Genomic DNA, 72,089 nt, shown 5'->3' with positions numbered 1-72,089 from the left:
CACTATCATGGGAACAATTATTTCCTGTTGTGTCTCTCTCAGATTTGTAAACTTCACTGCATTGGAGTGAAGTGACATCTACTGGCAAGAAATAAGAACTGCCGTGATGAGATCAGCCATGATTGTATTGAATGGCAGAGCAGGCTCGAGTGGCTGACTTGCCGACTCCGGCTCCTCGTTCTTATGTTCATCGAATCATACAGCACAGGAGGCCATTCGGCCCCATTGTGCCTCTGCTGACTCTCTAACAAAAAGATGCAATTAGTCCAACCCCCTGCCTATTTCCCCATAATCCTGGAGAATTTCGCTTTGAAATATTTGTCCAATTCCTTTATGAAAGTTATAATTGAATCTGTTTCCACCACCCTGTCAGACAATTCGTTCCAAATCTGAATCAGTTACTGGGTAAAAAGATCTCTCCTCACCTCCCCTTGACATTTTTGGCCGATTATTTTAAATCTGTGTCCTCTGGTTACTGACCCCCAGGACAGTGGAAACAGTTTCTCCCTCTCGACCCTATGAAAATCCTTCATGATTCTGAACACCTCGATTAAATCTTCCCTGAACCTTCTCTACTCTGAGGAGAACAATCCCAGCTTCACCAGCCTGTCCAGAGAACTGAAACCCCGCATCTCTGGGATCATTCTTGTAAATCTCCTCTGAACTGTCTCAGAAGCTTTGATCTCCTTTCTAAAGCCTGGTGCCCAGAACTGGACACATTACTCGAGCTGATATCGATCCAGCGACACCCACATCCCACGAACGAATAATAAAACACTCCCGAACCAGTCCCCAATTCTTAAGCATTTATCGACGCTCCCTGCCCAGTCCCCAAATCCTATTCATTGAGAAACGCTCCCTGCCCAGTCTCCAACTCGTATTCAATTATAGACACTCCCTGCCCAGTCCGCAGTTCTTATCCATTTACAGACGCTTCCTGACCAGTACCCAAATCTTATTCATTTAGAGACGCTCCCTGCCCAGTCCCCAATTCTTATCCATTTACAGACGCTCCTCTGACTAGTACCCAAATTTTATTCATTTAGAGACACTCCCTGCCCAGTCCCTAATTCTTACCCATCTACAGACGCTCCCTGACCAGTACCCAAATCTTATTCATTTAGAGACACTCCCTGACTAGTACCCAAATTTTATTCATTTAGAGACGCTCCCTGCCCAGTCCCCAATTCTTATCCATTTACAGACGCTCCCTGACCAGTACCCAAATTTTATTCATTTAGAGACGCTCCCTGCCCAGTCTCCAATTCTTCTCCCTCTCCAGACGCTGTCTGCCCAGTCCCCAATTCTTATCCATTTATAGACACCGGGAAAAGCTTCACCACCGCCATCCGCAGGGATACAGATGGGATTGTTCCATGTTATTGTGGCCCTGAGGCCCTGCTCCAGCTGTGTGAGCCAACAAAGTCTTCTCGCACTTTGTGAATATCCCGCTCCAACTCCGAACCCGCAGCTCCAGCTGCTGACAGAGCTGTCTCTACTGCGCTTGCGCGCCCCGCTCCTGTCACAGATAGGGCGGATTCCAGGCCGCTGAGCATTCTGGGTACCACACCTGTCATTAATGCTATTATTTCAGCTGAAAGGTTTTATTACGTACATTTCATGACCTGGAATCGTCGTGAGTGTTTTCTTTTGCACCTGTCAATGCCTGGGAGGATAGAGTCAGCGTCACTTTGTAGCCATGAGTTTCTGGTGTGAGAAAGTGGTGTTTAACTCAGTATATTTCAGTTTTTGGTCTGTGACTGTGGGTATTATTCAGTACCTGTTTGTTTCTGCTATTGCTCTGTGAGTTTCACCACATATCTTTCAACAACTTGTATGTGAGCATCAGCTTTTGTCGAGATCTATCAGTTTCTGAGAACTGAGAAAGGGTTTGATTCTATCCCTATCAGTTTCTGTTACATGCATGTGTCTTTAATCTGCACCTCATCTGAGTGTGTCTTCTTCTCTGTACTTGTAGGTGAGTATGTGCTTTGCTTTGTATCTCTCAGTCTTTGAAGTGTGAGCCTGGGTTTGTACCTAATTTCCTTTGTACCTTGCAGTTGGGATATGAAAGAAAGATTTTTACACGTTACCTGCCAACTGCTGCGACGTGACTGTGGGTTTCACACTGTATCTGTCAATTTCTTGTCTGGTAATGCGAAGTTTACAGTGTACCTGTCAGTTTCTAGTCCAGGACTGATTGGTTTTACTCTGTCCCTAGCATTCGCTGGCATGTTAGTGTGGGGTTTACATTGTACCTGTCAGTTTCTTGTATGTGATTGTTGATTTCACTCTGAAAAGAATCATGGATCATAGAATAGTTACAGAACAAAAGGAAGCCATTCAGCTCATTGTGCTTGTGCTGCTTCTCTGCACGAGCAACTCAGCTCATGCCACAGACTCATGTATTCCATGAAAACATGCAATTTTCTTCACTTCAGATAATTATTTTATACCATTTTGAAAACCATGGTTGAATCAGCCTCCATCACACTCTCAAACAGTGCATATCAGATCTTAACCACTCGCTGTGCAAAATAAGTTTTTCCTCATGTTGCCTTTGGTTCTTTTGCCATTCACCTTAATTTGGTGTCCTCTGGTTACAGAGCCGTGAATAATATTCCCCATTGCTTTCTCAGCACTGATGGATTGTGAAGCGGGAGACAGCCAGAAGTCCCACTGAGCCGCACTGACCCCGAGCTGGGAATGAAATGAGATGAAGTTCAATCTTTCACAGCGAGATGCTGCAGAGAGATAAGAGTCCCGAATCAAAGTGAGACTTTCTCATACTTTTGCTGAATTTCATTTCAAACACTCCTTGTACTCTCTGCTAATGAAGCCTTAAAAAAGGGAAAAAACAAAATGGCACTCAAACTCACCACCCTGAAATTAAAAGTTTAATGTTTGACTGACTGAACTGTCACTTCTACTCGGTCTCTTATTGGATGGATGCAACTGTATTCTTCAACGCAGGGGTGGCATTCAAATCCTCCCATGGGTCCACATGTCAGACTGAGTTCCATGTTGTAGACTCAAGCAATGGAAATCTGTTCAGTTCCAAAACTATCAGCGAATTGAAGCTCATTACAATCATCATCATCAGAGGTCAGAACTACCTGGTGAAAGAAGACACTCTGAAGAAGGATCCACAATTATTCAAAGGCATCGACAAAGTGAAAAACAAGAAAATCGATGAGTCAACGCAAGCCAAACAACAGAAACACTGAAGAATTCCATTCCATTCCAGTCCAGAACCCAGTCCTGTTGTTTTTGGAGTCAGGTCACAATTACTGCAACAACTTTATATTCCCACTTGGCTATCTGTACATTTAGTTAATCAAGCTCTTTGAATCCAGCTCTCTGGTCCTCAAGCAGGCTCCATATGGAAATCAATTCCGCCTTCTGCAAGGCTGAAACCAATCAATGACCTTAAACTAAAAATGCTAAAGAAGAAGGGCTTGTCGAGGATTTGAACCCAGGATCTCTCACACATTAATTAATTACTCACCCTAAGCAAGAATCATACCCCAAGATCAACATGCCACTGATATCAGAACTTCCTTTTAGCTCCTGTGGAATTTCACTGGCAGTCAAAGCCGATCATCCATTTTTTTTTCAGAGCAAAGCAACATCCTGCAAATTCTGAAATAAAAACAGAAAGTGTTGGAAATGTTCAGAAACTCTGGCAGCATCTGTGGAGAGCGAAACAGAGTTAACCTTTCAGGGCGTTTACCTTTTGTTTGAGCCATCCTTTCACACTGCTTCTGTCCACCCAATCTCACTTTCTATTCTGTCTAGATTCCACCCACTCACTACCTAAATACATTTATCATGAATTCCTCATATCTTTTAATAATGACAATTTTATATTTCTGGCCTTTGCTTTGGACTCCACCACAAGTGGAATCATGTCTCCATCAACCCAATCAAACCCATTCACTATTTCCTCACATTGCAATGTTTCTTTCACCCTGACAGACGATGGAATTTCTGCTGCTTGATTGCAGTTCTTGCTTCCTGCCAGTAGATGTCACCTCACTCCAGTACAGTGAAGGTTACAAATCTGAGAGCACACAAGAAGTAATTGTTCACGTGACAGTGAACAGGTCCCTCTATTCCTGCACACTCTTTAGAACTGTGCCATTAAGTATATATTGCCTCTCCCTATTCCTTCTGCTAAAATGCATCACCTCACACTAGTCACTATTAAAATCCATCTGCACCTGTCTGCCCATTCTGCTAGCCTATCACTGTCTTGTTGCAGGTGGTTCATTTCATCCTCACTGTTTGCCACTTCTCCAAGTTTGGTGTTATCGGCATATTTTGAGATTCTACTCTATATTCCAAGATCCAAGTCATTTATCTGTAGCAAATAAAAAGCAGTGGTTCCAGCAGTGACCCTTGGGGAACAGCACTGTCGATAACCTTCCAGTCTGAAAATGAACCATTTATTACGACTTGCTGTTTTCTGTCCTGAAGCCAATTTTCTATCCAATTGGACACTGACCCTCCTATTCCATGAACCTCAATGTTGTTAATCACCCTTTTATGTGTCGCTTCTTAAAATCCACATAAACAACATCCACTGCATGCCCTTCATAAACCTTCTCTGTTAGTTCATCAAAACATGCAGTTAGATTAGTCAAGCATGAACTCCCATGTATATATCCATGCTCACTCTCCTTAATTAACTCAAACCTCTCCAAGTGACTGTTGATTTTTTCCCTGATTGTTCTTTCTAAAACCTTACCCACCACTGCTGTTAATCTAACTGGCCTGTAGTTAGCCGGACTGTCCTTCCACCCTTTCTTGAATAAGGGTGTCACATTTGCCACTGTTTAATCCTCTGACACCTCCCCTGTATCCAGGGAAGATTGGAAGATTATAGCAAGCCCTTCTGTTATCTGCATCCACATTTCCTTTCACAATCTGGGATGAAAGCCATCCGAACCAGGTAATTTATCTTCCTGAAGCATAACCAGCCTTTTCAGTACCTCCCTCTCTCAATTTGTACCCTCTCCATTGCCTCTACACTCTCCACTTCTACTGATATTTTGTCAAATTCCACTTCCTTAGTGATCATTGATACAAGGTACTCATTAACTAGATTAACATTGCCCTGCAGCTCTAAGTACATATTACCCTCTTGGTCCCTAATGCAGCCCACTCCACCGCTTACTACCTGCTTATTATTTAAAGACTGCTCAAAGATTTTTGGGTTCCCTTTCATGTTGACTGCCATTCTATTCTCGTAGAGATAGAGAATAAGCTAAATATAGAAGATATAAATATTTCCCATCCTTGGGTGAGGTGGAATTTTTTTATGCTGTGAGTGGTAATGTCCTGACCCACGAGTGTGGTGTAAGTAGAGATAATCAATGATTTGAAAAGGAAATTGGATGGATACTTGAAGCAAAGGAACTTGCAGGAGGAAAGGGATCGAGCAGGTGAGTGGAACTGAGTAGCTGGCTCCGATAATTGCTGCAGTCACTTCGATCCCCCTTAATTTTGTACAAGGTGACAATGTTTGCATCACGCATGTTTTGAGCCCTTGTTGAGCTGGACTATGGTGGGCTCACTGTCCAGTTCCTCCATGACAGGGAAGTCTGGAATGGCACTGAGAGCTACTTCAATGACAATGTTCTCCGTTATGTAGAGTTCAAGGTAATGCTCCACTCACCTTTCCATCTGCTTGTTAGGTTCAGTGATGATCACCCCTGTCTTTGTCTTCAAAAGGTGCTGATTTAGTTACTACTGGGCCCATTGCTTTCTTAATTCCTTCATACATCCCTCTAGCATCCCCGGATTCAGCAGCAGAGTTTTAACCAGTATTGATTGGTGCAGTGCTGAGCAGTCTGCAGAGACTTGTTTCTGGCAGCTCTGAGAGCATCTAGATGTTGTTTGCTGGGGACTTGTTTGTAGTTCATGTGGGCTCTCCTCTTAGTTACAGTAACTGACTCCATTTCAGTCCAATAAGCCTCAAACCAGTCAGCATTCCTCCCATCTCTTTTCCTATACACAGTGAGTGCAGAGTTATAGATGGTGGTGTGCAGATGATTCCACTTTGACACTGCACTGAGGCCTTGAGCATTGTTGTCTGAAAGAGCCTGATCGAGGATGTTGAGGAACTCCTGGGTCAGTGGTTCGGCAAGTGTTGATCAGAGGACGACCTTTCTTCATGGATGGATGAAGCTTCCTTGGCTGAAGCCTGACCTTGTTACACACCAGGGAGTGGTCAGTGTCACAGTCAGCGCTGTGATAGCTGTGAGTGATGAGGACACTGCTGAGGGTGGTGTGTCTGGTGATGATAAGGTCTGGCTGGTGCCAGTGGCGTGATCTCGGATGTCTCCAGGACACCTTGTGGCACAGCTTGACCTGGAAGTAGCTGTTCATCACACAGAATCCATGGTGACAGCATCGCTCCAGCAACCTCTGTACATTTTCGTTCATCTTGCAAATCCCCTGGTGCTCTATGCACATTGGCAAAGCTGTGTAGTCAGTATCCAAGCGTGTGTTGAAGTCTCCTAGAAGGTACAGTCCCTCAGTGCTGGGAATTCTACTGATAGCAGTGTCAAGTGTCACATAGAATTGATCCTTGACATCTGGGGTGGAGGTGAGTGTCGGGACATAGATGCACATGAGATTAACTGGGCCCACGCTTGTTGACAAGTGAAGAGTAAGAAGTCTCTCTGAGCCTACTGTGGGTGGTTCACTCATCTCAAGTAGCGTGTTTTTTACTGTGAAACCCACTCCATGCTCACGACTTGCCTCTTGGGCTTTCCCCTGCCAGAAGAAGGTGTAGTGTTTCTTTTTGAGGGATCCACTTTGAACGAGTTTAGTTTCTTGCAGCTCAGCAATGTCCACATTGAGCCTTGTGAGTTCCTTGTCGATCACAGCTGTCTTGTGTGTGTCATCAACCTGCAGAAGGTTGTCGGTAAGGCCAGGTCCTTACATTCCAGCTTGTGATGCGAAGGACTGGTGTCTTCTTTGTTGAGTTTGTTTTTCTTGGTGCATAGATAATCAATGCGCCTGTTGAGAGATGACTCTCTAAACTCCAAGCACCCATTGAAGCAAGCAGGGCATGCCTTCACAGCACCTAACTGACTGGGGGCTGCCCAGCTTGGAGTGAATGGTAGCTATCCAATGAGACACTAAGAGCTCTCCCACTGTCCGAAGTAACCCCTGGTGCTCATACTCTCCACCAATTCAATGAGAGCTTATAATCAGTAACTGTTTATTCCCGGGTTGTGCTAATGTTTAACCAAGAAGCTGGAGTGTCCTATCCAGGGCACAGGCCTGGGCAAATAGCTTGGAGACCCTGAGCATCAGGACCCCCTCTCAGCATTGCTAGTATTGTCCAAAGGAAATGAAAAAAAAAGTACTGTTTGTGACCAGCTCTGCTGTTGGAGTTGCTGGAAAACTGCCTGATAAGTAACAGGTAACTGCCTCCAGGACTCCACTCCGGATTTACTCTCCAGGTTTACTCCCTCAGCCTTCTTATTCATTTATTTTGAGATACAGTACTGAAACAGGCCCTTCCAGCCCACCGAGTCTGTGCCGTCCATCAACCACCCATTTATACTAATCCTACATTAATCCCATATTCCTACCACATCCCCTCAATTCCCCTCCCACCTACCTACACTAGGGGCAATTTATAATGGCCAATTTACCTATCAACCTGCAAGTCTTTGGCTGTGGGAGGAAACCGGAGCACCCAGCAGAAACCCACGTGGTCACAGGGAGAACTTGTAAACTCTGCACCGGCAGTACCCAGAATCGAACGCGGGTCACTGGATGTGTGAGGCTGCGGTGCTAACCACTGCGCCACTGTGTCTTCTCGAGACACCCATCGAGAAGTGAGACTTTTTGCCCAGAGATGGGGCTCTGTTTCTTGGCATCAGGATGGAACCACACACCAGTGGGCCTGTATGACATGCACAAGGATATCACACACTGCCCCATCCCTGGTACAGATCAGAGTCAGACACTGAACAGATTGCAACCCACAAGGACATCACAACCTTCCCGCTCTCTGGGACAGGTCAGTGTGACACACCAAACAAACAGCACCCCACAGGGACCTCATAAATGCCACTTCCCTGTGACAGATCAAGGTCAGACACTGCAAATATTGCAACCACAGGAACATCACAAATTGCCCCATCCCTCGGACAGCTCGGGGTCTGACATTGAACATATTGCAACAACAAGGACATTACTGTATAACTCCCTCCATTCTGAAAAACAAGCATTCACCCTACTTTTTATCCTGCAGTCAATTTTGGATCCACACTGCCACTGCCCCTTTAATCCCTTCTGCTTGAATTTTGTTAACAAGTCATAGAGAGATGCAAAACTGAAACAGGCCATCCGGCCCACTGAGTCTGTGCTGACCAACCACCACCCATTTATAGTAATCCTACACCAATCCCATATTCCCTACCACATCCCCACCATTCTCTTACCTACACTAGGGGCAATTTGCAACAGCCAATTTACCTATTAACCTGCAGTCTTTGCTTGTGGGAGGAAACCGGAGCACCCAGCAGTAACACACACAGTCACAGGGAGAACTTGTAAACTCTGCACAGGCAGTACCCAGAACTGAACCTGGGTTGCGAGAGCTGTGAGGTTGCAGTGCCAACCACTGTGCCATTGTGCTGCCCCAAGTCTAGTTTATTGTACCTTTTCAAACACAATTTTGATGTCCAGACACGTACCATTAACCTCACCACCCTCGTCAACTCTCTCTGAAACTTCATCAAAGAAATTAATTCATTAATTATTTCAGACACAATCTTCTGTTAACCAATCTGTACTGGCTGTCATTTATTAGCCCATGTTCTACCAAGTGACAGTTAATTTTCTCCTGGATAATTGTCTCTAAAAGTTTCCCCACCACCGACATTAGACTAATTGGTCTGTAGTTCCTGGGTTTATCTCTCTTTTTAAACAGGGCTGTAATATTCACAACCCTTGCAGACTTATCTTTTAATTCTGGAAAGTCTATTGCAGACAATCACTTTGGGCATGACTTTAACCAATTAAAGCAACAGGATACTTGATTAATAAGTCCAGAACTTTTATTGAGAGTAAAATAATACTTAATAATTGAAAGTAAAATTATACTTAACAAACTTGGGGAATATAACTTTACAGCTCTGGGGACTGGTCGAGCTTGGTCTCAGAGTGTCACGGTCCTCTTTGTCCAGTCTAGATCCCTCATCAGGTGGAGAACTTGGTCGATGATCTGAGCCTTTACCCCTGAGGCCTTCTAGTGTTCCTGCACACTGAAACCTTACAAGCTCCCTACTTTTAACCCCTGGATGGCCATCACACCACCATGTAAAATAATAATTGGTCCTAGCTGTTGCTAGGTACATTTAATTTGTTCTTAATAATGTCTTCCACTAACAGTCACCTGTCCTCAGAATCTCAGACATGAGTACAATGGAGTGGTTTCACACTGTCTCCCAATCTGATCTGAAACAAGTTTCCTGTTCATTAAATCTAGACTCTTGAAGGTCACGATGTAGCATACCATGGGTTTTATCAGGGGTCCGAGAAAGGTCCATTGTTTGAATACATTTAGCTGAAACTGTCCTTTCCCACACAAACACAGAAACTCACAGTAATTAGATTGAACTACCTTGAAATGAAAACCCATTCTCTCTAAAATGTTTATTGATTCATTAATTATAACTCAATCAAGGTTCATTACTTTTACAATCATCTGTTTCAGGATGGGTAGCTACTCATTAATTAGACAGGATATAAACGTTAGTACTGAACACAAAATGGTTCCTTTGGTCATGTGTTCATTATAAAATGGCTTTCTTAACGTTGTTAGTTCTGACAATGGATACATGATAAAAATGGTCAAGTTAAACTGAGATCGAACTACCCAAGCTTCCCTCCATCCTCCAGTCCTCTGGCATCATTCCCATATTCAAGGAGGATTGAAAGATTGTGGTTCGAGTCTCCGCTATTTCCACCTTGACTTCCCTCAGCAACCCAGGATGCAGCCCATGCAGACCGGGTGACCTTTCTACTGTGAGCTTGTAATTGTCTCCTCTTTATCTATTTTCATCCCCTCCAAATTCTCCACTTCCTCCTCCTTTACTGTGACATTTGCAGCACCCGTTTGTTTTGTGATGACAGATGAAATGTACTTAATTAGTACCTCAGCCACACCCTCTGCCTCCACAGGATCTCCGAATTGACCCACCCTTTCATTGACTGTCCATATGTTGGTAAAAGACTTCAGTGTTCCCAGTTATGTGACCTGCTAATCTTTTCTGATACATTCTCTTGCTGATCTCATTTCCTTTTTCAGCTCTCCTCTGTACTTTCTGTATTCTGCTTGTTTCTCTACTGCATATGAATCCTCACATGATTTTTCAGTGAATGGTTTTTGAACTATTTTGTAAAAGGATTTAGTTTTGTAAATTTCTCCCTAGCTCCCCTCATGGTCAGGCAGAAAGTTTAACTGCTGTGTTTTCAAACAGCAACAGCTTTATTTGAAAAGCCATTGGGACAGGATTCCGGGTTTTAATCCAGTCACAAATCTGGTTCTGATGTCTTGTGGCTCCAGCTGTCACATGACCTGTCAGAGGATGACCTCATAATTGACCCAGTCATGGAGCTGTGGGTTGATGTTCAAATTGATTCAAAATAATTTTCCAGAAGGACAATCAAAATGAATCGATATATAAAAGGTAGATTTTGTGAATTTGTGCTCCCAGTGGAAATTCCTGCAGAGTCTGCTGGTTTTCATGTCCCCAATTCCCCACAGGAAGCTCTGTGCTCGGAGTCTGTATTCATTACATCAACATTATACAGAATCATTTCATGGGAGACCCCAGTGTGAATTGTAGACAGGTGGGTCAGTTTTAACTTTCAAAGTAACACAGAAGCAAAATACTGCTGATACTGGAAATCTGAAATAAAAACAGAAAATGCTGGAAATACTCAGCAGGTCTGGCAGCATCTGTGGAGAGAGAAACAAAGTTAACGTTTCAGATCTGTGACCTTTCATCAGAACTGAGCTGAAATTGTCTGAGGGACTGAGATTGTGGAATCAATTTCAGGGTCAAAGACATTGTACTTGGTAAGGATAGGAAGATGGAGATTATTAAGTACAGTGCAAAAATATAGATACTTTTACATTATTTTAATCAAAATTGATTTAAACTTTGTGCTCATGAATCCTATCTTTTGATCACAATGACACTGATAACAATGGAAAAAGCAAGACTTGCATTTCACGACCACAGGACATTGCAAAGCCTTTTACAGCCAATGAAGGAAGGACTTTTCAAGTGTAGTCACTCAACAGTACAATAGAGTACCCTACAATAAAGATGTGTAAGATTCTCACCACACAACTGCCAGACAATGACCATCCCAAACAAGAGAGAATCTAACCATCTCCCTTTGACATTCAATGGCATTACCATCGCTGAATCCCCCACTCTCAACAACCTGGGGGTTACCATTGAGCAGAAACTGAACTGCAGTCGCCATATAAATATTCTGGCTACAAGAGCAGGTCAGAGACTAGGAATCCTGCGGCAAGTAACTCACCTCCTGACTCCCCAAAGCCTGTACACTAGTCAGGGGTATGATGGAATACTATCCACTTGTCTGGCTGGGTGCAGCTCCAACAATACTCAAGAAACTCAACAGGACAAAGCAGCCCGCTTGATTGGCACCCCATTTACAACATTCATGCCCTCCATCACTGGCACACAGTGGCAGCAGTGTGTACCATCCACAAGATGCACTGCAGCAATGTGCCAAGGCTCCTGAGACAGCACCTTCCAAACCCGCGACCTTTATCACCTAGAAGGACAAGGGCAGCAGATGCATGGGAACACCACAACCTGCAAGTTCCCCTCCAAGCCACACACCATCCTGAATTGTAACTGTATCACCGTTCCTTCACTGCTGCTGGGTCAAAATCCTGGAACTCTCTTCATAACAGCAGCACATGGACTGCAGTGGTTCAAGAAGGCAGCTCAGCACCACCTTCTCAAGGCAATTAGGGATGGATAATAAATGCTGGCCGAGCCAGCGACACCCACCTCCCATGAATGAATAAAAAAAATGATAATATCCTGTAATCCTCCAAAGTAGAAAATACAGATGGAAATGAAAAATAATAAAACACAGTCAGCATGGATTTCACAAAGAAAGACTTGATTAACCTTATCTTTGAAAAATCAACAGCAAGAGTAATATAGCAGATGTAGAAGAGTTTAAGTTAAAAAAGCCTCATCTATTTATGTGCTTGAACCATCAAATTGTGGGTTAACAAACAAACACACTAACTGACAGAGCTGAATGTTGTGCTTTCTAAATTACCCTAAAGTAGGGTGTTAATGAGTTAAATCTTCAGGTTGCTGCAACCAGAATAGCCATTGTCCACTATCAGTTTTACTGTAATAAATAAAGGGTGGAACATTCATTGTGAATCGATATAAACAGTCTGGTCCTGCACACTGCAGACACATCCACGTCATCACCAACCAGCTCTCCTATAATTGGTGCAGTTATTTGACTTTGCCCCATTCGCTCCATGGAATTACTTTTAAAAGATTTTAAATTACAAGCAGTTTTGTTAATGTTCAGCCTTTGAGAAGAAATCATTCCCTGGCCACAGTGGAGAGAGCATTGAATATAAAACAGTAGACTGCCAGGTAACACAGTGAAAGCTCATCAGCTAATCTATAATTACTTACTTTTCTTATTTTTGCTCTTGCTATTCGGTTTTTCATCATTTTCAGCATCTGACTGTGGATATTATTGTCATTAAATGTGAAAAGATGCACTGTGTCTCAGCCCCAGTATATTGACTCTTTCTCTGTGCAGTGCTGCATACACTCAGATACTGACACTGTCTCTCCCTCCCTCAACTTTCCAGCCCTGACATTGCAGAAAGCGCCGCTCAAAGTTACACATTCTGACTGTTTGCAGTTGATTAGTGAGAGATTATTAACGTATCCTCCTGCAGCACTGCCTCGGTTAATAACAGCAGATCTAAGTCACATTTCAGATACAGAAACAGACGCATCAATTATTCACTCTTTCCCAGAGTGAGTGAGGCCCGGACAAGCAGCAACATTCCGGCCCCACACTCTGCAATTACCCAGCACCAGCGGAAAGCAGTGAAAACAGATTCAATCAGTGGGTGAATGTCCATTACAGGGATGCAAGATTCCACAGCCCAGGATAAACATCCCCATACACCGAGAACAAGCTCAGGAAAACCCGGGGGAGTTAATATCCCAATCACTGAGCATTCCAGTAACATTGAACAAGTTCCTGAACTGAGTGAACCTTTCAAAGTACAGAAGTGATGACGAGGTCAAAAAGGTCTGAACAGTTGAGGTGACTGAGCGGTTTCAGCTTCTCTGTTCAGGTTGCAGCTTTCACTGGAGGCATGTGTTTAAATTCCACTTCTGACAACTTGATTTTCAGTTACTTTGCTGAGCTTCCTTGAAGGTTTGAGGTAGAGTAAATACTGAGGAACTGTTTCTAACTGCTGAAAGGTCAATAACCGAAGGTTATAGATTTAAGGTGACTCACAAAACCAGAAGGAACTTGAGGAAAAATTCCTTTCTGCAATATGTGGTTAGGATTTCAGTTATGTGGATAGATTGGAGAAGCTGGGGTTGTTCTCCTTGGAGAGGAGATTTGATAGAGGTGTTCACAATCATGAGGGGTCGTGACAGACCCGATAGAAACTGTTGGTGGAAGGATTGAGACTCAGGTAAAAGCTGTGGCTCAGTTGGTCACACTCACCTCGAAATCACAAGCTTCTGGGTTCAGATTTCACAGCTGACACTCCAGTACAGCACTGAGGGTGTTGAAGGTGCTGCCTTTCAGGTGTGATGTTAAACCAAGACCTGGTCTGCATGTTTGGGTGAATGTAAAAGATTCCATGCTGCAATTTCAAACAAGTGAGGAGCAATTCTCCCTGGTGTTGTGATCAATATTTGTCCCTCAATCAGATCAGTTGGTCACTATCACATTGCTGTTTGTGGGTATCAGCTGCTGCATTTCTGACATTACAACAGTGATTACAGTTCAAAAGTATTTCATTGTCTACAAAGTGCTTTGATATGTCCAGTGGTCTTGAAAGGTGCTATATAAATGCAAGTCTTTTCTTTCTTTATCACAACACATTACTGTGTAAAAATGGTTCCTCATGTCATCTCTGGTGCTTCTGCCAATCACCTGATATCTGTGTCCTCTGCTTACTGACCCTTTTACCACTGGAAACAGTTTCTCCTTATTTAAACTATTGAAAACCTCCATGATTTTGAACAAATGTGTCAAATCTCTTCTGAATTTTCTCTGCTGCAAGGAGAACAACCCCAGCTTCTCCAATCTCTCCACATAACTGAAATCCCTCACCCTGCTACCATTGTGGTAAATCTCTTTTTTATTCTTTCCTGGGATGTGGGCACTGCTGACACAATGTGATTCCTTTCAACGGAGCGGCCCGCTGACATCATCGGACTGTGCCAAGCTGTGCATAGGCACAGCTACATCTTGCCAGGATTAAGTGGCACATGCGTAGGATGATGTCATTGCACAGCGCCAACATCATCGCATATCCGCGCCTGGTCCATCTTCGCACATGTGCGCGAAAGCATCATCAGGTATCCAGCCCCACACTCAGCTGGAGGAAGCGGCTGAATAGGAGACTTTGAGGCTGGAGCTCTCCCCCCTCGGCAACTCGCTCCAGGCCTCGACGCTTCCTCCCCTCAGCCGCTCGCTCCACACCTCGATGCTCCCCTGGACAATTGTTCCCCACTCGCGTCATCCAGCTCTATGGCCGCTTGCTCTCTGCCCCCCAACCCCCGCTCCAGCCGCTAGCTCTAGGCCGTGCTACTTCCCTCCTCTAGGCCACTCACTACTCACTCCTACGTCACACTTTGCAGCCCACCTTGCTTCTTCGGGTGGCACGTGGAGACTGGACAAACGTGGGAGCAGGTGGCCGAGAGAAGGGAAGCAGCGCAGCCTAGAGCTAGCGGCTGGAGGGGAGGGGGTGGGGAGTGAGCGAACGACTGGAGAATGGGGTGACATGATCGGGAGACAATCGGCCAGGGAAGTAGGTGGGGGGGAGCAGCGAGGTCTGGAGCGAGCGACTGTGGAGGGTGGAAGCGGCCGGTGCAAAGCAGGGGGAGAAAGCGAGTTGTGCCACCTAGTGGTTGCATTCTCAGCAACCGCAGCCTTTATTGTCCATCCTTAATTGCCCTTGAGAAGGTGGTGGTGAGCTGCCTTTTTGGAGCTGCTGCAGTCCATGCGTTGTACGTAAACCTACAGTGCTGTTAGGAAGGGAGTTCCAAGATTTTGATCCAGTGACAGTGAAGGAATGGTGAAATAGTTCCCAGTCAGGACAGTGTGTAACTTGGAGGGGAGCTTGCAGATGGTGGTGTTCCCATTCATCCAATATCCTTCTAGGTGGTCGAGGTTGGGGGTTTGGATGGTGCTGTCGAAGGAGGCTTGGTGAGTTGCTGCAGTGCATCTTGTAGATGGTGCACACTGCTGCCACTGTTCACTGGTGGTGCAGGAAGTGAATATTTAAAGTAGTGGATGGAGTGCTGATCAAGTGATCTGCTTTGTCCTGGATGGTGTTGAGTTTCTTTGGTGTTGTTGGAGCTCCACTCATCCAGTCAAGTGGGGAGTATTACATCACACTCCTGACTTGTGCCTTGTAGATGGTGGACAGGAGGTGAGTTACTTGCAGCAGAATTCCCAGCCTCTGACCTGCTCTTGTAGCTACGGTATTTATATGACTGATCGAATTCAGTTTCTGCTCATTGGTAACCCCCCGGATGTTGATTGTGAAGGATTCAGCAATGGTAATATCATTGACTGTCAAGGGGAGATGGTTAGATTCACTCTTGTTGGAAATTGTCATTGCCTGGCATTTTTGTGGCGTGCATGTTACTTGCCACTTATCAGTCCAAGCCCAATCTTGCCCAGGTCTCTCTACATGTGGACACGGACTGCTTCAGTATCTGAGGAGTTACTAATGCAACTGAACATTTTGCAATTATCAGTGAACATTTCCACTTCTGACCTTATGATGGAAGGAAGTTTATTGATGAAGCAACTGAAGACGGTTGGGGCCGAGGACACTACCCTGAGGAACTCCTGAGCGATGTCTGGTACTGAGATGATTGGCCACCAACAACCAGCACCATATTCCTTTGCGCAAGGTATGACTCCAACCAGTGGAGATTTTTCTCCTTGATTGCCATTGACTTCAATTCTGCAAGGGCTCCTTGATGTCCTTGGCAAGAGCAGTCACTGTCACCTCACCTCACCTCCTGAATTCAGCTCTTCTGTCCATATTTGAACCAAGGCCATAATGAGGTCAGGAACCGAGTGGCCTTGGCGGAAACCAAAATGAGCATCGGTGAGCAGGTTATTGCTGTGTAAGTGCTGCTTGATAGCACTGTCAACGACACCTTCCATCACTTTACTGATGATCAAGAGGAGGCTGACGGGGCAGTAATTGACCGGGTTGGATTTGTCCTGCTTTTTGTGGACAGGACATACCTGGGCAATTTTCCACATTGCCGCGTAGATGCCAGTGGTGTAGCTTGGCAGGCGGCGTGGCTAGTTCTGGAGCACAAGTCTTCAGCACTGCAGCCAGGATATTTTCAGTATCCAGAGCCTTCAGCCATTTCTTGATATCATGTGGAGTGAAGTGGATTTAGCTGAAGATTGGCACCTGTGATGCTGGGGACCTCAGGAGGAGGCCGAGATGGATCATCTACTTGGCACTTCTGGCTGAAGATGGTTGCAAATGATTCAACCTTGTATTTTGCACTGATATACTGGTCTCCCCTATCATTAAGGATGGGGATATTTGTGGAGCCTCGTCCTCCTGTTCATTGTTTAATTACCCACCACCATTCAGGACTGGATGTGGCAGGACTGCAGAGCTTTGATCTGATCTGTTGGTTGTGAGATCACTCAGCTCTGTCTATTGCATGCTGCTTCCGCTATATGACATGCAAGTAATCCTGTGTTGTAGCTTCACTCATTTTTAGGTCTGCTTGGTGCTGCTCCTGACATGCCCTCCTGCACACTTCATTTAAGCACTATTGCTCCCTTGGCTTGATGGTAATGGCAGAGTCAGGGATATATCAGGCCATGAGGTAACATATTGTGTTTAAGTACAATTCTGCTGCTGCTGATGGCCCACAGTGCCTCATGGATGTCCAGTTTTGAGCTGCCAGTTCTGTTCATTTCTTCCCTCAGATATAATTGACTACTCCGCCCCCGCCCCCTCCCAGTGTGGTTGACAGGACTCTCAACCTCTGCCTTCCCCCTTCCCCTCCCTCCCAGAACTGCGATATGGTTCCCCTTGTCCTCACTTTCCACCCCACCTGCCTCCACATCCAAATGATCATCCTCCACCATTTCCGCCACCTCCAGCGTGATGCCACCACCAAACGCATCCTCCCCTCCCTTGTCAACATTCTGAAGGGATTGTTCCCTCCGCGACACCCTGGTCCACTCCTCCATTACCCCCGATACCTCGTCCCCTTTCCAAGGCACCTTCCCATGCAATCGCAGGAGATATAATACCTGCCCTTTTCCCTCCTCTCTGCTCAGTGGCGCAGTGGTTAGCACTGCAGCCTCACAGCTCCAGGGACCCGGGTTCGATTCCGGGTACTGCCTGTGTGGAGTTTACAAGTTCTCCCTGTGTCTGCGTGGGTTTTCTCCGGGTGCTCCGGTTTCCTCCCACAAGCCAAAAGACTTGCAGGTTGACAGGTAAATTGGCCATTATTAATTGTCACTAGTATAGGTAGGTGGTAGGGAAATATAGGGACAGGTGGGGATGTTTGGTAGGAATATAGGATTAGTATAAATGGGTGGTTGATGTTCGGCACAGACTCGGTGGGCCGAAGGGCCTGTTTCAGTGCTGTATCTAAAATCTAATTATCCAAAGCCCCAAACACTCCTTTTAGGTGAAGCAGCGATTTACTTGTACTTCTTTCAATTATGTATACTGGATTCACTGCTCACAATGTGGTCTCCTCCAAACTGGGGAGACCAAACGCAGATTAGATGGAACACCTCCGCTCAGGCCGAAATCATGACCCTGAGCTTCTGGTTGCTTGCCATTTCAACACTCCCCCCTGCTCTCATGTCAACATTTCTGTCTTTGGCCTGCTCCAGTGTTCCAGTGAAAATCAACCCAAGCTCGAGGAGCAGCACCCAACCTTTTGATTCGGCACTCTGCAGCCTTGTGGATTGAACATTGTTTTCAATAACATCAGAGCATGACTGGTGTCAGGCAACCACAAGCATTAACACATTATTTGCCTTTATCCCAGGACAGCTTTGTTATTTAATCTCTCCTGCCCTCTGCTCTATCAAACACCTTCCCTTTTGTTCTCTCCCACATGCCCCTCCCCTTCACTTGTTTAAAACCTAATTCTTTTCTAACCTGTGTCAGTTCTGATGAAAGGTCACAGACCAGAAACGTTAACTCTGTTTCTCTCACCACAGATGCTGCCAGAGCTATTGAGTATTTCCAGCACTTTTTGTTTTTATTTCAGATTTCCAGCATCTGCAGTATTTTGCTTTTATTGTGTCAGAAAGTCTTTCCTTGATTCAGGACTCTTACCTCTCTCCAGAATCTCTCTGCTAAAGATTGAACTTTATCTCATTTCACTCACAGCTCAGGGTCAGTGTGGCACAGTGGGACTTCTGGCTGTCTCCCACTTCACACTCCCTCAGTACTGAGAAAACAATGGGGAATATTACTCACATGTTGTGTTCTGTAACTTTTTACAAACACTTTAATGTATATATTGTCTTCCAAAGCAGTGACAGAATGGTGGCTTTAGTGTGTTGTTGAAATAGCTTTGTTGAGTTCGTGCTGTACTAACAGTTAAACAGTTCTTGGTTCAATCCCAGGTTTTGGCACTTTCAACCTCTCCTGTGTCTTTTTCTTTGGCTCCAATTGTCAAGCTGCATGATTTACTCTGAAATTAGCACCAGAGAACCAAGGCACCAGCGAGCATGAGGAGCTGAAATTAGCACAGATCAAATCCACTTAATATTTCTGACTGAAGATGGTTGCAAATGCTTCAGCTTCATCTTTTGCACTGACGTGCTCAGCACCACCATCATTGAGGATGTGAATGTTTTTGGAGCCTCCTCATCTTGTTAGTTATTTAATTATCCACCACCATTCACGACTGGATGTGGCAGGACTGTGGAGCTGTGATCTGATCCTGAGGGAGATATCCGTGCGTGGAATGGCGGGATGTATGGAGAGTGATCCTGAAGAGGGTGTCCGAGCCTGGAGTGGAAGCTTTCCGTGGAGGTACAGGAGTAGGTCATTCAGCCCCAGTGTTTTATAAAGGTTTAGCATAACTTATTTGCTTTTACTCGATGCCTCTATTCATAAAGCCAAGTGTCCTGTTTGCTCTTAGCAACCTTTTCAAACCTTGATCAAAAAAGATTGGTGGACATTGTCTCATTCTTCCTCCCAAACTGTATCACTTTACAATTTTCTGCGTAAAATTTTATCTGCTGTGTGAAAGCCCATTTTACCAGTGTGTTGAAGTTCCTCTGAAGTGTGTTACTGTCACTGGCATAGGACGAAATTCACGAGCATTCTTTGATGCTATCTCCGTGGAAAGAGCAATCTTACACACTAGCTCAAATTGGGATTTTGTGTGTTTAGTATCTTTTCTCATCCACCAATATAAGCACAAATCTGTCTCATAATGTACAGTCTAAGAATGTGCCAATGTTGCAATGTGGTGATAAATTCTTCAGTGTCACAATGTACTCACCAACTGTTTCACTACTTTTCTGATTTCTGGATCCATGTTTGTAGCTTTCCGCGATCTCTAGTGGATTAGGGTTGAGCCTCACTTCAACGAAGAAACGGAAAATTATGATTTAAAGATTACACTGTCAATCATTCACATCTCTGTCTTCTCCTGAACTTCGAGTTCAAGTTTGTTTGTGAAGTTGAGTCACACGTTAAGCCTTTGTCTTTGTGAAGGAAGTGATTTGGGAATGGCTGTTTGAAACTGTCCCTTCTTGCACAGAAATTCAGTGCAAATACTCGATCACTCACAATTTCCTTGAGAGAAATTTGTTCACAATCGCATTCGACACGGAAACTGCCTCAGTATTAATCTCACTGAAGCAGAATGTGACCGTGTTGTATGTTTCAGAATGTTGTTGCCGTTATTTGTCGCTTTTAACCGAGACTGGGACACAGGGCAAGGTTGATCCGAGGTTGGAATATGTTATCATTCAGGAGCAAAAAAAATCAAAAGGAACAAAATAAGAAAACCCAGTCTCCAGATTTGAGAATCTGTAGATCTGCTTTGGGAAAGTGAATCAGAGCAGAATGAAGGGTGAACTGTCCAGAAGAGATGAAGACACAGCTCAGTCAACACGTTCCCCTGGTTTATGATGCTGGAACATTCCTCACACAGAAATGATTCAACCCAATGACAAACATTCTTACTGCTGATAATTTATGCTACTGATTTAAGGACTGTCTCATGTGGTTACCGAGTGACGACGAGAAGATATTAAACTTTGTTCTATTCAATCTAGCTGTGATGAAGTTTGAATTTTTCTACCTTTTATAAACAGTATTTGAAGGGTCTCGGTAACAATGTTCAGTGTTGATGAGAGTGGGGTCTGGGTGAGAAGCTGCTGAGTGTGACAGGGTCAGGACTGGATGCAGGAAGTTCTCTGACAGTCTCCCTCTATCTCTCGAATGGGTTTGAGTTGATTTACGACTGGTAGCTTTTATTTTACTTTTCTTATTTAGAGATACAGCACTGAAACAGGCCCATCGGCCCATCGAGTCTGTGCCAACCAGCAACTACCCATTTATACTAATCCTACATTAATCCCATATTCTCTACCACATCCCCACCATTCTCCAACCACGTACCTACACTAGGGACAATTTACAATGGCCAATTTACCTACCAACCTGCAAGTCTTTTGGAGGTGGGAGGAAACCAGAGTACCCGGCGGAAACCCACACAGACACAGGGAGAACTTGCAAACTCCACACAGGCAGTACCCAGAACTGAATCCTGGTCGCTGGAGCTGTGAGGATGCGGTGCTAAACATTGCGCCACTGTGCTGCTGTTGGTGTTTTGATAAATGAAGGAAGCTCCCTCCACCCATTTTTTTTTGGACAGACAGTGTGGTATGAGGATGTAAAGGGTTAATGCTGAAGATAGTGGGATCAACCCCTCCCACTGTCAGAGTGATGATGGAACAGTCACATGAGATGAAGTTTGGGAGAAGAGAAAGCAGCACCAAAGATGCTAGCTTAGCAGGCTTGATGAGTGTGTTTCGAGTATTGTGTAAATTAGAAAAGAGTTCTTAGTTCTTTCAGCAGGAACTGTGTCCAGAAAATATCGAGAAACTCACAATTTTATTATTCAGGAGTCGGAACACAGATATTAATTCCAAGTGACAGTTCTGGGACCAATTAACAAAAAAAGTAGAGAATAATATTGCTCACTGATTGAAATCCCCGAGTGAGGAGACAGTTAAACAGGTGATCTGTTGGGGCATCCTTCGATCCAAGGTTTCAGCAACATTTAATCTCCCTTTTTGGTGAAATTCTCTGTTATTTGCAACTTTTTTTATCAGCTTTGATGGGCGAGTGAAAAAACTGAAAAGATTTAACAGTTCCCTCCTTTCTTTTCTTCCTTCTTCTCTTCTTTCCATCAGTTTCTCTTTTCTGTCCCAGATCAATATAATGATGAGAATCCCACTTTAATCTGCTGTTTCTGGTGTTTTATCCATTCCAATCAAAATTTCAACATTCCAATCAAATCTATTTGTTATTCCACAGTGTCTCTCCATGTGTTTTATTCTGTTGTATTCTCTCACAGTCTGTCTGATGATCAATGTTACATCTCACTCTCTGTTCTGGTGAGGATCAGAAGCAGTGATATCTGTTTACACCACCCGACAAGTCGGCCTGAGGCTGTGCCTCGCTGATCATGTGGAGTTTAAGCAATTCTTCCAGTCAGTTAGTTCAGTTGTAGTTTCATGAGAAATTTGGTCATCATGACTTCGTCAGTGACCTGATGGCTCAGGTGTCTGAGTGATGTTAATCATGATGTGTTGAAATGATTGTATGTTCCAGTCTTTCCGTGGTGGGTTTTCACACTGAGTAGAAACGTGTTAGACATGGTCTGGAAATGTTTCACACCGCTCCATTCCCAACTTCATTTCCTGACAGAAGATATATTTCCATCATTACACAGCTGGCTGCACAGCCAGAAACTGTGCTGAAGGTGACAGCTATTGCTATGCAGTTGACAAGGTGGCCGAGAGGTTAAGGCGATGTATTGCTGATCCATTGTGCTCTGCACACGTGGGTTCGGATCCCGTCCTTGTCGCTAGTTTATGAACTGTCTAGTGTATTGTTTATGTTGGGGGAGTTTATGTGTGAAGTCAGCCTCGAAACCTGTTCTTGTCCATGTCTAGACAGTGATTCCAGAATTGGTTATACTTTATTAAAATTGAGACAGACAATTGGCATTCTTCACCCAAACTGCACTGGAATGAAGATCAAATAGGGATCACGAAACGGAGCAGGATTTTTCCTCCCCTCCTTCCTTCCATCTTTACTTTCTCTCGATTTGCACCAAGTGAAAGACAAATGGGAAAAGCAAATGGCGAGGGAGCAGATGCAGAAAATTATCCTTTGGCAAGAAATTTATTTTCAAATCTTCTTGATAGATTAAGTGAGTGAGCAATGCTTTGGCAGATGGAGTTTAAAATGAGGGGTCATTTAGTACCTACGATAGATCAGAGTGTTTTTTTGTAAGAGGTGAGATGTTAGAAACGGCGGAGGAGCAGAGATGCGAATACTGAATTCATAAAAGCTCGTGGACTGGGAGAAAATAATGTGAAAAGTGAACAGAATATGAAGATTGGAACTCATGTTGCAGTGATATAAAGCTCTGTGCTCCTGAAGTAAATGTCCAAGCCCAGATTGTGGGGAATCTGTGGAGAGTGATTTGGTTTTTATTCATTCTTGGGTGTGAGTATCGCGGATAAGGCTAGCATTTATTACCCATTCCTATTGCCGTTGAGAAGGTGGTGGAGAGCTGCCTTCTTGAACTGATGCAGTCCATATGGTGCAGGAACACCCACAGTGCTATTGGGGAGGGAGTTCCAGGATTGTGACCCAACAATAGTGAAGAAATGGCGATATCGTTCCAAGTCAGGATGGTGAGTGTCTTGGAGGGGAACCTGCAGGTAGTGAGTTCCTATGCATCTGCTGCCCTTGTCCTTCGAGGTGGTAGTGGTCACGAGTTTGGAAGGTGCTGTTGAAGGATACTTGGCGAGTTGCTGCAGTGCATATGGAGATGGTACACACTGCAGCCACTGTGTACTGGTTGTGGAGGGATTGAATGTTTAAGGTGGCGGGTGAGGTGCCGATCAAGTGCGCTGCTTTGTCCTGGATGGTGTTGAGCTTCTTGAGTGTTGTTGAGTGGGATGTATTCCATCCCTCCTGACTTGTGCCTTGTAGATGGTGGACAGGATTTGGGGTGTCAGGAGGTGAGATACTTGCTGCAGAATTCGTAATCCCTGACCTGCGCTTATAGCCACAGCATAGATGTGACTGGTCTAGTTACGTTTCTGGTCAAGATATTGATGGTGGGGGATTTAACTATGATAATGCTTCTGAATATCAAAAGGTAGATTTCTTTTCTCTCTCATTGGAGATGTTCACTGCTTGGCACTTGTGTGGCCAGAAGGTTGCTTGTTACTTATCAGCTCAAGCCTGAATGTTGTTCAGGTCTTGCTGCTTGCAGGCACAGACTGCTTCAGTCTCTGAAGAGTTGTGAGTCATCATCTAACATTCCCACTTCTGACTTATGTTGAAGAGAAAGTCGTCAATGAAACAGCTGGGATGTTTGGGTCTAGGACACTACCCTGAGAAACTCCTGAGGCAGTGTCCTGGGCTGAGATGATTGGCCTCCACTAACCACAACATCTTGTTTTGTGCGAGGTATGACTTCAACAAGTGGAGAGTTTTCCCCCGATTCCCATTGACTTCAATTTTGCTAGGGATCCTTGATGCCACACTCACTCAAGGGCAATCACTCTCACCTCTCCTCTGGAATTCCACTCTTTCGTCTCTGTTTGGACCAAGCTGCAATGAGATCATACAAACAGAAGATCAGAAGAACTAGTAGCAGGAGTAGGCCATTTGGCCCCTCGAGCTTGCTCCGCCATTCAATAGGATCATGGCTGACCTGATCATGACCTCAACCCCACTTTCTTGTCTGCCCACATAACCCTTGGATCTCTTGTAGATAAAAATCTTGAAGACATTCAATGACCCAGCCTCCACTGCTCTCTGCGGTAAAGAATTCCAAAGATTAATGACCCTCTGAGAGAAGAAATTCCTTCTTAAATGAAAAACCCCTAAATCTGAAACTGTGTCTCCTAGTTCCAGATTCCACCATGAGAGGAAACATCCTCTCAGCATCTACCCTGTCAAGCCCCCTCAGAATCTTATATGTCTCAATACGTTCTCCTTTCATTTTTCTCAACTCCAATGAGTATCGGTCCAACCTGCTCAACTTTCCTCATAAGACAACACCTTCATCACAGGAATCAATCCAATGAACCTTCTCTCAACTGCCTCCAATGCAAGTATATCCCTCCTTAAATAAGGAGACCAAAACTGGACACATTACTCTAGGTGTAGTTTCACCAGCACCATGTACATTTGCAGCAAGACTTCTCTACTTTTATACTCCATTCCCCTTGCAATAAAGGGTAATATTCCATTTACCTTCCTAATTATTTGCTGTACCTGCATGGTAACTTTTTGTGATTCATGTACGAGGACACCCAGATCCTTCTACACCGCAGCATTCTGTAATCTCTCACAATTTAAATAATATTTTCCTTTTCTATTCTTCCTACCAAAGTGGATAACCTCACATTTTCCCACATTCTACTCTATCTGCCAAATTAGTTCCTGGAGCTGAGAGACCCTGGCAGAATCTAAATTGAGCATCGATGATCAGATTATTGCTTAGTGCGTGGTGCTTGATAGCACTGATGGTGACATCTTCCATCACTTTGCTGATGATTGATAGTAGACTGATGGGGTGGCAATTGGTCAGATTGGATTTGCCCTGCATTTTTTTTATGGAGAGGGCACACTTGGGCAATTTTCCACATTGTCAAGTAGATGCCCGTGTTGTAGCTCTACTGGAACAGCTTGGCTGAGAGCGCAGCTAGTTCTGGAGCACAAGTCTTCAGTACTAGAGCTGGAATGTTGTTCGGGCCCATAGTCTTTGCTGTATCAAGTGCCTTCAGCTGTTTCTTGCCATTATGTGGAGTGAAGCGAATTGGCTGAAAACTGGAAGCTGTGATGCTGGGGACCTCAAGAGGCCGAGATGAATCATCCACTGAGCAATTTCTGACTGAAGATGGTTTCAAATGCTTCAGCTTCACCTTTTGCACTGACGTGCTCGGCTCCACCAACATTGAGGATAGGGATGTTTTTGGAGCCTCCTCATCTGGTTCGTTATTTAATTGTCCACCACCATTCATGACTGGATACCCAGTTTTTCAGGGCAGTGCCCTCGGCCCAACCATCCTCAGCTGTTTCATTGATGGCTTTCTCTTCAACAGAAGTGAGAAGTGGGAATGTTCGCTGATGATTCACAACTCCTCAGATACTGAAGCCGTCTGTGCCTGCAAGCAGCAAGACCTGAACAACATTCAGGCTTGAGCTGATAAGTGACAAGCAACATTCTTTGATCTGATCCTGAGGGAGATATCCGTGCGTGGAGCGGCGGGATGTATGGAGAGTGACGCTGAAGAGGATGTCTGAGCCTGGAGGGCAGAATCTGTGGAGAGTGGTCCTCAAAGGATGTCCATGTCTGGAGATTTAGGATCTCTGAAGAGGGTCTCCGAGCCCATAGTGCTGGGATCTATGGAGAGTGATCCTGAAGTGGGTGTCCGAGACTGGAGTGGCAGGATCTGTGGAGAGTGATCCTGATGAGTGTGTGTAAACCTGGAATGGAAGCTTTCTGTGGAGGTACAGGTGGAGGCCATTCATTCCCAGTATTTTATAAAGGTTTAGCATAACTTATATGCTTTTACTCTATGCCTCTATTAATAAAGCCAAGTGTCCTGTTTGCTCTTCGCTACCTTTTCAATCCTTCTAACATTGGTGCACATTGTCTCTCTGCTCCTGCACCCAGTTTAGAATTGTAACTTTTCATTTATATGGCATTCTTCCTTCCAAATTGTATCACTTCACACTTCTCTGTGTAAAATTTCATCTGTTCTGTGAAAGCCCATTTTACCATTTTTTTTTCAGTTCCCCTGAAGTGTGTTACGATCACTGGCATCGGACAAAATTCCTGAGCATTCTTTGATGCTATCTCCATAGACAGAGCAATCTTTTACGCGAGCTCAAATGTAGGATTTTGTGTGTTTAGTATCTTATTTCACCCACCAACATAAGCACAAATATGTCACGTAAATCTTGTTCACTGCAGTCCCTGCTGCTGTTTTCTGCCTATATTTACAGACTTTTATCTCAACCTCGTCACCATGTTCTCTAATATATTCAAGGGGCATCAACAGAGAAAATGTTCACCAAGCATGGCAAGTGCAAGGAAATGTTTATTTATGTCATTATGTCATGAACATAATATACAAATTTTTACATGTGTGAATCATCAAGATGTGTCTTCATAAATGGAACCCCGTCACAATAAACACTGTCACCTTTCAATGTTTAGCAGACAGGTTTGACGGCCTGATGTGTGTGATTCCCATATTAATGTGTTTGTACAAAGTTCGGGGAAAGATGGAGATATGAATAATTTACAGGGAAATCTTTTAAACATATTACCACATCTCTCACTCACAAAGATCTGCAAACACATGGATTCCAAAAGAACCTGAGTACAAAATCACCGAAAATAAACACAGCCAGAGAGACTTGCAATAACCTGTAGCTTAGGGAAAGTACATGATTTTATGGAAGGGATTTTGTTTCTTTTAAAATATTTTTTGAAGAAGTCATAATCAAACTGAATAAATGTAGGACCAGTTCTTTTTCAAGAGGGCACCAAAAGAACCAATTTGGCAACGATGTTTACTGGTTGTCACATAATTCAAGTTAAATATAGAGCAGAAACCCTGGTAACAGGGAGAAATGTGGTTAGTGAAGTCAGTCATGCCCCTTGATTGGACAAGCTTGGCAGCAGCAGCGCAAACCTAAGAAGGCAGAAAACTCACAACCTTTGGTTGTCACAGTCAGTGTGTTTTACCTCCTGGAGTGAGCAGCTGATAAAGTTAGCCTGAAGAATCGTCAAGGAAGGAGAGAAGACCACAACCCAGTTTGTTTTCCAGAAAATCTTTAAAAGACCCTGAGAAGTCTACTGAGTTAATTCATCTTGTCGCATGTCTTTGAAGAAGGCCTGCTAAAATTAATTCTCAATGCCTTCTGAAAAGAACTGATCTAAAATACCCGAGTGACCTGTCTACGTATACTCGGAAGTTAGACTGTATTCCAGTTTTGGAGCAACATATCTCATCTGATGATTTCTTCAAAAATGAGCAAATAAACAGCCCAAGAGGTTTTTTTTGTCTGTAACAGAGTGCTGAATTAAAAAAAAAATCCCTTTTATTTTTTCAGCTATCCGGTGTGTGTGTGTGTGCGTGTGGCTCGAAGATAAAAAAAAGGACTTTAAAAGTTGGTAAAGGTGAAAAAGGAACTTTTAAAATTTCCACCTGTGTGTTTATGCTTTACGTCATGACTAGTTAAAACTTGTTTGACAATAAATGGATAATTTTGTTCTTCATTAAAGAAACCTGGTCAGTGTCTTCTATTCTGGGAAAAATAGAGTACATGATTGACTGTATCAGTATGTGGGAAAAGTTCACATAGATGTTGTGACCTGTGGAGAAGTGGGATGAGAATAAAGAGTGCCCTCCTCTGCCCTTAGTTGTCACAGCACTTGTGATCTGGCTCAGTAGCTTAATTGGTTCGAGTGTTTGTCTAATCATCAGAAAATCTTGGATTCATATCCTTGCTTCAAAAGTTTAGCTATCAATCATTTACATCCATTTTCTTGTGAACTTTAACTTTTCTTATGAATTTCATTCACAAAAGAAAACAGCTCAGTGCTTGCCTTTGTGAAGGATGTGAGTTTGGAATGGCTGTTCCTGCTCGTACAGATGTCCAGTGCTAATATTTCAATGGCAACTCAATCCCGTACAATTTCTTTGAGAGCAATGTGTTTGCAGTTGCATTTAACCTGGAAAACAGCTCAACATTAATCTCACTGAAGGAAAGTGTGACCGTGTTGTATGTTTCAGAGTGTTTGTGCCGTTTTGTGTCTCTTTTAACCAAGACTATAACACGACGCAAAGGGGAGGGTTGATCCGAGGTTTAGAATATATTATCATTCAGGAGCAAGAAAAATCAAAAGGAACAAAATAAGAAAACCCAGTCTCCAGATTTCAGAATCTGGAGATCCGCTTTGGGAAAGTGAATCAGAGCAGAATGAAGGGTGAACTGTCCGACTGCCCAGAAGAGATGAAGACACAGCTCAGTCGGCACGTTCCCCTGGTTTATGATGCTGGAACATTCCTCACACAGAAATTATTCAATCAATATTCATCTGCCAAGTCGGTCTGAGGCTGTGCCTCTCTGATCACGTGGAGTTAAAGCAATTCTTCCAGTCAGTTAGTTCAGTTGTCATTTCATGAGAAATGCGAAGTCATCATGACTTCGTCAGTGACCTAATGGTTCAGGTGTCTGAGTGATGTTAATCATGATGTGATCAAATGATTGTATGTTCCAGTCTTTCCGTGGTGGGTTTTCACACTGTGTAGAAACGTGTTGGACATGGTCTGGAAATGTTTCACACCACTCCATTCCCAACAGCCAATGACCTGATGTGATGGAAATGTCATTTACTTACAGAAGCTACATTTCCATCATTGCACATCTGGATGCACAGTCAGGATCTGAGCTGAAGGTGACCGTCCTGCCCAAATTTTCATAGAGGCAAAAAAGACATGTGATGGGTTGCTGGCACAAAGCTGGGTGATGAAGTGTTTGAGAGGTTAAGGTGATGGATTATTAATTCCTTCTGTTTTACAAGTATGAATTTGAATTCCATCTGCATCAACAGTTTATAAAATGCTCAATACATTGTTTCTTTGTAATTCACCAGCTTTTGCAGAAAGTAGGACTAAAGCTTTTGCAGTACCTGTTTGAAAGATAGTCTAAGTTATTCTGAAGCCATCTTCCAATGTCATCTACATGTAAGCCAGATTTTAAAGGATAAGATTTAGTTTTTAAAAGTCATTTCAATCTTGCTCGAGTCTTTACAAAGAAGCCAGGTAAATCTCGATAAAAAGTCATATATATTTAGAGATCTTTTAAAAGCACTTCAATCTTGTTAATAAAAAGTCAGATGTAAATTTAAGAACTCTGATAAGGCCTTGCTAAAAAGTTACATACAATTAAGAAACAAAATACAACATTTAAAATGTCTGAACTCCCTCTGAAAGTTGATCCCTGTTGCTGCCGGTGTCTTCCTGGAATAGTGGAGCTGTTGTGTCAACAGAAAAGTCCTTCCCGAGCAGGCCCTGAGCCTGTTGGCACCGGCTTTAATCCAACCCAGGTAAAAATCAGGGTACGTTGTGGGTAATGAGCCCAAATTGCTGAACTACAGGTCCCTGTCACTTTAAAGAGTGGGCTGGTGCGATTATGATCAGAGGCTCCTTCTAAGCACATTTCTCACCACCACAACTTCCAGATGCTGGTGTTAGTGTGTGCATGTACTGGCAGTTGCAGTGCTGTTCAGACCCTCAATAGCAGTGAAAGTCTCAGAGTTCACCACTATTGGGCTGCAAAATCCAGGCAAATATCTCACAGCCATGTAAGATTTGCTCTCCCTCTGTACAAAATCAAACTCCATACATTGTCTTTCACTTACTCCTGTTTCCAGCCCTGACGGTGCAGAAATCCCCTCTCAAAGGTACACAATCCAGCTGATTTCTGATCAAATACCTCCTTCCTCATTCAATAGAGGAAACAGAGACATGAACAGGAGTCAGGTGCAAGAAAGTTTCACCAACAGAGCAAAGAAAGGCACCAACAAAAGTCACACCTACTTTCCAAATCATTTCACTGTCATATTCTTTCACTTGTTTTGTAAAATGACTGCAATAAATCTGAAAATGAGCACCATGAGGTTTGTGTTCACTCATCACTTGTTCTCCTGTGTTTGTCTGTCAGATTTGTAATTCAATTTGTATTGGATATTGAATAGAATCTCTTTTCAAGATGATTGCACATTGTACTGTGTTTAAAGCAACCAACTTGTAAAATGGCAGATAATGAATGTTTCAATACCTGTGTGACCAGATTCTTCCAATGCTTTTCAACAGCTCGATTGATGATGCTTGTAACCTGTATCCTGTGGAGAATGGGAGAGGAGAATAAAAACATGGTGCATGAACAGGACAGACTGTGTAAAATGGGAGCACAGAAATACTGCCACCTCATTGAAAGTTAATGAGATTTATTCCAAGTCAGACACCTGTCCACAATGAACAAGTGAATACATTAATTGTCCACTTTCAATCTAAATGGGACTGAGGTTCCAACAGAGAAGTTTTCTGGAAAATACCTGCTGCAGATTTAAAATTGATGAAGTGGAACATCTTATACTAACTTTCAAATAACTGTAGTGATTGTATAGTTCTCATAGTGGAGAGAAGGAGTTGTTTATAAATATAAGCAGAAAGACACATTTGTGGATTGGTGAATGAGCTTTATCTTTCTGAAATGTATTTGTCCATTGGTTGCAGATCACTGGAAATTCTTTTTTACATTTCAATTGTAGCAGCAGCAGTTAGCAGCAAAATGTCTGATTAATCAGAGTAGTGGATCTGGGAAATACTTAAACAGCCGAGACCCTGTAAAACAGAACTCCAAGTAATATTTTAAATAAGGCACTGAACTGACAGAGCGGTAAAGGCCTGCTCGGGTCAGGAAAAAAAACCCGACCCGAACCCGACAGAACCACATTGGACCCGAGCCCGACCCGGCCCGAGTATCTCCATTTATTCCCACGCCCAAACTACCCGACCACTGGAATGTTCACTTTATCTACCTCCCGATTCCGAATCTACAGGAAGCTGCAGCATGAGCGCAATGACGTCATAGAGATGCTCACTTGCTCACTGAGCAGACTCAGAGTTTCCCTCCTTGATGACCCGGACTCCCAGCTTTGGTTGGCTTTTCAACTTTTGACACTTATTAAACTCAACTTCCCAGCAGAGTTAAATGTAATACTTACTGTGAGTTTCCGACACGGACTCAGCCCGACCTGGACCCAGCCCGACCCGAACCTGGCCCGACCTGACCCGAGCCCGAAATCCAGACCCGGAAGAGCGACCCGACACGACCCGAACCCGACACGGGTCCCGTCGGGTTCAGGTCGGGTGGCAGGCCTTTCCAGAGCGGAGGTCAGATGAGGATTGAATTAATTTCAATCACTGAATCTAAACAAGAAGTAAATCTGCCAGGAATGGAACACTTTGCTTTATCTGTGAGCTTGTGGCGCAACGGTAGCGCGTCTGACTCCAGATCAGAAAGTTGCGTGTTCAAATCGCATCAGGCTCAGTTATGTTTTACAGCAGCTCAAGTTCCCCCAAGTCGTGGTCCACATAGGCACCAACGACATAGGTAGGAAGAGAGATGGGGATTTAAGGCAGAAATTCAGGGAGCTGGGGTGGAAGCTTAGAGCGAGAACAACCAGAGTTGTTATCTCTGGGTTGTTGCCTGTGCCACGTGCTAGCGAAGAGAGGAATAGGGAGAGAGAGGAGTTGAACACGTGGCTGCAGGGATGGTGTAGGAGGGAGGGTTTTGGTTTCCTGGATAATTGGGGCTCTTTCTGGGGTAGGTGGGACCTCTACAAACAGGATGGTCTTCACCTGAACCAGAGGGGTACCAATATCCTGGGGGGGAGATTTGTTAGTGCTCTTCGGGGGGGTTTAAACTAAATCAGCAGGGGAATGGGAACCTAAATTGTAGTTCCAGTGTACAGGCTGTTGAGAGTAGTGAGGTAGGGGATAAGGTTACAGGGACGCAAGAGGGCACTGGCAAGCAAGAACTTGGTTTAAAGTGTGTCTACTTCAACGCCAGGAGCATCCGGAATAAGGTGGGTGAGCTTGCAGCATGGGTTGGTACCTGGGATCCTGATGTTGTGGCCATTTCGGAGACATGGGTAGAGCAGGGGCAGGAATGGATGTTGCAGGTTCCGGGATTTAGATGTTTCAGAAAGAACAGAGAAGAGGGTAAAAGAGGGGGGGGGGGGTGTGGCATTGTTAATCAAGGAAAGCATTACAGCGGCAGAAAGGACGTTTGAGGACTCGTCTACTGAGGTAGTATGGGCCGAGGTTAGAAACAGGAGAGGAGAGGTCACCCTGTTGGGAGTTTTCTCTCGACCTCCGAATAGTTCCAGAGATGTAGAGGAAAGGATAGCGAAGATGATTCTCGACAGGAGCGAGAGTAACAGGGTAGTGGTTATGGGGGACTTTAACTTTCCAAATATTGACTGGAAATACTATAGTTCGAGTACTTTAGATGGGTCTGTTTTTGTCCAGTGTGTGCAGGAGGGTTTTCTGACACAGTATGTGGACAGGCCAACCAGGGGCGATGCCACATTGGATTTGGTACTGGGTAATGAACCCGGCCAGGTGTTCGATTTAGATGTAGGTGAGCACTTTGGCGATAGTGATCACAATTCGGTTAGGTTTACCTTAGAGATGGGCAGGGACAGGTATATACCGCAGGGCAAGAATTATAGCTGGGGGAAAGGAAATTATGACGCGATTAGGCAAGATTTAGGATGTGTAGGATGGGGAAGGAAACTGCAGGGGATGGGCACAAACGAAATGTGGAGCTTATTCAAGGAGCAGCTAATGCGTGTCCTTGATAAGTATGTACCTGTCAGGCAGGGAGGAAGTTGTCGAGCGAGGGAGCCGTGGTTTACTCAAGAAGTTGAAGCGCTTGTCAAGAGGAAGAGGGCGGCTTATGTTAGGATGAGACGTGAAGGCTCAGTTAGGGCGCTTGAGAGTTGCAAGCTAGCCAGGAAGGATCTAAAGGGAGGGCTAAGAAGAGCAAGGAGAGGACACGAGAAGTCATTGGCGGATAGGATCAAAGAAAACCCTAAGGCTTTCTATAGGTATATCAGGAATAAACGAATGATAAGAGTTAGAACAGGGCCAATCAAGGATAGTAGTGGGAAGTTGTGTGCGGAATCAGAGGAGATAGGGGAAGCGTTAAATGAATATTTTTCGTCAGTATTTACTGTAGAGAAAGAAAATGTTGCCGAGGAGATTACTGAGATACAGCCTACTAGGCTAGATGGGATTGAGATTCACAAGGAGGAGGTGTTAGCAATTTTGGAAAGAGTGAAAATAGATAAGTCCCCTGGGCCAGATGGGATTTATCCTAGGATTCTCTGGGAAGCCAGGGAGGAGATTGCAGAGCCGTTGTTGTTGATCTTTAAGTCGTCATTGTCGAGAGGAGTAGTGCCGGAGGACTGGAGGATAGCAAATGTTGTCCCCTTGTTCAAGAAGGGGAGTAGAGACAGCCCTGGTAATTATAGACCTGTGAGCCTTACTTCGGTTGTGGGTAAAATGTTGGAAAAGGTTATAAGAGACAGGATTTATAATCATCTTGAAAAGAATAAGTTCATTTGCGATAGTCAGCACGGTTTTGTGAAAGGTAGGTCGTGCCTCACAAACCTTATTGAGTTTTTCGAGAAGGTGACCAAACAGGTGGATGAGGGTAAAGCCGTGGATGTGGTGTATATGGATTTCAGTAAGGCGTTTGATAAGGTTCCCCACGGTAGGCTATTGCAGAAAATACGGAAGTATGGGGTTGAAGGTGATTTAGAGCTTTGGATCAGAAATTGGCTAGCTGAAAGAAGACAGAGGGTGGTAGTTGATGGCAAATGTTCATCCTGGAGTTTAGTTACTAGTGGTGTACCGCAAGGTTCTGTTTTGGGGCCACTGCTGTTTGTCATTTTTATAAACGACCTGGATGAGGGTGTAGAAGGGTGGGTTAGTAAATTTGCGGATGACACGAAGGTCGGTGGAGTTGTGGATAGTGTCGAAGGGTGTTGTAGGGTACAGAGGGACATAGATAGGCTGCAGAGCTGGGCTGAGAGATGGCAAATGGAGTTTAATGCGGAGAAGTGTGAGGTGATTCACTTTGGAAGGAGTAACAGCAATGCAGAGTACTGGGCTAATGGGAAGATTCTTGGTAGTGTAGATGAGCAGAGAGATCTTGGTATCCAGGTACATAAATCCCTGAAAGTTGCTACCCAGGTTAATAGGGCTGTTAAGAAGGCATATGGTGTGTTAGCCTTTATTAGTAGGGGGATCGAGTTTCAGAGCCACGGGGTCATGATGCAGCTGTACAAAACTCTGGTGAGGCCGCACCTGGAGTATTGGGTGCAGTTCTGGTCACCGCATTATAGGAAGGATGTCGAAGCTTTGGAAAGGGTGCAGAGGAGATTTACTAGGATGTTGCCTGGTATGGAAGGAAGGTCTTACGAGGAAAGGCTGAGGGACTTGGGGTTGTCTTCGTTAGAGAGAAGGAGGAGGATAGGTGACTTAATAGAGACATACAAGATAATCAGAGGGTTAGATAGGGTGGATAGTGAGAGTCTTTTTCCTCGGATGAGGATGGCAAACACGAGGGGACATAGCTTTAAGTTGAGGGGTGATAGATATAGGACAGATGTCAGAGGTAGTTTCTTTACGCAGAGAGTAGTAGGGGCGTGGAACGCCCTGCCTGCAACAGTAGTAGACTCGCCAACTTTAAGGGCATTTAAGTGGTCATTGGATAGACATATGGATGTAAATGGAATAGTGTAGGTCAGATGATCGGCGCAACATCGAGGGCCGAAGGGCCTGTACTGCGCTGTAATATACTAATTCTTAAAAAAAAAATCCTGGATTTTATATCAGAAGAGAGTTCGATCCATTGGAATGTTCAGTGAATGGTTGAATTTCAAGATCAACTTTAATAGATTAAAGTCCTGATTTCTGGTTCCGTTCCATTTCCATGCTCAGTTCTTATTTCACACTGTTTTATATCAGAACAATGTTTCAGGGATGTGATGTGTCCATTGTTTGTACAATCGCTCTGTCACCCAGTGTGAGAAATAAAACACAAACCGCCCAGCGTGCGGCTCAAACCCATACCTGGCTCTGTCTATAGGCCGCTTTGTTCAGTTGGTTAGGACGCAGTGTTGATAACAACAAGGCTGTGGATTTGATCCCCATGTGCGCTGTCACATGGTCAGTCATTAATTTGACACATTTTTGTTACACTTAAAATCCAACTTTTAGATGCAAACAAGTTTACATAAAATTTCAAAGGGAATTTATTTTGAATAACATCCATTGCATCTTTGTCACTGGTCTGGAGTAACACAGAATTCTTTCCAATTATCTTCCGCTTGCTGATAAACATTGCACTCGTGGCCTGTTCTCGTTAATGGTCACGAGCAACAAAAACAGACAGAGCAAGTCTGACCGCCCAGAGATGTGGAAAAAGCTTCACTTTGGGACATATGCAGCAAATCAAATGTTCACCCGGCCCCGAAAGATTCAAAAACTGGGGAAAAGGACACAAGGAGATAGAGAATAAGCTAAAGCTGACAATGTAAATATTTCCCATCCTTGATATCTCTCTATTCCAATCCAACCTTCAGAGTTGGGTAAATAATTTCAGTGTAAATTGTGCAGCTCAAGAGTCAAAACCAAAGGGCGATGCAGAATAAAGGAAAACTGCCAAAACCCCAGATTGAACCTGGGATCTTCGGTCTAACACAGTCCCAACTGAGCTATTTCAGTCTCACAGGCTTGGGATGATAAGTGGCAATTAACATTCGCACCACACAAGTGCCAGGAAATGACCATCTCCAACAAGAGATAATCTAACTACCTCCCCTTGACATTCAATAGCATTACAATCACTGAATCCCCCACCATCAACATCATGGGGGTTACCATGAGTAGCCATACAAATAACGTGACTACAAGAGCAGGTCAGAGGCTTGGAATCCTGAGGTGAGTAATTACAGTGCAGCTGTTGGCTCCACCCCAGGGGCTGAATTTGTTCTGTAAACCATGAAGCAGCTTCCTCTCAAATCCCAGGTTTATCAATAAATCCTCTTACTGAAGCCCCAAAGTGTGATATATTCCTCTCACTCATCCATGACTCCTGACTCCCCAAAGCCTGTCCACCATCTGCAATTCACAAGTCAAGAGTGTGATGGAATACTCTCCACTTGCCTGGATGGGTGCAATTCCAACTCAAGAATCTCAACACCGTCCAGGACAAAGCAGCCCACTTGACTGGGACCCCATCTACAAACATTCACTCCCTCCACCATCGGCACACAGTGGCAGCAGTGTGTACCGTCTACAAGATGCACTGCAGCAATGCACCAAGACTCCTTAGACAGCACCTTCCAAACCCAGCGACCTATACCACCGAGAAGGGCAAGGGCAGCAAATGCAGGGGATACCACCACCTGCAAGTTCCCCTCCAAGCCACACACCATTCTGACTTGGAACTATATCGCCGTTCCTTCACTGTCGCTGGGTCAAAATCCTGGAACTCCCTTCCTCACAGCACTGTGGGTGTACCTACCCCACATGGACTGCAGCGGTTCAAGAAGGCAGTTCACCACCACCTTCTCATGGGCAACTAGGTATGGGCAATAAATGCTGGCCTAGCCAGCGATGCCCACATCGCATGAATGAATGAATAAAAATGTGAAGTATCCCTTGTGTCATTGTTTTGGTGGAAAATATAACCCTGGTGAAATTGCCCCTCCCAATCACACCTCACTTCATGCAACATAGAAAATGGAGAAAATTTATGGCACAGAATGAGACCATTTAGCAATCGTGTGTGTGCCAGCTGAAAAAGAGTGATCCAGCCCAATCCCACTTTCCAGGTCTTGGGAATGGGATCTGAACAGATCTCAGAGCTCACATTATGTGAATGTTCTGTTGAAGTGTTGGTGAGCTGATTTCCCAGGGGGGATTCACACTGTTAGACACAGTGTGAAATACATTCAAGTATTTATAAAACATTGTAACATGTGAGTAATATTCCCCATTGCTTTCTCAGCACTGATGGATTGTGAAGTGGGAGACAGCCAGAAGTCTCATGGGTCCACACTGACCATGAGCTGAGAATGAAATGAGAAAAAGTTCAATCTTCAGCAGTGAGTAGCTGCAGAGATGTAAGAGCCCTGAATCAAGGAGAGACTTTCTCATACTGCTTTTGAATCTCATTTCAAACACTCCTTGAACTCTCTGCCGAGGAATTCAGAGCTGGATAACGCCTGTAAAATCAGTCTAAAAAGGAAATAGAAAACACCCACCGTGGGCTCAAACACAAAAACTTGAGATTCAGAGTTTCATGCTTTCATCGACTGAGCTCACTGGGCCTGAGACAGTGTCCCCATCCTGTCTGTTATTGGACGGTGCAGCTGTTGCCTCCACCCCAGGGACTGAATTTGTTCTGTAAACCATGAACCAGCTTCCTCTCAAATCCCAGGTTCATCAGTAAATCCTCTTGCAAAAGCCCCAAAGTGTGATATATTCCTCTCACTCATCCAGAATAAAAGTTACATCTTTTGCTCTTTTTACCTTCCAAACATTGACTTCTATTTTACTCAGCATTTATTTCTCTCTCCTTTTTATGTTGTGCATTTCCGAACAAACATTTCATTTCAATTATTTATGAGGGATGAAATGAACAGAAAAGATTTTCTGCAATGGCACCAGGGGTGTGGGACAGAGTGAGTGGTTCGGATCTGGAATATACTGCCTGAGAGTGTGCTGGAGGCAGATTCAATCGTGGCTTTCAAAAGGGAATTGGATAAACACCTGAATAGAGAAAATTTGCAGGGCTACAATGAAAGGGCAGAGGAGTGGAATTAGCTGATCTGCTCTTGCAAAGAGCTGTCATGGACATGATGGACTGAATGGTCTCCTTCTGTACTGTAACCATTTGATTCCTTGATTCTAACTCTGTCAAAGTTGTTCTGAACTTGCTCTGCTCCAAGGAGCACAACCTCAGCTTTTCCAGTCTCTGCACATAACTGAAGTTATGAGGAACCATGGGGAACCCACTGTAAACCTTCCTCCAGACAGAAATACAACTGTTCACCACCACACTGTGACCCAGCTGTTCACAATATATATCAATGATTCGGATGTGGGGACCAAATGTAGCATTTCCAAGTTTGCAGATGACACAAAACTAGGTGGGAATGTGTGTTGTGAGGAAGATGCAAAGCGGCTTCAAGGGAATTTGGACAGACTTAGTGAGTGGACAAGAAAGTGGCACATGAAATATAATGTGTAAAAATGTGAGGTTATCCACTTTGGCAGGAGAAACAGATGTGCAGATTATTTGTTAAATGGTAAGAGTGTGAATGTACAAAGGGGCCTGGGTGTCCTTGTCAATAAGTGACTGAAAGCTAACATGCAGGTGCAGCAAGCAATTAGGAAGGCTAATGATATGTTAGCCTCGATCACAAGAGGATTTGAGTACAGGAGTAGTGAAGTCTTGCTTCATTTGTATATAACCTTGGTTGGTCTGCAGTTTGGAATACTGTGTGAAGTTTTGTTCCCCTTACCTAAGGAAGGATATCATTGCCATCGAGGGAGTGCAACGAAGGTTCACCAGACTTGTTCCCGGGATGGCGAGACTGTCAAATGAAGAGAGATTGGGGAAACTGGGCCTGTATTCTCTAGAGTTTTGAAGAATGAGAGGTGAGCTCAATGAAACTTACAAAATATTTAAAGGGATAGACAGGTAGATGAAGCTAAGATGTTTCCCCCGGTTGAGGAGTCCAGAACCAGGGGACACAATTTCAACGTAAGGGGAAAGCCACTTAGGACAGCGATGAGGAGAAATTTCTTTACTCAGTGGGTTGTTAATCTTTGGAATTCTCTACCTCAGAGGGCTGTGGAAGCTCAGTCATTGAGTATGTTTAAAGCAGAGATTGACAGATTTCTAAATACAAATGACATAGGGGATATGGAGATAGTGTGGGAAAAAGGCATTGATGTGAATGATCAGTCATCATCATATTGAATGGCAGGGTGGGCTCGACGGGCTGAATGGCCTACTCCTGCTCCTGTGTTCCTATCAGTCTGCAAACTTCATATGCATGCTGTCATTGTCCCTTTTATTCCATGGGCTTCAGTTTTACTGGCAGTCTAGTATGTGACATCATCAAGAAGGTTTTCAATAAGTTAAATAAGGAGAAATTGTTTCCAGTGGCAAAAGGGTCAGTAACCAGAGGATGTATTTATCAGGTGATTGAGAAAAGAACCAGAGGTGAAATGAGGTATGATTTTTTATACAGTGATGTGTTGTGATCTGGAATGCACTGTCTGATCAGGACTTGAAAGCAGATTCAGTCGTAACTTTGAAAAGCAATTGGGATAAATACTGGAAGGAAAAATGGACAGATTACAGGAGACAGCACTGACACAATGGACCAAATGGTCTCCTTCTTTGGGTATCATTCCATGGTTTTATGAAGATAATGTTGGTACAATTCGCTGAGTTGGAAGGGAAGTGAACCCAGATTCCGGGTATTCTAAACACCAGACCCAAACCAAATGAACAAGCCCGTTGTTTAATCTCTGTTTTTCACACCAGCTTCTCCTCGCTCTTTCTGTGTTTCCAGCCTGGTCTGTTCCTCTGACCTTCATTTTGACACTCTATTGAGAATGGCCAACTCACTGCACCTCTCACTCCCACCGTCACTCCACCCCTTCACCCACTTCCAAACCTCTCTGTTCAACAGTACCTCACATCTGCTCCTCTGCTCCATTAATAAAACAGGAAAACATTTTCAAACAGACATTTCCAGAGAGTTCCAGTAAGACAAGGTAAAGATCAGATTCATTCACTTTAAACACAGAGAGAGCAGCTCTCCCTGTTCAGTCAAAGGAGCAGATGTGGTTTCACTCCCATTAGTCTTGGAGACATGGGCCAGAATTTTAAGGGACCGTTGGAGACGGGAATGGAGGCTGGGGAGGGGGAGGGGGGTGTATAAAATAGGGATGGAAGACATTGGACCGGATTTTTCTGTCGGCGGCTGACATGGAGGGCAGACTTCGCACATCCACACGGCAAGAAGGCATTTAAAGTATTTATGAATCCAATTGTCAGCAATTTTATTCACTGGATCCAATTGAACTAATAGCACACGGGAACCACGGGGCTTCAGAGCCTCGCCTGGTTAAAGGAGGCAACTGGGAGGTGGGAGCTGAGTGTTGGCTTCACTGGGAAGCTATCGGGTGAGGCAGCGTCACTTGGCAGCAAGGGTGGAGGGGAAAGGGCATCGGGAAACACTGTCAGGAGTGGGGGCCAATGTGCCAGCTCTGCAGAGGGAACAACACCAGGGTGCCATTGGGGCAGTGCCACTTTATTGAGGATGACAAATGAGGTAAATGTGGCTGGGTGTTGTTTACTGTGAAGGCCTTGCACTCAGGGAGGGGCAACCTGTCATGGGCCTCATTCGAGGCTCCCATTGAGGAGGAGGAGGAGGAGTAGAGAGGAAGGGAGGGAGGCGCAGGCACCAGCAGGGGCACCACAGCAGCTTGGGGGCCCACAGGAAGGCCAGCCTCGAACAGGAGGCTGGAGAAGGAGGCAGAGGAACACGTCAGCCGAGGTTCAACTACCTGCAGATGTCCGAGTGACAGTGTCTCCGCAGACTGCACCTCTCCACGGAGGTCGTCACTGATCTCTCTGCCATGATGCAGCTTTGCCCCATGCGACTTGGTGGGCACCTGATGCCAGTGTCACTGAAGGTCACCGTGCCACTGAACTTCTTCACCACCAGATCATTGCGGGGATCCACTGGAGATATGTGTGGAATCTCACAGTCTGTAGTGAATCAGTGCATCAAGGAGGTCACCAATGTCCTGTTCAGGAGGGCCAGTGACTATGTGCACATTGATCCAAACAGTCAAGCTGAGAGAGCTATAGGATTCGGGGCCATCGCTGGATTCCACCAGGTGTAGGGTGTCATTGACTGCACCCATGTGACCATCAAGGCTCCTGCAGACCAGCCAGCAGCCTTCAACAGGAAGGGCTTCCACTTGCTCAGTGTGCAATTGGTCTGCGACCACTGCAAATGGATCCCATAGGTGTGTGCACAAATCCCGGGAAGCAGCCACAACGCCTGCATACCAAGGCACTCCCAGGTGCCAGAACCTTTCCGCGGCCCCATCCGCTTTCAGAGATGGATCCTTGGAGACAAGGGCTACCCACTGAGGACATGACTACTGACGTCTGTGAGGAACCCACGCACGGATGCAGAGGAGAGGTACAACACCTGCTGCGGGTCAACCCGAGCGACCATCAAGGAGGCCATTGGTCTCCTGAAGATGAGATTCAGGTGCCTAGATCGATCCAGTGGAGCCCTTCAGTATGTCCCGGCGAGGGTCTCGCATATCGTCGTGGTTTGCTGTGCACAGCACAATCTGGCATTACAGAGGGGCGAGGTGTTGACTAGTGAGGATATCGTGGAGTGTGATGTCTCCTCTGATGATGAGAATGTGGAGGAGGATGCTGCCCAAGCAGTGCCAGATGAAGAACCTCAGGCACAGTAGGAAAGGGGCCATGAGATACACACAAGGGAGACATGAGACACCCTTATACATTCAAGTTTCCTTTGAGCCTTACCACCTTCTGGAACCACAGCAAAAAAAGTCTTAGCTTTAAGCAGCCCTGTTGTCGCCTCCTTCCTTCTGCACTGCAGTGTCCAGGTACACATCGCACAGTGACAAGGCCGAAGCTTTGTGAACTCAGGGCTTGGTCCCTCACTTCCAGCCCCTTGGGAGGAAGGGTTTAAATGAAGTCCCAAAGGGCATCAACAATAGGAAGGAGACATAGTGAGAGAACATCATTTCTTTCTTCCGTGTGACACCAAACACAACCCTATCCATCTGGAATGTACATTCAACATGAACCCAAGTGAATCTAGGTGCTCTTCTTAAATCTTTTCCGGGTGCTCCTACGTGGTGCTCCCCCTGCTCTGTCAGCTGAGGTGGAGACAGGCTGCTGACCTTGCTGCCCCATGGCTTGGGATGACATTGGTGGCCGTCCTCTTGCTGCCTGAGGCCTGGAGGGCCCCGGCACACTGAGGGCCTCCTGCACAGGTACAGGGACCCCCCTCTGTCATCGAGGATGATGGAGGCAGGCACTGGCATCACTTGTGTCACTGACAGAGGGGCTTTGGAGCTACTGTCCACACCAGGAGCACCCTGAGAGGGGCCCCCAGATGTAGCAGCCAGCTGCTCCTCCCCCTTATAAGACACACTTGTACCTCCCTGCTGACCTGAGAGGGATGTGGACCTGGTGGAGAGTTCAGGTGCCTCATCCCCCCTCTCTCCTTGTCACCACTGGATGGAGCTCATGGACAAAGCGGTGCAGTGCAAGTCTGCGCGCATCTCCGGCAGCCACTGATTGGTCGGCTGGATCTGGCTCTCCATCAGAGTCACCAATCTCTCAAGGAAGGAAGCCAGACACACCCCCATCAGAGACAGTACAGCATGCAAGGCCTGGATGGACTCCTCCATCATCCGAACTTGGGTACACATAACCTCTGGCAACTCTGCCAGATGTTGCCTGACCTCTTGCTGCAGCTTCAGCATTTCCCGTGTTGCTGGTGACACCAGAGGCACTTCATCAGCCTGGGACTCAGCATGGGCCTGGCCTCCCACAGACTTCCAACTGCCAGTGGCCTCGGCTGTCACAGCCTCCGTCAGTTGCCCGGGCCTGTCTGTGACGTGCTCACCAGCTTGTGTGCCCAGATCTAACAGCAAGTGGATACCCACCGAGTGAGGGTTTCTGTGCTGGTGGAGGGTGCAGGGGAATAAGGTGATGGTGCACCATCTGAGGCTCCCTCCTCCTCCTCAGAGGTGTCTGGCTGTCCCACAGTCTCTCCAGCTCTTCGCTCTTGTCGTTCATCCTAGCCTGCATGTGAAAACAGGGACATTGAAGGGTTAGGGTCTGCCCATCGTGACATTCCAACCACCCCTACTGTGCAGCTCCATTGATGCAGTGGTGAACAGATGAGCAGTGTGGCTCCTTTGCAGCGGATGCTCCCTTGTGCCCCAGGAGATGTTCACTCACTCTCTTAGGTAGGTGTCCCTGTCTCTCCATCAGCTATGGAGCAGCTGCTTTGCTGCCCGGCCTGTTCCATGGCCTCCTCCTCCATCGGGATGAGGACATGGAGATAAGGCATCCACTGCCAGTCTTGACATGCTCTTTCCGATTGTGGGCTGTCTTCTCCTGCAGCCACTATGATCAACAAAGTTAGTCTCCCAGCGGGGACAAACCCAATATCTCTGATGGTGATAGTCCAGCAGTCCATGATGTGGACACACATATTCCTCCTGCATGTGGCCCCTCTCGAGGGACTGTGTGAGTTTATACAATGACTGATGTGCACCTCCCACCGAGATGCAGCCAAGCCTCAGGCAGCATGTCCTGCTGTACTTCCCCAATACACATGACTGGGTGGTCACTCCCTTTCCACCAAACAGTCCCTCTCACTCTGCCATGCGCAATGTCCAAAGAGTCCAAAGTGTTTTGAGTTTGCGCCTGAGCAGCCCGGATCCGGTCATTGACCCACTTCGTGCACTGGATCCATGTCTTGGGGGTGACCCCACGGCTGCTGACTTCACCTACTATCTCAAAGCAGCTTTGCTTGGTCAGGTGGACAGGTCTCCACCTCACATCCCTGGGGAAGAGGATCTTCCACCTATCTGTTGTCACCTGGAGGCGAACCTGCAGGAAGGCATCACCAAACCATTGGACCATGGTCACTGCAGGCTCACATTCAGCTCCTTACCTATCAGGCAGCAGAGACAGCAGAACGGGTCCTGGGGCATCAGTGACAGCAGAACGGGTCCTGGGCAGCAGAGGCAGCAGAACAGGTCCTGGGGCAGCCGATGCAGCAGAACAGGTCCTGGGGCAGCAGATGCAGCAGAACAGGTCCTGGGGCAGCAGATGCAGCAGAACTGGTCCTGGGGCAGCAGAGGCAGCAGAACAGGTCCTGGGGCAGCAGATGCAGCAGAACAGGTCCTGGGGCAGCAGATGCAGCAGAACAGGTCCTGGGGCAGCAGATGCAGCAGAACTGGACCTGGGGCAGCAGAGGCAGCAGAACAGGTCCTGGGGCAAAAGATGCAGCAGAACAGGTCCTGGGGCAGCGGAGGCAGCTGAACAGGTCCTGGGGCAGCAGATGCAGCAGAACGGGTCCTGGAGCAGGAGATGCAGCAGAACGGGTCCTGGGGCAGCAGAACGGGTCCTGGAGCAGCAGAGGCAGCAGAACGGGTCCTGGGGCAGCAGAACGGGTCCTGGGGCATCAGAGGCATCAGAACGGGTCCTGGGGCAGCAGAGGCAGCAGAACGGGTCCTGGGGCAGCAGAACGGGTCCTGGGGCAGCAGAGGCAACAGAACGGGTTCTGGGGCAACAGAACGGGTTCTGGGGCAGCAGAACGGATCCTGGGGCAGCAGAGGCAGCAGAACGGGTTCTGGGACAGCAGAGGCAGCAGAATGGGTCCTGGGGCAGCAGAACGGGACCTGGGGCAGCAGAGGGCTCTCAGGAAGACACTCCTTTAAACCAGGCAGCAGTGAATGCAGGGCTGGCAGCCCTTTAAATATGGTGCCAGCGCCTGCCGTTGTGTCAGATGTCGGTGCCATCGGTGCCTCGTTCCCTACCTCTGGTCCTTGTTTACATGGGCCCCATGCCTCCCCTTCATTAATTGGTCGGCTGCTCCGTGATCGGGGTCGGCCGGCCACATTTCACTCGTGTGGTGACGGCACCCACTTCCGGTGCCTCTGCCGAGAGCCGCACCGTTAGTTTAAAATTCAGCCCATGGGGTCAAGAGTGGAAAATCTCCCTCTGATTCTCTCTACTTAAAATGAAGGAGACACCAAATTAAAACTGATGAAACCAGGGATTGTATCTTGGTTCTTCAATCTAGTGTTCTCCCAACTGAGCTATTCCAGCCTCACTGTGAACTCATCTTCATTGGAGACAAATATAACTCCAGGCGGAATTTCCCCACCCGTTCATTCCTCACTTCAGGGGAATGGGACCCGACCAGATCGCGGAACTCAGATTATGTTAATGTTCTGCTCTTGATATCTTAATATTATCTTGCGTTTGAGCCACTTTTAATCAGGTTCACGGACAAATTCTTCCATCATCCCTTCTCCCACATTCTCTCTCTCTCATTCATTCTTTATTCCTCACAATCCAGAAAGGGTTAGGAATCAGAGCTCACCTCCAAACCCTCTGCACACATACCTCTGTCTGTCACCCTGTTTGCTCCAAGATCCAAGAGACCAGTCAATAAATTACACTCTTTATAAACACAGAAAGCTGCCTCACAGTGTTGGACACAGAGTTAAATACACTGAAGTCTTTTGAAAAAAGTTCATCTTACGGGTTGTTACTGAGCCCACAGAGCAGGGCGGGCCCAGGCTCCAGCCCCAGCCCCAGCCTGTGCTGTGTTAGCTGATGCCACCTGGTGTGATACTGAGCCACACGGAGCAGGAAAGGGCCTGGTTGTAGTCATGGCCTGTGTTGTGTTAACTGATCCCAATCAGTGTGGTAGGATCCACACAGAACAGAATGGGCCCAGGCTCCTTCCTCAGCCTGAGGGATGATAGTTCTTCTCACACGTTGTTGTACAGAGCCCCACACAGAACAGGGAAATCTCAGGCTCCATCCCCGGCCTGTGGTATTTTACTTCATTGCACCTGGTATGGTACGGAGTCCCCAGAGCAGGAAAGATCCAGGTTCCATCTCCGGCCTGTGTTGACTTAGCTGATCTGACCTGGTTGGCACTGAACCGCAATCAGGGAAGGATGGGCCGAGGCTCCATGGCCTGTGGTGTGTTAGTTATTCTCATTTGGTGAGGTACTGAGCACCATATAGAGCAGGATGGGCCTGTGCTCAGTGAGCTGATCTCACCTTGTGTGGTCCTGAGACCCACACACAAAGCAGGACAGGCCTAGGCCTCATCCCCGGCCTGTGTTCAATTAGCAGATCTCAGCCAAAAGATTTTGATAAGGTTCCACACAAGAGGCTTCTCTATCTGATTAAAGTCCCTGGTATCAGTGGTAATATATTGATCTGGATTGGGAACTGACTGGCAGGACGTAGGCAGAAAGTAGTTACAGATGGATCTGGATCTGTTTGGGGACCAGTCACCAATGGTATCTCACAGGGATGTGTGTTGGGACTGTTGCTCTTTATTATTTTTATTAATGATCTGGAGGTAGGTGTAGGGGGCACCATCTGTAAATTTCCAGATGATTTGAAGATCTGTGCGAGTGTTCAGACTGTAGACGATACTCGACTGTTTCAGGCTGATCTTTATGTGTTGGGAGATTGGGTTCATGACTGGTAAATGATGTTTAATTTGGGTAAGTGCAGTGTTATTCATGTGGACAGGGCGAATGCTCAAGATTCATACACCCTTCAGGGAAAAACATTAAAGTAGGTGGAAAAAAGAAAATAATTTTGAGCAGAGATCTGGATGTTCTAGTACACAGATCTCCAAAGGTACAGCAGCAATGCTGTGAAGTGATAGCTGGAGCAAATAGGGGGTTGGGCTGCATTCAGAGGACAATTGAGTAGAAGATGAGGCATATTCTTTCATGGGATGTGAGCGACACTGACAAGTCCAGAATTTGTTACCCATCCCTAATTGTCCTTGACAAGATGGCGGCGAGCTCCCTTCTTGAATTGCTGCACTCCATGTGGTGTAGGTACACCCACAGTGCTGTTAGGAAGGGAGATCCAGAATTTTGACCCAGCATCAGTGAATGAACAGCGATATATTTGCAGATCAGATGGTGTGTGACTTGGAGGGGAGCTTGCACATGGTGGTGTTTCCATGCATCTGCAGCCCTTGTCCTTCAAGGTGGTGGAGGTCTTCAGTTTGGAAGGTGCTGTCTGCGGAGCCTTGGTGAGTTGCAGCAGTGCATCTGGTAGATGGTACACACTACTGCCACTGTGTGTCAGTGATGAAGGGAGTGAATGTTTAAGGTGGTGAATGGGGTGACAATCAAGGTGGCTGCTTTGTCCTGAACAGTGTCGAGTTTCTAGAGTATTGTTGGTGCTGCACTCATCCTGGTTTGTGCCTTGTAGATGGTTGACAAGTTTTGGAGAGTCAAAAATCACAAAATTATTGCAGTGCACAAGGAGGCCATTCGGCCCATTGTGTCTGCATAGAATCATAGAACATAGAAAGTTTACAGCACAGGCAGGCCAAAAAACGAGCCACCCAGCTGAATCCCATTGTCCAGCATTTGGACCGTAGCCCTGCAGGTTCAGGTACTTGAGGTGCACATCCAGACTCCTTTTAAATGAGTTGAGGGTTTCTGCCTCAGCTACCCTTACAGGCAGTGAGTTCCAGACTCCCACAGCCCTCTGGGTGAAAAAACCTTTCCTCATCTCCCCTCTAATTGTTCAACACATCACTTTAAATCTATGCCCCCTCGTCACTGACCTCCCTACTAAGGTAAATAGACCCTTCCCATCCATTCTATCCAGACCCCTCACAATTTTGTACATTTCAATCAAATCTCCCCTCAGCCTCTTCTATTTTAAGGAGAAAAACCCCAGTCTATCCAATCTTTCCTCATAGCTGCATTTTTCCAGTCCTGGCAACATCCTCATAAATCTCCTCTGTAACCTCTCTAGTGCAATTACATCCTTTCTGGAATGAGGTGACCAGAACTGCACACAGAACTCAAGTTGTGGCCTAACTAATGATTGATACAGTTCCAGCATAACCTCCCTGCTCTTATATTCTATACATCGGCTAATAAAGGAAAGGATTCCATAAGCCTTCTCAACCAACTTATCAACCTGTCCTGCTACTTTCAGGGATTTGTGGACATTCACTTCAACGTCCCTCACTTCCTCTACACCTCTCAGCATTCACCCATTAATTGTGTCTTCCTTTGCTGTGTTTGACCTCACCAAAGGCATCACCTCACACTTCTCCAAGTTGAGTTCCATTTGCCACTTTTCTGCCCACCTGACCAGTCCATTTCTCCAGCTCTCCGAATGAGCATTTCACCACGTGCCTTGAGCTGAGTTACTCATCACAGAATTCCCACTATCTGATTTACTCTTGTAGCCAGAGTATGTATATGAATGGTCCAGTTAAGCTTTTGTCAATGGTTACCCCCAGGATGTTGATGGTGGGGGGATTCAGCGATGGTAATGCTGTTGAACGTCAAAGGGAGATGGTTACATTCTCTCTTGTTGGAGATGGTCATTGCCTGGTACTTATGTGGTGTGAATGTTACTTGCCACTTAGCAGCCCAAGTCTGAATGTTGTCCAGGTCTTGCTGCTTCTGGACACGGACTCCTTCAGTATCTGAGATGTCCCGAATTTGTCCTTTTATGAAACCTTGGTCAGGACTCACTTGGAATATTGTATCCAGTCTTGGTCTCCTCACATGATGGGTGATATTGAGGCTTTGGAAAGGGTACAGAGGAGAGACATTCGACGAATTCCCAGTATAAGACATCTTGGTTATCAAGTTAGACTAAAAGAGTTGGGACGCTACACCTTAGAGAAACCTAGACTGAGGGGTGATCCGATTGAGGTTCATAAATAATGAAGGGTCCAATTTAGCATGGGAGAGGAGTCATAACTTTAGATTGTAAAAGGCCAGATGGCACCCGGATCACATTAAATTTCATTTTCAGTGGAGGGTTAATGTGCCAGGATGGCCGAGTGGTTAAGGCGTTGGATTTAAGATGCAATAGACATGTGTCTGCGTGTGTTCAAACCCCACTCCTGGTATCTGTGCTAACAAAATGTTACTTATTCTTTCCCTGACTTTTGCCTTGCACCATCATCTCTTCTGTCATTTCATCACTCTTGCCTTCCAACTGATCACAGCTTCCTATTATTTGATCTGCCCCAGCACCGTTCCTTGGCTCTGCGCTTGCTTATAAACTGGTAAATCTTTAACTTAATCTCCTCTGTACCCTGACAATGACCTTCTCATCCTTCCTGGATTGTGGTTCCTCACAGGATCCGCTGCCTCTCCGACTCCCCTCCAGGTAACTGAAGGCCCTGAGCCTTGGTCTCGCTTTATACGCTAGCTGGTAGTTGATTCCTTGCAGGTCTGCCACCGCTCAGGAGAAGCTCAAGACCCAGATCAAGCAAAGTATCAAGAGGAATGTGAACAAAGGCTCCCTGGTGCAGAGCAAGGGACAGTGCGCCTCCGGCTCCTTCAAAATCAGCAAGAAGGAAAACCCAGGGAAAGGTGGGAAAGAAGGTGAAGAAACCAGCAGCCAAGAAATCTTTAGTGAAGAAACCAGCAGACAAGAAATCTTCAGTGAAGAAACCAGCCGACAAGAAATCTTTAGTGAAGAAACCAGCAGACAAGAAAGTGACAAGAAAGAAAGTAACAGCCAAGAAAACGAGCAGCAAGGCGGCGGTAACGCCAAATAGGGCGGTGAAGAAAGCAGTGCTTCAGAAAAAGTCTCCTGCGAAGAAGGTCAAAAAAGGCAAGAGTGCGGCGGGCGGAAAGGCGCTGAAGAAAGTGCAGACATGGAAGAGCAAGGTCAAGCCGAAAGCAGCGAAGTCTCAGAAAGCAGGGTCTGGAAAGAAGTGAAAGCGCGGGAAACTTGTAAACATCTGAACACAAAGGCTCTTCTCAGAGCCACCCACATCTCTCAGGAAAGAGATGATCCCCTGATCAAATGATCCCTGTCCCGGCCCCGCCTGCAGATTCCACATGGAAATGATTTGGAGTAAATCCAGGATCCCTGGTGACTCCCCTCCACCCAGCCCTTTCCCCACTCTCTGTAATAAAACAGAGGGATATCCGGCCCTCACTCTAACTGGGGATGTGTTCGGTGCAGTCTCAGTTCACAAATTCAGGGGGAGAGTCTGTAAGACAGTAACACTGGCGGAGAAACCCCACCTCACAACTCAAACCCCAACACATGAGTTTCTCCAATTCAGCTGGAGTCGGGTGACAACGGGAGCTGGGATAGGCTGTGATCGGGAATGTTAGGAATGGATTTGTTCAGGGAGGAATTTACCTGGAATCTCCGAATATAATAGTTCCTTATTTCCCCAGATGACACATTCTGCAGTGAGAGTGAAAAGTCTCTTCACTGCTTCACATTTACTAATTGTTTGGTTCGAGATGAATAATGAGTCAGAGAGTAATGACAGGATCTGAAGCTTCTCTCACAACAGCCCTTGAATGACTCAGTGTGAAGTGTCCAATGTGTGAAGCTACTGCCAGGGTTTGTCAATCTGAAAAGTTTCAGCTCAGTTACTGGGGGCCTGGAATCCCCACAGTTTGACTCTGTCTCTGATTGGTCACCCGCTTCTCAATCCAATTCTTAACCAATAGGAGAATCACATATAAGTAAATAGAAGTTATCATTGGCTTAGATTTTCCAATTGGAAAAAGCCCGGCAATTCCAGAGCAGGAAGGAATTGAAGTGATGGAAAATTTCAATTTTCAGGCAACAATTTTAAAACCTCTCATTTTATGTTCTGTTTTACTGTATTTACCGTCACAAAATCCTGACGCGATTTTAGGAATCGTTTTCATTTGTCAATCTGTTAACTGTAAGCGGCGGGAGGAAGGTCCGGTTCAGCAATTTAAAACGGGACAAATATCAGCTTCCTCTCTGTAAAAGGAACAAATTAGCGACTAACCGCTTCTCACAGGCTTCTCGGGGACTGACAGAAACGAGCGGTTTCTGATCCTTTCTCCTGAAAGAGGCGGATAATGCTGCAGGGAGCAATGAACTGCCCTTCACTTTCTGGCTGCTTATACATCCCTGACTTTAAACAGTTCAAACAGCGACTGATGCTTCTGCCGGAAAATGAGCAGATTCACCAGAATGATCCCGGTCCATCATGGCCAAAGACATCCAGCTGGCACGCCGCATCCGCGGGGAACGCACCTAAAACCCAGCTTCAGTAACAAGTGTAACAAGGGCTCTTTTCAGAGCCACCAAACCAGCAAAGGAAAGAGCTGCCATCTCTGTTCATCATCAAACCCATTAGATTGGAGGGGTGGTCACATGGTTTCTGTTTTGTCACATCACTTTCCCGAAAGGCCTGTAGGACTGAGAGCTGATCTGGAATTTAGAAAGCAGCATTACCGGAGACTCATTGCTGTTCAGCACAATCTCAACCCTGCTCCTGGGATCAGTTAGCTGGCATTTGGGGAAAAGAAATGGATCCCAGTTTTATTTGGAAGGCATTAATGGAGCCGGGTCCGTTCACAGGAGGGTTATTTACAAACATTACCCAATGAGTTCACTAATATTTGAATCCATTGGAGATCAGTACACAGGATATGTAAGTTAGCTCGGTCACTCTGACTGAAACCGCCAGTTCCCCGGGGCTGCAGACCCTGACACTGCGGGGAGAGAATCCCCGACCCTATCCCGCCGCCGGGGGAAGCAGACAGCTCTGTGTCCAGAGAATAGGGAGGGCCGGGGGGAAGGCACATATTAAAGCGCTGCAATGGACTCAGCTCCTGTGTGTGCACAACTCTCACTGATTCCGTCCTCTGGGAACAGTGCGGTCTAAACAGATCAGGTGAGGAGAGAAACACACAGCCCGCGAATGGCCTCTTCCTTCCTGCATTTACTCTGTTCCGGGAGCAGATTCTCATTGAGAAGCGGCGCTCAGATCACCAGAGAGAAAAAAAAACACAATTCAAACTGTCCAAATGAAAAACAGAGAATTAACCCGGACACTTCCATTTTTAAATTAATTCATCAGCTCCGAACCAGTTCCCGTTAATGTACCGGGATAATCTCGGGATTTATCAAATCTAAGGCAGCGGGATTTATTAAATTGTTGAATCTGACACCCTGTCGTTCACTTCTTCACTTAACTAGAGGGGGAGATATGTGAGCAGAGAAACAGAGCGAAATCCAGAGAGGGAACTGAAAACACACCTGGACAGATGTGAAACAGGTCAATCCACTGTTACAATAACTCCATCTCTGATTCCCTCCTGACAGTAACCAGCCCTTTCACAGAGACTGTGGGTGGCTCTGAAAAGAGCCTTTGGTTTATTAGATGACATTTTGGCCGCTTTACTTTTTCTGGGAGCTCTGAGCGCTGGTTTTCTTGGGCAGCAGCACGGCCTGGATATTAGGCAGCACCCCGCCCTGAGCGATGGTCTCCCCTCCCAGCAGCTTGTTGAGCTCCTCGTCGTTGCGGACGGCCAGCTGCAGGTGTCTGGAGATGATGCGGTTCTTCCTGTTGTCCCGGGCCGCGTTGCCGGCCAGCTCGAGGATTTCAGCGATCAGATACTCGAGCACAGCAGCCAGAAAGACCGGGGCTCCGGCACCCACACGCTCAGTATAGTTACCCTTTCTCAGGAGCCTGTGAACACGGCCCACCGGGAACTGCAGTCCAGCCCGGGAGGAGCGAGACTTGGCCTTGGCCCGAGCTTTCCCGCCGGTCTTTCCTCTTCCAGACATTTCCACAATCTCACAAATACTTTCACAAAGAATGAATAATTTCCTTAGCATTGATAGCATATCGCCGGCAGTCAGGATGGCCGAGCGGTTTAAGGCGCTGTGTTTAAATCGCACTCTCCATTAGAGGCGTGGGTTCGAATCCCCCTTCTGATAAGTTGTGTTTTGACTGAACTGGAGGCGTTTGGGAGCAGCGGTGAAGAGCAAAGAGAAAGCAGGAAAGAACATGGACCAACAAAATAACAATGGACCCAAAGATGTTGCATCAAAACATGAGAGTAAGAGGCAACTGAGCAAACAGCAGGGCACATAAAAGATCAAAAATGTCACCTTTGTATCGGGGTGGAAGATGTTGCCAGTATCCTGAATGAATACTTTACTGTTTTCCCGAATGAGAGGGTGATGCAGATATTGTTATTAAGGAGGAGCAGTGTGAAGTATTGGACGTGATAACTTAAGGAGAGAGGAAGTCTTAATGGGATGAGCATCGTTGAATGTGGATAAATCATCAGGACCAGTTGAAATGTACCCCAGGCTGTTGAATGAAGCCAGGGAAGAAATAGTAGAAGGTCTGACCATCATTTTCCAATCCCTCACTGGATACAGGTGTGGTGCCAGAGGATTGGAGGTCTTGTAACGTTGCAATAAAAGGAAAATACGAGGCAGATCAAGCATGGCTGATCCTTTCGAGTGGAGAAACAGGGCTGAACTCCCTGAACCAGTGCTACAGCTTTCAGAATAGAAGGAGCCTATACACACCTGATGGTTTCCACTTAAACAAAAGAGCTGGAGGTGTTGACGGTCAGAACAGATAAAATGTGGAGGAGTGTTTGAAGCAGATGCTGTGTCGTTACTGTAGTTGTACTATGGAGTTATTTCAATGAGGTGATTCTGAATGTAATGGATCAACGTGGACCCATCCAAGGCAAAGGTTCTAAACTTCCCTGTGGTCCAGCCTGGTTGAATGGAACTGAAGCAAACAAACCATCCAGAAGTGGAAAAGAAATATAAGGCCATGAAAGCACAGAATTCAGATGGATGCAATACCAGATGGTATGGCAAGTGTGTAAAACAGCAACAGACTGGTGAATAAAACTTTCCCATTGAATGAGACAAGAGAAAAGAAGGGTAATAATAGTGTCAGGTGAGTTGTGACACGATTCACATTCCACCTTGATCTGAATAGGACTGTTGAAGGGAGTGATTGAGAAGAATAGAGGAGAAATGAAAAGAAAGGAGAAATAAACAAAAGGTCTTTTGATTTTAGAATGCTTGTTTTTGGAAATGACAGACTGTAAAGTGTGTGTGTCAGAAGATATAGAGCGAAGTTGGGTATGACAAGATCACAGGAAAGTTGTGCCTTGAGACTAGGTGTGTGTTGACAGGAAAGCTGCTTTCTTTTGCACAATATGTATTTTATTCATATCATTTGTGCAATTACATTGCAAAGCAGTTCAAATTTAATATTACATAAGGTACAATACAGATCAGTTTCCTTCAATAATGTACATGATGTATCTCACTATCCCTGCCTGCACAGGTTATATTTACAGTATTTACATTACACATCAAACATTCTCTGGTGCAAACAGTCCGAGGGGTTTTACACGGGTTCCAGCCCCTCACTGTACTATGGCCTACTAGGGCCTCAGACTGCAGCCTTTCCCCATTGAGTCTCCATGGTGGCTTCCCCAAGCTTTAATGCCGTCCCACAGCACATAGTCTTGGACGTTGCAATGTGCCAGTCTGCAACACTCGGTCATGGACAGCTCTTTGCACTGGAATACCTGTCCCACGGCCGGGCTCGTTCTCAATAGAGATCATTTCAAATGAACATTTCCTAAATCCGTGCTTTCTCTCTCGCAATAAAGAGAACAGGATGTCTGGCAGATTCAGTGTGAGACAATAACACTGCCGGGTAAAGGCCGCTTTCCAACTCCAATCTTAACACAGGAGATTCCCCAAACAGCTCCAGTAAGGTGCTGTAAACTGCTGGAAGCGGATGTGTGTGGAAATGGTGATGTTACTGAGGAGGTTTCTTGTTATAGAATGGACTGTGTTTAGGTGGGAATATTACTGTGTTAATTGCATCGGGACCATATTTAAAAGCTCCGGCTTTCTGGAAAGCCTTGACTATGAAGGCCGAGTCTGGAAGGGATTGTGTGGAGAGCTGGGTTTCGGTTCTACTGTTCATAAAGGGTTTGAAATTGGCAGCCCAGAGGAAACTGGAGGTGGAGCTGAAAGATGAGGGGCCGTTCTCTCTCTGTCTGTCGCTCTGGGTGTCTCCTCCATCTAGCTCTCTGTTTAATCTTCACTCTTGTCTCCTCCCCTCCCTGCTCTCACTCTGCCTTTCTCAGCCAGGTCTGGGTGGCCTGTATAAAAAGGAGCCTGACAGAATCAGTCTCTTTTATTGTTCACTGATTTGAGTCAAGAATCAACATGTCTGCCAGTAAACAAGAGTATGCTCCAGGCTGGCAGCATGTTAGAATCCATGAGGAATGGCGTCATCACCCTCATCGACAAGCGGAAGGGGGAGAGGACAGAAATCAGAAATTGGTGGCCCAATTTCTGTTTAATGCTGACTACAAGATTCTGTCAAAAGACATAGCCAGTCGATTCAAGTCTGCTCTGGAGTTGGTGATTCACCCTGATCAGACCTATACTGTACCAGGCAGGACAATCTCTGATAGCATTGCGCTACTCAGGGATATGATCACCTATGTACGGGACAGGAGGGTGGACACCTGCCTCATCAGCCTGGACCAGGAGAAGGCTTTTGACAGGATATCGCACACTTACATGATGGATGTGCATTCCAAAATGGGGTTTGCATAGGGAATCTGCAATTGGATCAAACGACTCTACACAAACATCAGTAGTGCAGTCTCAATCAATGGGTGGGAATCAGAAAGTTTCCCGATCCAATCTGGAGTCAGACAGGGCTGTCCTCTCTCCCCAGTCTTGTTTGTTTGCAGTATTGAACCCTTTGCTGAGTCTATTAGGAAGAATGCGAGCATCAGAGGGGTGACAATCCCAGGCAGTGGAGGCACTCAGGTTAAAACCTCCCTGTCCATGGATGATGTCGCCGTTTTATGCTCGGATCCACTGTCTGTGCGCCGACTGATGAGCATCTGCGACCAGCTCGAACTGGCCTTGGGAGCCAATGTTAAACACGGCAAGAGCGAGGCCATGTTTAGTTTAGAGATACAGCACTGAAACAGGCCCTTCGGCCCACCGAGTCTGTGCCGACCATCAACCACCCATTTATACTAATCCTACACTAATCCCATATTCCTACCACATCCCCACCTGTCCCTATATTTCCCTACCACCTACCAATAGTAGGGGCAATTTATAATGGCCAATTTACCTATCAACCTGCAAGTCTTTTGGCTTGTGGGAGGAAACCGGAGCACCCGGAGGAAACCCACGCAGACACAGGGAGAACTTGCAAACTCCACACAGGCAGTACCCAGAATTGAACCTGGGTCGCTGGAGCTGTGAGGCTGCGGTGCTAACCACTGCGCCACTCTGCCGCCCTGTTCTTTGCGAACTCGGTTGACCGATCCTTTGTCCCCTTCACCGTTAGGTCAGACTACCTGAAGGTGCTGGGGATATGGTTTGGAAGGGCTGGGACGTGCACCAAAACCTGGAAGTAGCGAGTTGCCAGGGTACAACATAAGCTGAGCATGTGGGAGCAGCGATCGCTCTCCATTATGGGTAAGAACCTGGTCATCAGGTGCGAGGCGCTCACATTGCTGTACGTGGTGCAGGTCTGGCCCATACCGCATTCCTGCGCTGTGGCGATCACCTGAGCCATTTTCCGCTTCATCTGGGGATCCAAAATGATCCGAGTCCGGAGGGACACGATGTTCAAACCTCTGGATAAGGGCGGGAAAAATGTACCCAACGTCGCCTTCATCCTTATCGCTACCTTTGTGTGCGGCTGCATCAAGCTGTGTGTCGATCCCCAGTTTGCAAACTTCAAGTGTCACTACGTGCTGTGGTTCTATCTGTCCCCAGTGTTGCAAAGGATGGGCCTGGTCATATTGCCGCGGAATGCTCCATCCAGTTGGACTGTGCCGTACTGCCTATCCTTCATGGAAAAGTTTCTGTGGAAAAACACCTTTGACCACCAATCCATCAGGCAGTGGTCTGCACGGAATATCCTCAAGGCCCTACGGGAAAAGGAGATGGTGGATCCTGTCGGATGGTCCCCTGAGCAGAAGTCCAAAGTCATTTGGCAGAATGCCTCATCACCAGAACTTTCAAACAAGCACCAAGATGTAGCCTGGCTGATGATGAGAAGAACCCTCCCTGTCAGATCCTTCCTGCACACCCGAAGTCTCACCCTATCCACACGCGGCCCTCGAGGTGGCTGTGGTGGAAAAGAGACGTTGCCCACCTCTTTCTGGAATGTGTCTTTGCAAAGCAGGTGTGGAAGAGATGCAGTGGTTTTTGTCGAGGTTCATCGCAAGCAGCTCTGTAGCACAGGAGTCTGCGCTCTATGGGCTGTTCCCAGGGACGCACACCGAGATAAACATCAACTGTTGCTGGAGGACTATCAATTCGTTGAAAGACGCTCTTTGGTCTGCCCGAAACTTGCTGGTCTTCCAGCGCAAAGAGTTGTCCATGACCGAATGTTGCAGACTGACACATTCCAAGGTCCAGGACTACGTGCTGAGGGACGCACTAAAACTTGGGGCAGCTGCAGCAAAGGCTCAATGTGGAAAGACCACTGTGTAAGGTCCCCTCACCAAGCTGAACGGAGGAGCTGGATCCATGGGAAACCACTCGAACTGTAGCCAGAAAATATTTGTTTGCTGCAAAATGTACATGGCATGACAATGAAATGGAAGGGTTGTGAGGCAACTCACTCCTGTATTGAAGGAAACTGATCTCCTTTGCACTCTTTGTATTGTTTGACTTGGTGCTTTTTGGAACTGTTTTGTAATGTATTTTTTTTTTACAGATTTTTATGAATAAAGTATATTTTGGAAATTAATAAAAGAAAGTCTGGCAGAGGGAAAGGAGGGAAAGGACTGGGCAAAGGCGGAGCAAAGCGGCACCGCAAAGTGCTTCGTGATAATATCCAGGGCATCACCAAACCAGCAATCCGCCGCCTGGCTCGCCGTGGCGGGGTCAAGCGGATCTCGGGTTTGATCAATGAGGAGACTCGCGGGGTGTTGAAGGTTTTCCTGGAGAATGTGATCAGGGATGCGGTCACCTACACTGAACACGCCAAGCGCAAGACGGTCACTGCCATGGATGTGGTGTACGCTCTGAAACGGCAGGGCCGCAGTCTCTACGAATTCAGCGGCTGAACATCTCGACCCTTTCCAGCAAACACAACAAAGGCTCTTCCAAGAGCCACCCACCGCCTCACAGAGAGAGCAGTGACCTGGAAACGGGAGCTGGGATAGGCTGTTTAGAACCGTCTGGAATAAATCTGTGCTGTGTTCGAGATACAAAACTAGAATCCACAAATTTGACATTTCATTTGTAGCAAGGATGTGCAGTGGATTTGATTTTCTAAACGGGCTGTGCAAACAGTGTCCGAGGCTCTACACTTAGTTATTTCCCCCGTCCACACATGCCCTCAGTGAAAAGCCACATCACTCCTCCAGAATCACTCATTGTTTTCATAGAATTTCAAAATGATTTCGATGCAATGAGGGAATCCGGGAGTTTTGCAGCAGCCGTTGAATCGGTCACTGGAACCAGACCCACTTGTGATGTTATTTCCCCCGAGACGGTGTTTCCTGCGCTGAAACTGACAGGGTTTGTGAAACTGATCAGTTTCAGCTCAATCATTCAGGGACCTGGAATTCCCGCAGTTTGAGCCCGCGCTATCCAGAGCCCACTAAAATAAAAGCAAAATACTGCGGATGCTGGAAATCTGAAACAAAAACAAGAAATGCCGGATTCACTCAGCAGGTCTGGCAGCATCTGTGGAAAGAGAAGCAGAGTTAACGTTTCGGGTCAGTTCCGAAGAAGGGTCACTGACCCGAAACGTTAACTCTGCTTCTCTATCCAGAGCCCATTTCTGATTGGTCACCCTCTTCCCATTCGCATGTCTTAACCAATTGCCGAGCCTCGAATTAGAAAATACAGCAAATCATTGGCTTAAATTGTCGTCCTGGCAGAAAGGTTGAATTCAAAAAAGCCGCCAATTTCAGTGTTGGGCAGAATCGAATTACTCAACGAATCTCAATAACGAATTGGCAGCACATTTTATACTTTCCCCGATTTTCCTTTCCATCGATTGGGGTGCTAATTCAATCAGGTGCGTTTCCTAATACGAACTGTCATCCTCAGATCCATTTAACATTTCAGTAATCCTATTAAATACAAAAGGAATTTTATGATTGAATTTCCATTGGAAGATAGTGAATTAGCACCCCGATCGATGGAAAGGAAAATCGGGCAGAGGATAAAATGTGCTGCCAATTCGTTATTGTGATTTGTTTATATAACTGACCAGGGCTGACTTCACCCGAACGCAGCTATTAGCTCCCACCCCACTGACCGCTCCCCCCCCTCTGCAACTCGCTTTCTCCCCCTCCTCCCTTCTGGCGAAATTCCACACTCTGGCTGTTCCCTCTCTGCACCCCCACCCCCCACCCTGTCCCAGCCCAGCCCACAGCTGCTAGCTCTGGCCGTGACACTCGCACCCACATTTCTTCACCAGGCGCCACCTGTAGAAGCAGGAGGGCCTCAAGGGGTGACGGGGCGACGTAGGAGTGAGTGGCTGAGAGGAGGGAAGTGGCGCGGCCTGGAGCGAGTGGCCAGAGAGTGGGGTGGTGCGAAGCGAGGAACAACTGGCCAGGGGAGTGGGGGTTGGTGGGGAGCAGCGAGGTCTGGAGCGAGCGGCTGAGGGGGGGAATCGTCGAGGCCTGGAGTGAGTTGCCGAGGGGGGAGAGCTACAGCTTCAAAATCTCCCATTCAGCCACGTCCTCCAGCCAAGTGGTGGGGGGATGGGGTGGCTAGATACCCAATGACGCTTTGTCACGCATGCACGAAGATGGATTTGTTGCGGAAATGTGATGACGTTGGCGCTGCAAAATGACATCATCCCGTGCATGCGCCACTCAATCCTGGCAAGATGTCAAAAATCACTGTGATTTTTTGGTGTTTTCAGGGCACTCCTCTTTCTTTAGTTGCCTCTTATTCTAATGTATTGAAGAAACATCTTTGGGTCCATTTTCATTTTACTTGTCAATATTCTTCCATGTTCTCCCTTCACCGCTGCTCCCAAATCCCTCCAGTTCAGTCAAAACACAACTTGGCAGAAGTGGGATTTGAACACACGCCTCCAGAAAACACTACGACCTGAACACAGCCCCTTAGACCACTCGGCCATCCTAACTGCTGCATGCTTATAACAAAGCTGAGAAATTATCCATTCTTTGTGAAAGTATTTGTGAAAATGTCTGGAAGAGGAAAGACCGGCAGGAAAGCTCGGTCCAAGGACAAGTCTCGCTCCTTACGGAGCTGGACTGCAGTTACTGGTGGGCCATGATCACAGGCTCCTGAGAAAGGGTAACTATGCTGAGCGTGTGGGTGCCGGTGCCCCGGTCTATCTGGCTGCTGTGCTCGACTATCTGACCGCTGAAATCCTCAAGCTGGCCGGTAACGTGGCCCGGGACAACAAGAAGTTTTTAGTTTTGGAGATACAGCACTGAAACAGGCCCTTCAGCCCACCGAGTCTGTGCCGACCATCAACCACCCATTTATGCTAATCCCACACCAATCCCATATTCCTGCCACATCTCCACCTGTCCCTATTTTTCCCTGTCACCTACCTATACTAGCGGCAATTTATAATGGCCAATTTACCTACCAACCTGCAAGTGTTTTGGCTTGTGGGAGGAAACCAGAGCACCCGGAGAAAACTCATGCAGACACAAGGAGAACTTGCAAACTCCACACAGGCAGTCCCAGGATTGAACCCGGGTCGCTGCAGCTGTGAGGCTGCAGTGCTAACCACTGCGCCACTGTGCCGCCCCTAGAATGTTGAAGAAGACCCGCATCATCCCCAGACACCTGCAGCTGGCCGTCCGCAACAACGAGGAGCTCATCAAGCTGCTGGGAGGGGTGACCATCGCTCAGGGCGGGGTGCTGCCTAATATCCAGGCCTTGCTGCTGCCCAAGAAAACCAGCGCTCAGAGCTCCCAGAAAAAGGAAAGCGGCCGAAATGACATCTAATAAACCAAAGGCTCTTTTCAGAGCCACCCACAGTCTCTGTGAAAGGACTGGTTACTGTCAGGAGGGAATCAGAGATGGAGTTATTGTAACAGTGGATTGACCTGTTGCACATCTGTCCAGCTGTGTTTTTTAATTTGCTCTGTTTTTCTGCTCACACATCACCCCCTCTAGTTAAGTGAAGAACTGAACTACAGGATGTAGAATCAACAATTCCCAGGAGCGGGGGGTGAGATTGTGCTGAGCAGCAATGAGCCTCCAGTAATGCTGCTTTCTAAATTCCAGATCAGCTCTCAGTCCGACAGGCCTTTCGTATTTTAAATATCACAACAGAGCTGAGCGGCGGTGAGCGCAGCCTCAGCTGCACCGAGTCTCAGGGGCTCTCAGGACCCCAATCAGAGCCGCCAGGCCTGGCGGGCGTGCAGCAAGGACCCATGGGAGAGAGGGTGCACTATTAAAGTGATGTTGCAGCACCTCCCCCATCCTCGCCGCCACTTCCCGGTTTCTTCTCCCGTTTATCTCAACATTAAGAAGACGCTTTTGCTCTGGACTACACTGGTTATAAAGTAAGACCCAACTTTGTCTCTGAAAGTGATGAATAGCAGCAACAACAGCAGAATCCAACCCCTGCAGTTACATGTGAACTTGCTGATGTTGCAGCAGATTGAATGACTGAGTGAATCCCTTCCCACACACATGGCAGGGGAACGGCCTCTCCCCAGAGTGAGTGTGTTGGTGTTTCAGCAGATCATTACTGCTTTTCAAGCTCTTCTCACAGTCAGGACATTGAAAAGGTCTCTGATCAGTGTGAACAAGTTGATGTTCAGTGAGGTTGGATGACTGAGTGAACCCCTTCCCACACACGGAGCAGGTGAATGATCTCTCCCCAGTGTGAACTCACTGGTGTTTCAGCAGGTTGACTCTGGCTGGGTTCAGTTCTACACTCACTGGTTCCTCTCTCTCTCCTCCCCTGAAGGTGCTGATTCTGACTGTATGTACGTGCTCTCTGCCCCTCCGACCCTCCCTGTCCAATGTAGTATCTCCCGGTTTTGGTGATGTGCTCTCCCTGACCTGTCTCCATTTCTCCTTCTTATACAGACTTGCCCTGACTGTCACTATTTCATAGAATCATACAGCACAGAAGGAGGCCAATCGGTCTTTTGTGCCTGTGCTGAATCTGTGAAAAAAATGATGCAATTAGTCCAACCCCCTGCCTATTTCCCCATAGTCCTGGAGAAATTCACTTTTAAATATTTGTCCAATTCCTTTATGAAAGTTATAATTGAATCTGTTTCCAGCACCCTGTCAGACAATTCATTCCAAATCCGAATCAGTTACTGGGTAAAAAGATCTCTCCTCACCTCCCCTTGACATTTTTGGCCAACAATCCCAGCTTCACCACCCTGTCCAGAGAACTGAAACCCCTCATCTCTGGTATCATTCTCGTAAATCTCCTCCGAACTGTCTCAAAAGCTTTGATGTCCTTTCTGAAACCTGGTGCCCAGAACTGGACACATTACTGCAGCTGAGATCGAGCCAGCGACGCCCACATCCCACGAACGGATAAAAAAACGCTCCCTGCCAAATCTCCAATTCTTATCCATTTACAGACGCTCCTTGCCCAGTCCCCAAATCTTATTCATTTAGAGACGCTCCCTGCCCAATCCCCAATTCCTATCCATTTACAGACGCTCTCTGACCAGTTGACCTTGCTGGCGGGCAGTTTCGGGACGCCTCACAGGGAAAAGCTTCACCGCCACCCACAGGGACACAAACGGGATTGTTCCATCCTATTGTGGCCTTGACCCCCTGCTCCAGCTGTGTGCACCTGCTACGGGCGCGGTCTCCCTGCACTTTGTGAATATTCCGCTGCAGCTGCAGATGGAGGTCAGCCACTACCGTGCCTGCTCCTTATCAGAAACAAGGCAAATTCTGGAGCGCAGAGCATTCTGGGTACCACAACTGTCATTAATGCCAATCTCTGACATGATAATCAGGTTTTATTTCCTACATTTCATTTCCTGGTATGTTAGTGCGTGTTTTCTTTTGTACCTGTCAGTGCCTGGGAGGAGAGGGTCAGCTTCACTTTGTAGCCGTGAATTTCTGGTGAGAGAATGTGGGTTTTTATTCTGTATGTTTCAGTTTTTGGTTTGTGACTGTTTCTGCTATTGCGATGTGAGTTAACTTTGTGGAAAGAGATGCAGTGGTTTTTGTCGATATTCATCCCAAGCAGCTCTGTAGCACAGGAGTCTGTGCTCTCCGGGCTATTCCCAGGGACGCACACCGAGACAAACATCAACTGCTGCTGGAGGACTATCAATTCGGTGAAAGACGCCCTTTGGTCTGCCCGAAACTTGCTGGTCTTCCAGCGAAAAGAGTTGTCCACCACCGAATGTTGCAGACTGGCACATTCCAAGGTCCAGGACTACGTGCTGAGGGACGCACTAAAGCTTGTGGCAGCCGCAGCAAAGGCTCAATGGGGAAAGACCACAGTGTAAGGTCTCCCCACCAAGCTGAACTGAGGGGCTGGATCCATGGGAAACCCCTCGAACTGTATCGGAGAAATATTGTGTGCTGTAAATGTAAAAATGTATATGGCATGACAATGAAATGGAAGGGTTGTGAGGCAACTCATGATTGTACAGAAGGTAACTGATCACCTTTGCACTGTTTGTATTCTTTGACTTGATGCTGTTTTAAACTGTTTGGGAATGTAATTTTTACAGATTTGTATGAATAAAGTATATTTTGGAAATTAAAAAAAATGAGTTTCACCACATATCTGTCAGCAACTTTATGTGAACATCAGCTTTTGTCCAGATCTATCAGTTTCTGATATAGAGTCATAGAGTTATACAGCACAGAAACAGGCCCTTCAGCCCATTGTGTCTGTGCTGGCCATCAAGCACCTAACTATTCTAATCCCATTTTCCAGTATTTGGCCTGTAGCCTTGTATGCTATAGCATTTCAAGTGCTCATCTAAATACTTCTTAAATGTTGTGAGGGTTCCGGCCTCTACCACCTCTTCAGGGAGTGCGTTCCAGATTCCAACCACCCTCTGGGTAAATTTTTTTCCTCAAATCCCATCTCAACCTCCTGCCCCTTACCTTAAATCTATGCCACCTGTTTATTGACCCCTCCGCTAAGGTAAAATGTTTCTTCCTATCTAACCCATCAATGCCCCTCATAATTTTGTAAACCTCAATCTTATCTCCCCTCAGCCTTCTCTGCTCTAAGGAAAACAACCCTAGCCTTTTCAGTCTCTCTTCATAGCTGAAATGCTCCAGCCCAGGCAACATCCTGGTGACTCTCTTCTGCACCCTCTCCAGTGCAATCACATCTTTCCTATAGTGTGGTGCCCAGAACAGTACACAGTACTCTTGCTGTGGCCTAACTAGCATTTTATACAGCTCCGTCATAACCTCCCTGCTCTTATATTCTCTGCCTCGGACGATCTATATTGGCCTGTAATCTAAGGCTTTCCTCCTCACGATTTACGACACCACCAATTTTCATGTCATGTGTGAGAAAGGGTTTGATTCTATCCTTATCAGAATCCGTTACATGCATGTGTTTTTAATCTGCACCCCCTCTGTTTTATTCTCTGTACTTGTCAGCCTCTTGTAGGTGAGTCTGTGTTTTGCTCTTTATCTCTCAGTCTTCGAAGTATGAGCCTGGGTTTGTACCTAATTTTCTTTGTACCTTGCAGTATGGATATGGAAGAGAGGTTTTTACACATTAACTGCCAAATCCTGATAAGCGATTTTTGGGTTTCACACAGTATCTGTCAGTTTCTTGTCTAGGACTGTTGGTTTTACTCCGTCCCTGGCATTTGCTGGTTTGTTAGTGTGGGGTTTACACTGTACCTGTCAGTTTCTCAGATGTGAGTGTTGGTTTCACTTTGCATAGAATCATCGATCACAGAATACTTACAGCACAAAAGGAGGTTTCAGCTCATCGTGCATGTGCTGCCTCTCTGCACAAGCAACTCAGCTCATGCCACATCCTCATGTATTCCATGAAAACCTGAATTTTTTTTCCCTTCAGATAATTATCATATATCCTTTTGAAAGCTATGGTTGAATCTTCCTCCGTCACACTCTCAGGCAGTACATATCAGATCTTAACCATTTGCTGCATAAAAAAGGTTTTTCCTCATGTTGCCTTTGGTTCTTTTCCCATTCACCTTAAATCGGTGTCCTCTGCTTACTCAGCCATGAGTAATATTTCCCATTGCTTTCTCAGCACTGATGAATTGTGAGGTGGGAGACAGCCAGAAGTCCCACTGAGCCGCACTGACTCCCAGCTGAAAAAGAAATGAGATAAAGTTCAATCTTTCACAGCGAGATGCTGCAGAGAGTTAAGAGTCCCGAATGAAAGAGAGCGTTTCTCATACTGTTGTTGAATTTCATTTCAAACACTCCTTGTACTCTCTGTTAATGAAGCCTAAAAAATGGAAAAACTAAATGGCGCTCAGACTCACAACCCTGAGATTAAAAGTCCCATGATCGACAGACTGAACTGAATATGTCACTTCTACTGTACCTCTGTTTGGATGGAGGCAACTGTATGCTCCAATGCAAGGGCAGCTTTCAAATCCTCCCATGGGTCCACACGTCAGACTAAGTTCCATGTTGTAAACTCAAGCAAAGGAAATCTGCTCACTTCCAAAATTATCATCAAATTGAAGCTGATTACGATCAACATCATCAGAGGTCAGAACTACCTGGTGAAAGAAGACACCCTGAAGAAGAATCCACAATTATTCAAAGGCATCGACAAAGTGAAAAACAAGAAAATCGATGAGTCAATCCAAGCTAAACAGAAACACTGAAGAATTCCATTCCAGACCAGAACACAATTAGAGGCATTTTTTGTATTCAAAGCTGGGCATTAGTATTTAATAGTTGAGATATAATTTTGAATATATTTGAATTTCTTTATTCATTTGGCACTGCTGAACATGAAGCAGTCTTAAATCATTTAATTTTTTTTTGTAAAATCGGACTTACCAGATTAAAATATTAGATCAAGGGAGAAATTTCAAAGATTACTGGACCAGTAATCCAGAGGCCTGGACTCAAAATCCAGTGACAGCCAGGACGTCAAGGCGGTAAACACTCCGCACTAGTCTGCAGTGAGCGATTCCATCGAAGGTAGAGCACAATCTCTTTAATCTAAAAATGTATATTTTATAATAATTAATCACTCAAGACCTTCCTGGTCTCTGCATCTCACCTGCTCTCTGGATAAACTTGCAGAAAGTATTTCAACCTGTAAAGCAGGAGTCTAGGGAATGTATAATGATATTTTCTAGCCTTCGGGCAATATTTTAATCAACACAGTGTGGGACAACCTGTCTGGGCACAACTCCATGACTTTCTCCTTCACTAGTGACCTAACAATCACTAACTTCTATGGTAACAATCTTCAGCTCATCACCTCCGGTACGTAGCTCTAATCTTAATGTACATTTAAACAACCTTTCAAGTCCAGTTACAGTTTTTGTTGCTTACCTGCACAAGCTTAAAAAGTGAAAAACGGAAGCAAGTTTAACTGAACATTCTGGTGGTCAGTTCGGGCACGGGAAAAAAATGAAAGGACTCGGACCAGATTTGATGTGGTGCTGTCAGGCTTGGGTCGGGTTTCAATTGCTGACCCGAGCAGGCCTTTAATTACTGTTGCAACCTTATATTCCCACTTGACAATCTGTATATTTTGTTCATTTCAATTTTGTCGACAAGCTCTTTGAATCCAGTTCCCCGGTCCTCAAGCAGGCTCAGTTTGGAAATCGATTCCGCTTTCTGGAAGGCTGAAAGCAATCGATGACCTTAAACTAAAAATGGCAACAGGGAAGGGCTCGTCTGGGATTTGAACCCAGAACCTCTCACATATTAACCACTTATACACCCAAAGCGAGAATCATACCCCTGGTCCAACAAGCCACCGTTGGCATGGCTTTTATTCGCGCCTGTGGAATTTCACTGGCACCCACAGCCGATCGTGCATTTTTTTCAGATCAAAACAATATCCGACAAAGCTAAAATAAAAACAGAAAGTGCTGGAAATACTCAGCACCTCTGACAGCATCTGTGGAGAGAGAAACAGAGTTAACATTTCAGGGTTTTCACCTTTTGTTTGAGCCATCTTTTCAGACTGCTTCTGTCCATCCAATCTCACTTTTTACTCCATCCACATTTTAAGGGTGGTGCAGTGGTGTGCACTGTAGCTTCACAACTTCAATGACCCCGATTCAGTTCTGTATACTGCCTGTGTGGAGTTTGCAAGTTGTTTATGTGGGCTTCCACAAGGTACTCTGGTTTCCTCCCACAACGAAAGACTTGTGGGTTGATAGATAAATTGACTGTTGTAAATTGGCCCCAGGGGAGGTGATAGGAGAAATGTGGGGATGTGGTAGGGAATTCTGGGTTAACATAGGATTAGTATAAATGGGTGGTTGATGGTCAGTGCAGACTCAGTGGGCCAAAGGGCCGATATCAGTGCTGTAGATCTCTATAACCATTCTCTAAGCAAATGCATTTTTCATGAATTCCTCATTTCTTTTATTAACGACAATTTTATATTTCCGGCCCTTGCGTCATACGATACCACACGTGGAATCATGTTTCCATCAACCCGATCAAACGCCTTCACTATTTCTTCATATTGCAATGTTTCTTTAACCCTGACAGACTGTGGAGTTTCTGCTGCTTAATTGCAGTTCTTGCTTCCCGCCAGTAGATGTCACCTCACTCCAATATAGTGAAATTTACAAATCTGAGAGAGACACAACAGGAAATAATTGTTCACATTATAGTGAATGTGTGGGATTTAGAAATACTAGGAGTGGAGATGAGTTATTATTGAATTTGTCAAACCAAACATATGTTATAATGTTGTGTTAAATCTGTCACTCTGTTGTCTTGATTCTGAGAGTGACATAGACTCATCGAGTCATTGGGTCATTTGTGGTATAGAAGGAGGCCATTTGCCCCATCGAGTACAGGCCAGCTCTCCATGGAGCGATCTAGTCAGTCCCACTCGTCTGCTCGATCCCCCTAGCCCTGTAAATTTATTTCCTTCAAATTCCCATCGAAATTCCTTTTGTAACCAACGATTGTCTCCACTTCCTCCACCCTCGGGGGCAGCGAGTTACAGATCATTACCAATCACTGTGTAAAAAAGTTCTTCTGCACATTCCCCCTGCATCTCTTGTCCAAAACCTTCAATCTGAATCCCCTAGTCCTTGTACCAATATTAATGGGAACAATTTTTCTTTGCCAACTTATCTAAAACTGTCATAGCCTTCGACACCTCTATCCATTCTCCCCTCAATCTTCTTTGATACAGGCAGAAAAAAACCCTGTTTTTCTAACCTAACCTTGAAACTAAAACCCTCCATCCCTGGAACTATTCTGGTAAATATCCTCTGCATCCTCTCAAGAATCCGCACATCCTTTGTAAAGATTGGTGAGCAGATCTGAATGCAACACTCCAATTGGGGCCTAACCAGAGTTCAGCATAACAACCCTGCTTATGTACTCAATGTCTCCATTTATAAAGCCCAAGATCCCACATGCTTTGCTAACCACTCTCGCAATATGTCTTGCCAACTTCAAAGAATGATGGACATGGACTCCAGGTCCCTCTATTCCAGCGCACTCTTCAGAACTGTAGCATTGAGTATATATTGCCTCTCCCTATTCCTTCTGCTAAAATGCATCACCTCACACTTGTCACTATTAAATTCCATCTGCCACCTGTCTGCCCATCCTACTAGCCGATAACTATCCTGTTTCAGGCAGTTCATATCATCCTCACTGTTTGCCACTCCTCCACGTTTGGTGTCATCGGCATATTTTGAGATTCTACTCGATATTCCAAGATCCAAGTCATTAATCTGTAGCAAAAAAAAGCAATGGTTCGAGCACTGACCCTTGGGGAACACCACTGTCGACTATCCTCCGGTCTGACCAAGAACCATTTCATATGACTCGCTGTTTTCTGTCCTTAAACCAATTTCCTATCCAAATGGACACTGACCCTCCTAATCCATGAACCTCAATTTTGTTAACCACCCTTTTATGTGGTACTTTATAAAATGCTTTTGTAAAATCCATATAAACAACATCCACTGCATTCCCTTCATCAACTTTCTCAGATAGTTTATCAAAAAATGCAGTTAGATTCATCAAGCATGAACTTCCATTTATAAATCCATGCCCACTCTCCTTCATTAACTCAAACCTCTCCAAATGACTTGATTTTTTCCCTGACCTGTTGGTCTTGTGCTTATAGCAAGCTCACCACAGAGCATGTATTTGGCAATGTGACTGTCATTCATTTGGCCCAGTCAACAGAGCCGCCTCTGACTCAAGAGGGCAAACATGCTGTGGATCCCTGCACGCTGGTGTACTTCCTCATTCGGCACTTTGTCCTGCCAGGAGATGTCCAATATCCATCTGAGGCAGTGGAGGTGGAAGCTGTTCAGCTGCTTTTCTTGGCTTGTATAAGTTGTTGATGATTCTCTACTATAAAGGAGGGTGCTGAGAACACAAGCCTGGGACACGTGGAGCTTTGTATTTACGGTCAGTTTGCTGTCGGTTCACACCCGTCTTCTCAACTTTGACATGACAGCTGCAGCATTGACAATCCTGGTGCTGATTTCAGCATCAAGGGACAGATTGCTGGTGATTGTTGATCCAAGGGATGTGAAGCTGTTGACAACCTCCAAAGTGATGTTGTCAATGTTGATGGAAAGTGGAGTCTCTACGTCCAAGTCTCTACGTCCAAGTGGAGTCTTGCCAAAAGATGAACAGCTTGTCGTCAGCTCTGATATACAGGTGAACACCCCCATCTGAGTCACTGAAAGTGTACAATAGCAGCATGGAGAAGAATACACCAATTATAAATGATGTGATAACTAGACAGTTAGAAAATAATGATATGATTGGGCAGATTCAACATAGATTTATGAAAAGGAAAACATGTTTGAAAAAACCCGTTGAGTTTTTTGAGGATGTTACCTGTAGAACAGATAAAGGAGAACCAGTGGATGCTTTGGTAATGTCCCACACAGGAGGTGAGTAAACAAAATTAGAGCACATAGGATTGGAGATAATATACTGGTTTGGATTGAGAATTGGTTAACAGACCGAAAACAGAGAGCAGGAATAACGGGTCCTCCTCAGGATGGCAGGCTGTTACTATTGGGGTACTGCAAGGATCAGTGTTGGAGCCACAGCTGTTAACAACCGAAATAAATAATTTGGATGTTGGGATTAAATGTAATATTTCCAAGTTTGCAGATGACACAAAGCTAGATGAAGTGTGAGCTGTGAGAAGGATGCAGAGAGGCTTCCAGGGAACCTTGAGAGGCTAAGTGAATGGGAAAGAACATGGCAGATGGAATATAATGTGAGTAAGTGTGAAGTTCTCCACTTTAAGAAAGACAGAGTATTTCTTAAATGGTGAGAGGTTGGGAAGTGTTGATGTCCAAAGGGACCTGGGTGTCCTTGTTCATGAGACACTAAAAGCTCTTGTGCAGGTGCAGCAATCAACTAGGAAGGCAAATGGTATGTTGGCCTTCACACGAGGGGACATGAGTACAGGAGTAAAGATGTCTTGTTGCAATTGTATAGAGCCTTGGTGAAACCGCGCTGGAGTATTGTGTATAGTTTGGTCTCCTCATCTAAGGAAGGATATAATTGCCATGGAGGGAGTGAAACAGAGGGTCACCAGACTAATCCCTGGGATGGTGGGATTGTCTTATGAGGAAGCTGGGCCTGTATTCCTTAAAGTTTCGAAGAATGAGAGGTGATCTCATTGAAACTGATAAAATTCTTATCGGGCGTGACAGTGTGGATGTAGACAGGATGTTTGCGCTGGTTGGTGAGTCTAAAATCAGGGGACCAAGTCTCAGAATAAGGAGTAGGCCATTTAAAACTGAGATCGAGTTGAATTTCTACTCTCAGAATGTGGTGAATCATTGGAATTCTCTACCCCAGAGAGCTGTGGCAGTTCAATCATTGAGCATGTTCAAGACAGAAATTGTTAGAAATCTTGATACTCATGACATCAAGGGATATGGGGAGAGCACGGGAAAGGGGCGTTGAGGTAGATGATCAGCCATGATCGAATTGAATGGCAGAAAAGGCTCGACGGGCTGAATGGCCTACTCCTATGTTCCTCTGTTCCTAAGAGAGTTGGCGCCAGCCCGCAGCCTTGCCTTACACCACTGCTGATCTTGAAAGTGTCTGATGTTGCTCCATTGTAACTGATGGAACTGTGCATGTTCTCGTGGAAAGAAGAGATGATGCCCAAGAGTTCAGGAGGGCAGCCGAGTTTCCATCGCAGTTTGAAGAGTCCGTCTCTGATGTCAAGATCAAAGGCCTTGGTGATGTTAATCAAAATATGTGGGGCAATGGATAGCGTGTTGGATTTCTAAATAATGATAAAGAAGTCATTCAAAGTTTGTGGGTTCAAATCCCACCAGCGTCAGATTTTGGACCAGAGACAGAAGAGCACGACGGAACAGAGAGTTAACTAGTGTGTCAAAAGCACCGACTCAGAGACAGAGTGAGAGAGAGAGGAGCAGAGCTGGGGGAAAAAAATCAAAAAGTGACATGACAATGGAGAGTGAGAGCAGGGAAACAGAGAGCCGCTGGGGTGAGTTTACAGGATTTGGTTCTTGCTTCGGTGCAGTGGAAGGAGCTGTTTGGTGAGGATCTGTTGAGCTGTGACATCACAGGCAAGCAGGCAGTTGATTGGTTTGGAAAAAGCTGCATGTTTGATGAGGATCTGGTAAGTGATTAAGGTCCATTTTAGTCCAAATGTTTAAAATAGTAAACAAACTAGTGGGAAGCTTAATAAAATATACAACAAAATAAACAATTGAATAAAATAATTAAGTAGTGAATTGAAACACGTTAAGGATGACAGGACAGGTGATGTGTCACAGCTGCAGCATGTGGGAGCTCCTGGATGCCAGTGTGATCCAGGGCAAACACGTCTTCAGTAAGTGTTTAGTTTCTGCGGCAAAACACCTTTGACCACCGGTCCATCTGGCAGTGGTCTGCACGGAATGTCCTCAAGGGCCTACGGGAAAAGGAGATGGTGGATCCTGTCGGATGGTTCCCCGAGCAGACCGTCAAAGTCATTTGGCGGAATGCCTCATCACCAGAACTTTCA

General features: G+C 45.8%; 1 protein-coding gene and 1 non-coding gene across 2 annotated transcripts; one reads left to right on the top strand and one right to left on the bottom strand.

The window, feature by feature from the left end:
• Nucleotides 1–37,316: 37,316 nt before the first annotated feature.
• On the bottom strand, nucleotides 37,317–52,696 carry LOC137364970 (histone H2A-like). Its single transcript, XM_068027842.1, has 3 exons — nucleotides 52,328–52,696; nucleotides 51,359–51,412; nucleotides 37,317–37,340 (listed from the first exon to the last, which is right to left on the bottom strand). The coding sequence occupies exons 1-3, from the start codon at nucleotides 52,694–52,696 to the stop codon at nucleotides 37,317–37,319; spliced, it is 447 nt and encodes a 148-aa protein (XP_067883943.1).
• Nucleotides 48,940–49,022, top strand: trnal-uaa (transfer RNA leucine (anticodon UAA)). The gene has a single exon. It is a non-coding gene; the product is annotated as a tRNA-Leu (tRNA).
• Nucleotides 52,697–72,089: the final 19,393 nt, after the last annotated feature.

The sequence above is a fragment of the Heterodontus francisci genome, unplaced genomic scaffold (assembly GCF_036365525.1).
Source record: "Heterodontus francisci isolate sHetFra1 unplaced genomic scaffold, sHetFra1.hap1 HAP1_SCAFFOLD_43, whole genome shotgun sequence".
In the NCBI taxonomy this organism is placed as follows: Eukaryota; Metazoa; Chordata; class Chondrichthyes; order Heterodontiformes; family Heterodontidae; genus Heterodontus; species Heterodontus francisci.
Note: the sequence above shows the minus strand (reverse complement) of the source record. Positions and strands in the feature narration are given on the sequence as shown.

Bases quoted from the DNA above. Each gene is read 5' to 3' on its own strand.
- LOC137364970 (XM_068027842.1), bottom strand. From the start codon at position 52,696: ATGTCTGGAAGAGGAAAGACCGGCGGGAAAGCTCGGGCCAAGGCCAAG. The intron at 51,413-52,327 runs CAGAGCTCCCAG...CCCAAATGCCAG, and splicing joins TGCCCAAGAAAACCAGCGCT to CTAACTGATCCCAGGAGCAG. The intron at 37,341-51,358 runs GTAATGCTGCTT...TTTCATTCTCAG, and splicing joins TGAACAGCAATGAGTCTCCG to CTCATGGTCAGTGTGGACCC.